Source organism: Malus domestica, chromosome 16 (genome assembly GCF_042453785.1).
Source record: "Malus domestica chromosome 16, GDT2T_hap1".
In the NCBI taxonomy this organism is placed as follows: Eukaryota; Viridiplantae; Streptophyta; class Magnoliopsida; order Rosales; family Rosaceae; genus Malus; species Malus domestica.
The window spans coordinates 38,153,603-38,225,691 of record NC_091676.1 but is presented as its reverse complement, the minus strand read 5'-3'; the positions used below and the strand labels follow the sequence as shown (position 1 = coordinate 38,225,691).

The 72,089-nt window shown below is 39.3% G+C and overlaps 4 protein-coding genes across 4 annotated transcripts in view; 1 reads left to right on the top strand and 3 right to left on the bottom strand.

Moving 5' to 3' along the window:
- LOC139193150 (uncharacterized) overlaps positions 1-1,460 on the top strand; it is a 3,191-nt gene extending 1,731 nt beyond the window's left edge. The window contains exons 7-9 of the mRNA XM_070816126.1: positions 89-417; positions 1,099-1,252; positions 1,416-1,460. Coding sequence (XP_070672227.1) covers positions 89-417; positions 1,099-1,252; positions 1,416-1,460 — 528 coding nt within the window. The remainder of the gene's footprint in view (positions 1-88; positions 418-1,098; positions 1,253-1,415) is intronic.
- A 10,398-nt stretch (positions 1,461-11,858) lies between these two features.
- Positions 11,859-45,212, bottom strand: LOC103444957 (long-chain-alcohol oxidase FAO4A). Its single transcript, XM_029096668.2, is given in 8 exon segments — positions 11,859-13,530; positions 13,533-13,710; positions 32,204-32,473; positions 42,536-42,729; positions 43,780-43,935; positions 44,056-44,352; positions 44,494-44,679; positions 45,083-45,212. Coding segments are annotated over 8 exon segments (3,036 nt in total). The 3' UTR covers positions 11,859-11,905.
- Positions 45,213-45,392: 180 nt separating this feature from the next.
- LOC139193149 (uncharacterized) lies at positions 45,393-47,904 on the bottom strand. The gene is made up of 4 exons (XM_070816125.1): positions 47,179-47,904; positions 46,682-46,807; positions 45,885-46,367; positions 45,393-45,737 (listed from the first exon to the last, which is right to left on the bottom strand). Exons 1-4 carry the CDS (start codon positions 47,902-47,904, stop codon positions 45,393-45,395), a joined length of 1,680 nt encoding a protein of 559 aa, XP_070672226.1.
- A 17,878-nt stretch (positions 47,905-65,782) lies between these two features.
- Positions 65,783-68,505, bottom strand: LOC114822114 (uncharacterized). The gene is made up of 2 exons (XM_029096204.2): positions 67,633-68,505; positions 65,783-66,882 (listed from the first exon to the last, which is right to left on the bottom strand). The coding sequence occupies exons 1-2, from the start codon at positions 67,649-67,651 to the stop codon at positions 66,479-66,481; spliced, it is 423 nt and encodes a 140-aa protein (XP_028952037.1). The 5' UTR covers positions 67,652-68,505; the 3' UTR covers positions 65,783-66,478.
- Between the last annotated feature and the right edge of the window lie 3,584 nt (positions 68,506-72,089).

Here is a 72,089-nt window from a genome sequence, read left to right as displayed (position 1 = left end):
ACCAACTTTTGTACATCCAAACTTTTCTGCCTCTGTAGCTCCTGGAAATTTTTCTTCTCTTGATATGCCTTCATCCTTGACTTCACAGGTATCCTTACCATCTAACTCTACACCTCTAAATGCTAGCCAATTAAGTATGCCTTTGTTTCCTTCACCTCGCCAAGACTTGGATACAAGTGAAACACAATTTGGTAGCAAAGCTGTTTCTGATCCAGTACCAGTTCTACCTGTGCAATCCATGCCTTATCCTGGATCGTTTTCTGTGGGTTCTGATCTGGGTCCCTTGCTAACACCACCCCCATCTTTGTTTACTCCTGATCAATTGGCATACTCTAGATCACGCATGATGGACACTTTGATGCCAACCTCCTCTAGTTCTTTATCCATGATTCCCCCTCTCACAACTCAAGCACCATTGTTGCTGCTGCCCACTTCTAACCAATAGGTGAGATTAGAAAGTAGCATTTTTTTCTTAAACATTATGATAACTAAGTTTGTCTGCCTATATGTTTTCATTTTCCAATGCCAAAGTGTCCTCTTGAAGTAGTAATTGACTAGATATTTTCTTTTTGAACCTTATACAAGGGCGAGGTGTTCATATGAAATTTTGATTTAAAAAAAAAAACTAGTGATATTAGAATTAAGAAAATGAGTGCTTTTAGACGGTCAATTGCTTTTAACTACTGTAAGTACTACAGAATTTCAAAATTACTTAAAATGCTGGTGTGGGTCTTTGCCCACATGCTTGTAAAGCTCTCACTAACTATTGGGACCAAATATAACTTTTGTGTTTGCTTGCTGGTGTGGGTGTGCCCACATTGCACTCATCTTTGCCAGTGAGGGAGGGAGAGAAGGAATTTACAAGTACATTGTTTTTACTTGTATTAGGTGTGTGCATGCGTGTCACTTGTGGAAGGAATGGATGGAGAGAACAAGTGATTTTCCTGCTTCGAACCATGTGGCGTTTTGTTTGTACTGTTGCATTGTTTGGAACCTAGTAACCCATATATGGGGATACCTTTTGAAAATGATGTTTTATCGGAAATCTCAGTAGTCTGCATTTGCATTCTGATGTACACATTGCTCTACATGATACAGATGTATGCACTTAAAAAGTAATGGAAGCGTCATGCAGATTTTGAAGTGCATTTATGATCCTGTTGTCATGCTATTTTGCGTTTTGGCATCTACATGGATTGTTTCCCTGTTTGGGATTCCAATTTCGTCAGTTAGGTTCATCATTGTGGTTGTGGTTAGAAGAAAATATGCATCTCATTTTCCATGCTTATCTTATTGAAAACATGAATGGAAGCGGAAGCATTATTCTGATTATCCTTGGTTCTAGCTATTTCCTGTATAAAATAGAACTTCCTTGGTATTCTGGTAAATTTTCTTTGTTTTCTTATGTGTTGCAGTCTCCGTATTCAACTACACAGTTTACTGAGGAGTTTGATTTCTAGCGATGAACGAGAAGTTTAAGAAAGATGAAGTATGGGGATACATAGGAAAGGACAAACAAAGAGATACAACAGAAAGAGTGGATGGCAGTGGAATTGGTCAATGTTTGGACGAGAAAGGACCCAACACAAAGGTAGGACATGGACTAGCAGATAGTTTAGTAGTCGAATGCAAATGTTGAACTTTTGATTAATCATACTTGTTTGTTTCATCCAGCCTGCATATAAAAAGGATGAGTTCTTTGACACAATTTCATGTCATTCACTCAACCGTGGAGGAAGAAGTGGACATAGGTTTTATGAGAGAATGAAGCAGGATACTGAGGTTTGCCAAGTTATTTTATATATTTTTTGGTTAAATGTGAAAATCATAAAGTGATCATAAGTCGCTGTTGTAAACAACAACAATAGTGTAATACAATACACTAGCCCAAGATCAACACACAAAGATGTAAAGAAGAACAAGCTAAAAAGATGAATAAAAAAAACTCCAAGTTTTATTTTCTGCACACACAAAAGATCTGGTACAGGGAAGGGGAAAGGCACACTAGTGTCTTTTCGTTTCTTTCTAAAGACTCCTCTTTTTTTCTCTCTAAGAGACAATAAAGCTGGACCTAATAATACCCAAAAAGATAATTCTAGACACTGCCAGCACATACAAACAAAAGACAAAAAATACATGGCTATTTAGATTCTCCAAAACAACAACCTTAATGTTTAACACTCCCCCTTAAAGTGATGTTTTGGAAACGAGTCCAAGCTTCACACGAAGAGCTTCAAATGGTCCCCTTGAGAGAGCTTTAGTAAAGATGTCTGCAACATTCTCCTTGCTGCTCACATGTTCATTCTTAACGGTTCCATCAAGAACCTTTTCACGAATGAAATGATGCTCGATCTCAATATGCTTGGTCCTAGCATGGAAAATAGGATTTGATGCAAGCTTGATAGCACTCTGATTATCACAAAAAAGAGTAGTTGATTTGTCACAAGGTTGATAAACATCCTTGATGAGTCTCCGTAGCCAAACACATTCTTGAGCTGCGAGTGAGGCAGCCTTATACACTAGCCCAAGATCAACACACAAAGATCTAAAGTCTTGTTTCTTGCTGCACCAAGAAACACTTGTAGAGTCACACAAAAATACATAACCTGATGTGGATCTTTTGTCATCCATATCTCCTCCAAAATCAGCATCTGTGTAACCATTCATCACAAAGCCAGCACCTATTTTGTAAAGAAGTCCAAAATCAAGTGTAGAGTTCACATACTTCAAAATATCCTTTGCAGCTTCTAAATGAGGCTTTCGAGGCTCCTGCAAGTATCTACTAACAATCCCAACAGCAAATGCAATGTCCGGCCTTGTTATAGTCAAGTAAAGAAGACTACCAACAAGAGCATGATAGGTTTTAGGATCTGGAGGAAGTGATCCCTCCTTACGCCTTAATTTCTTATCTTTGTCAAGGGGAGTAGAGCGTTTCTTGGACAACTTGAGCCCAAACCTTTCAACAAGCTTCTAAGCATATCCTTGTTGTGACATAAAAATTCCATTTGCCATGTTTTGCACTTCTAGCCAAGAAAATGACTTAACTCACCCAAGTTCTTCATATCAAATCGAGTAGATAGTTCTGCTTGAAGCTTTGCAATCTCATTTTCTTCACTTCCAGTAACTATCATATCATCCATGTACAAGAGAACAACCATATGCAGATTCCCATGTTTCTTAACAAATAAGCTTGAATCTGAATCTGAAGCACGATAGCCACAAAACTGCAAGAATTCAGCTATTTTTCCATACCAAGCACGTGGCGCTTGTTTCAACCCATAAAGGGCTTTCTTCAGTTTGTACACATAGCTTGGATTGGTTTGGGATACTGTTGACCCTAAAATCTACCAAGCCTACGTGGCGCGCAGGCCGAGTATTTTCTAAGCTAACTACGTCCTTCGGTGATTGCGGGGCGTGCCAACTCGTCGGCCGAGCTCGGCCGAGGAGTAAATTTGATGATGTTGCGTTGAGCGCGCTGCTGACTTCTGTGTCTTGCGATTGCGGCCGAGGAAGGAACAATTCTCGGCCTCTTGGGTTCTAGAGCCTGAAGACAAGGCTGCTAATTTGCGAAGTTCAATCTCAAATTCGGCTGTCAATGTGCCGAATACAGTAACCTGGTAACACCCCACTTCGCCGAGAAGGCTGATGAGATGACCTCGACCAATGAGGATTCGGAAATCCTTCTCGACCGAGACTTGGATAGGTAACCAGTCGTCCTCGCCGTAGTGCTGTTGATGCCAACGGAAGATGCTGCGAGATCGGCTGATTCTACGGTGACAGAGCTATCTATGCCGACTTAAGATATCACCGGTTGCCTTCACAGTGCTGTTGATGCCAACGGAAGATGTGTCGGCGAAAAAAGAAAATAAAAAATCTCAAGGTGTTGAGAAAGTTTGCGCAGGGCAGTTTTGTGTGTGTTGGAGGTCCCCTTGAATGATGCACAGCCTCCTCTATTTATAGCACTAGATACCTTTGAAGTCGAGTCAAAACCCTACTCGAACTAGGTCTTCTTCTCCGGATCAAACACCCACTCGACCAGTCCTATGTTTACTAGGATTGTGAGCCTAGTCCTCTATTGAGCCGGATTCACTTCCGGGTTATTACCCTTGCCGAGACTACTTATCGCGTTAGGACTCGACTAGTAAATGTAATATGACCTAGCCGACCTAGGTTTAGGAGCCCACGTACTAAATGATCCAAGGCTCCCCTGTCGCCAGGCCTCCCGGGCCGAGAGTGGTTCTATACTCGGCCCAACATGTTAATTTGAGCCCAAACACTCTTACTTGAGGATATAATTTGCATCATATCCATCCCGTTTAAGAATATGTCAAGATAATTCAAATTAAAAGATAATCATGATAAAAACCATAATATTATCTTTTAACAAAAATATTTTCACTTTTCCATCCGACGGCTGAGAACTATGTTTACTCTACGGTCTCGATTACACGGGCCGATGATGTAAATTTGGGTCCAAACATTGCCCCCCAGTTTCCTTGAACTTCGGCTCGTAAGCCGAATGATTAAGGAAATTAAGTATCTCCAGCCTAATCAGATGTACTTTTGACCGTCATCCCTTGCTGCTGTTTACTCACGGCTCCTTTCGACCAAAGAACAACTCATGGCCGAAGATAAACAGTTATGAACCAGGGTCGAGAAGAATTGGAATTGGGGTCGAGGATAAATTTGGCCGAGGTCGAGAAGAGTCTTTTCTTGGCAGCTCGGCCTGCCTACATATATATGCATATCAAACCCATTGTCAGCAATCATGACTATATACATATATATATATATATATAACCTCAAAACAGCAACCATGACTTATTCGGCCAAACTTTGACCCTAGCATCTTCCTGATTAAATGGTTTTGAAACTTGTCCCCACACTTTAACCATAGGCATGGTACTATTGATAGCAGCGAAAATAACTCTTCTCGGGTCGGCTTGTTTGTCGAGCTCGGCTAAAAACAAAATGACCAAAATTTTGCCGAGCACACCACTTGTTGCCCCTCTTATTTTCTTAAGTATCGGTCAAGGGCCGAATGGTTAAGAAAATAATTTATTATATATAATTATATTTTTAGCAAACGAAAAGAAAAGTGGCCGAAATGTAGTCAGGAGGAGGCCAACGATGCTTTATTCCAAGCCAAGATCTTTTTACATCAAAATTTTCACTTTGACATTTTCCAAAACCGAATAAAAGATCATCTCCCAATATTTCTGACTTGGTGAAATATTTTGCATTTTCGGCCGCCGAATGTGTGGAACAAGTATTATGCCCCCCAGGCATAATTTCGGCGTTTAATTCAAACAACTTAGCCGAATAGGATTTCTCCATATCGACTTTATCGCCAATAATCATATCAATTGGCGTAGATTCTTGGGCTAGGCCAATATCTCGGCCTCGTTCGTCATTGGAGCACTCCTCTGACGAATCATTTTCTGAGTCGATTTGTGGCTCAGAAACTTTAACTTTTTCTTCTAGGCCTACCACACTTCCAGTCTCGACCGAAAAAATAGGTGGCCTAGGTTTTTCTTCGTGGCCGACCATATCTTCAGCCTCGACCGAAAAAATAGGTGGCCTTTGTTCTTCGGCCAAATTAACAATTTTCTTAGGCCGATGTCTGATTACGACCGGAGCGAAAAATTGCCCCCCGGCCTTTGAGCCTAACCATTTTTCAAATGGAATTGATCTGTAATCAGAAACGTAAGGAAAATTTTCTTCATCTAGCCAGGCATTAAATCGAGCCCTGTCTTCATTTACCCATTGCCTTTGCAGGGTAACAGGAGCTTTTATTCTCAACATGCAAGCGAATGACTTTTGCATCTCTCCATGGCCACGAAGAACTTTTTCCACTTCCAAAGATCTTTTACATTCCTCATTGTGTTTTCTCAATTCCTCTAGGAGCTCGTACAATCGGCTACGTTGAGCCAGATTGGAATCTTGATATATCATATGAACTTCGTAGTATTAGCACTGGATCCCACCGGGCGTGCCAAAATGTTGACCCTAAAATCTACCAAGCCTACGTGGCGCGCAGGCCGAGTATTTTCTAAGCTAACTACGTCCTTCGGTGATTGCGGGGCGTGCCAACTCGTCGGCCGAGCTCGGCCGAGGAGTAAATTTGATGATGTTGCGTTGAGCGCGCTGCTGACTTCTGTGTCTTGCGATTGCGGCCGAGGAAGGAACAATTCTCGGCCTCTTGGGTTCTAGAGCCTGAAGACAAGGCTGCTAATTTGCGAAGTTCAATCTCAAATTCGGCTGTCAATGTGCCGAATACAGTAACCTGGTAACACCCCACTTCGCCGAGAAGGCTGATGAGATGACCTCGACCAATGAGGATTCGGAAATCCTTCTCGACCGAGACTTGGATAGGTAACCAGTCGTCCTCGCCGTAGTGCTGTTGATGCCAACGGAAGATGCTGCGAGATCGGCTGATTCTACGGTGACAGAGCTATCTATGCCGACTTAAGATATCACCGGTTGCCTTCACAGTGCTGTTGATGCCAACGGAAGATGTGTCGGCGAAAAAAGAAAATAAAAAATCTCAAGGTGTTGAGAAAGTTTGCGCAGGGCAGTTTTGTGTGTGTTGGAGGTCCCCTTGAATGATGCACAGCCTCCTCTATTTATAGCACTAGATACCTTTGAAGTCGAGTCAAAACCCTACTCGAACTAGGTCTTCTTCTCCGGATCAAACACCCACTCGACCAGTCCTATGTTTACTAGGATTGTGAGCCTAGTCCTCTATTGAGCCGGATTCACTTCCGGGTTATTACCCTTGCCGAGACTACTTATCGCGTTAGGACTCGACTAGTAAATGTAATATGACCTAGCCGACCTAGGTTTAGGAGCCCACGTACTAAATGATCCAAGGCTCCCCTGTCGCCAGGCCTCCCGGGCCGAGAGTGGTTCTATACTCGGCCCAACATGTTAATTTGAGCCCAAACACTCTTACTTGAGGATATAATTTGCATCATATCCATCCCGTTTAAGAATATGTCAAGATAATTCAAATTAAAAGATAATCATGATAAAAACCATAATATTATCTTTTAACAAAAATATTTTCACTTTTCCATCCGACGGCTGAGAACTATGTTTACTCTACGGTCTCGATTACACGGGCCGATGATGTAAATTTGGGTCCAAACAGATACATATCCGGCTGGTTGCTGCATATAAATATCTTTGTCAAGATCTCCATATAAAAATGCGTTTTTAACTTCAAGTTGCCACAACTTCCATCCTTGACACGCCGCCAACGAGATCACCACACGAACATATGTCATTTTTGCTACAGGACTGAAAGTCTTTTCATAATCAACTCCATAGCTTTGAGAGAAACCACGAGCAACTAGCCTGGCCTTAAATCTGTCTATGCTTCCATCAGCTCTTCTCTTCAATCTGTAAACCCACTTACATGTAATAAGATGCACATTTTCAGGTTGTGGCACCAAATCCCATGTCTCATTCTTCATAAGGGCATGCATTTCTTCATCCATGGCTATCCTCTATTCTTTGACATCTTTGGCTTCTTCATAATGAGAAGGTTTTGCTTCATCAATTAGACCTGCAAAAAACAAGAATAAGTAATTGTAAAGTTTTCATCTCGAAACCTTGCCGGTTTGGTGATGGTTCTTTTTGGCCTATGATTTTGTTCAACTTCTTCTTGCTCTAGAGATCCCACATCCTCCATCATTTCAACATTTTGCGGACTAACACTCCCCCTTTCACCTTGCTCACCAACATGTGAAGTATCATGAACACTAGGAGGATTGGAGGACGAAGGCAACTCAATTACAATAGGTTCTTGAGTGTTGTCGCTGGCTGATTCATTTTTCTGGCCATAAAAAGAAGAGATTTCATCAAAGATCACATCCCTTGACACAACACAACTGTGCGTCTCAGGATCCATACATCTGCAACCCTTTTTTCTTTCATCATATCCCACAAAAATGCATTTTTTCGCCTTTGAATCTAGCTTCCCTCTCTTAGAGTTAGGCACATGAACATAACAAATTGAGCCAAACACTTTGAAGTGTTTTACACTAGGCTTATCACCAAACATCAACTCATATGGAGTTTTCATATTATTTGGACTGAGGGGCAACCGATTAATCACATGGACTGCACACATCATACTTTCTGCCCACAAGGCTTTCGGCAAGTTTTTAGCATGTAACCAGCTTCTACATGTCTCCGTCAAGTGTCTAATCTTCCGTTCAGCAACTCCGTTTTGCTGCGGAGTTTTAGCACAGGATAATTGCCTTCTTATGCCAAATTGTTGACAAAATTTGAAGAAGCTTTCGGAAGTAAACTCCCCACCATTATCTGTACGCAAGCATTTAATTTTCAAACCAAGAACACCCTCCACAATCTCCTTGAACTCCTAAAACTTGGAGAGAACCTCTGACTTCTGTTTTATGAAATAGACCCATGTAAATCTTGAAAAATCATCAACAAGAATTAGCATGCAGCGAAAACCAGAGAAGGAAGGAATTCTAGTTGGTCCCATAAAATCACCATGAATGCATTCTAAAAGAGCTTGAATTAGATTTGGCAAAGGGAAGACGATGAGCCTTGCCAAATTGACATCCTTCACAAATGACTTTGCTAGGAAAACTTGAAATATTAGGCAGCCCATTTACAAGATTTTTTTGAACCATCACCTTCAATTTTTCCATATTAACATGCCCTAACCTAGCATGCCATAAGGAAGCATTTTCATTGCAGCTAACTTTATCAATATATGATGAAGAGGCAGATAAAACAAATGTATCTTTTACCCTCATACCGGTATGGACAACATCAACTTTTAAAATTTCTATATTCCGGAGAAATTTCACATCTTTTGGTCCAAATAAGACAAAATTACCAGCATCCACAGCATTAGGAATAGAAAATAAATTTTTCTTCATCCCCGGAACATGGAAAACATTTTTCAATGTGATAGAATCATTACCTCCATCATTGATGATCACAGTACCTTCTTTTTCAACTTGGTGCACTGTGTTGTCAGCTGTCACCATTGCTTCATTTCCTTTGTGCGGTTGTAAATGAACAAACTTTGACTCATCACCTGTCAAATGATGGCCACAACCGGAATCCACAATCCATTCATCTTTAAAGTTAATAGCCATGGCATCAATGGTTGAAGTTTCTGCTAGAAAACACTTCCCCCAGTTTTCTTCATCTTCTGAATTGCTAGAAATACAAGAGTTGCCATTTGTTTCAGCCACATTGCCTTCGCTCATTTTAACTCTACATAATTTTTGAATGTGACCAAGTTTTCCACATCGATGACACTTGAGAGGCCTTTTATCTCTTTGATTAAATGACTCTTTAGGTGCAGCATCAAATTTCTTGTAATCCCTTTTATCAAACTTAAAATTCTTCTTTTTTCGAGAAAAAAGAGCATCTCCGGAGTTGTTCGAAATAGACACTCCAACCATTTGGCGAGCTAGAGACTCTTGAGATGACAACAAATTCTCAAACTCTTCCAAGGTGGGTTGTCGATCCCATCCTTGAATTGAAGTCACAAAAGGAGTGTACTCCTTTTTTAAGCCACGAATAATGTGTCTCCTTATTTGAGCTTCAGAGACGGGCTCATCCGGATCTAAAAGGGAAATTTCGGAACACAAGTTCTTAATCTTCAAGAAAAATTGAGAAATTGAAAGGTCACCTTGACTTGAATTTGCCAATTCATTCTCCAGCATTTGTAGCCTCCCAATGTCCTTTTTGTTGAATAGTCTGTCAAGAGTCTCCCAAATGTCATTGGCAGACTTGCACTTGATGATATGTTCGAATAACCCATGAGAAACATATCTCTTCAACATGAACTCAGCTTTCGCATTAGTCATTACCCACCATTTCAAGTCATCGGCATCTGCACCGTCTTCGGGTTTGGTTGTGTACGCTCCTCCAACAACATCCCATAAATCTTCACCAACCAGATACGACTCCATACACGATCTCCAGATCTTGTAATTTGATGGATTGAGCAGCTCTATGCCGAGCCCAGTAACCCAAGTTGAAGATTCCATCTTTTAGAGCAACACCAGCTGATCTTCTTCACCAAGGGATTCAAGCAAACAACCAGTTACCACCCTTGTGGCTTTGGTACCATGTAAACAACAACAATAGTGTAATACAATACACTAGCCCAAGATCAACACACAAAGATGTAAAGAAGAACAAGCTAAAAAGATGAATAAAAAAAACTCCAACTTCTATTTTCTGCACACACAAAAGATCTGGTACAGGGAGGAGGAAAGGCACACTAGTGTCTTTTCGTTTCTTTCTAAAGACTCCTCTTTTTTTCTCTCTCAGAGACAATAAAGCTGGACCTAATAAATAATACCGAAAAAGATAATTCTAGACACTGCCAACACATACAAACAAAAGACAAAAAATACATGGCTATTTAGATTCTCCAAAATAGCAACTTTAATGTTTAACAGTTGTTGGGAGATCATTGATTTAGTTTTAATATATCTGTCCCAGACGTTGGGCAATTTCCAGCAGAGATCTAATCATGGTTATGGCGGTTATGCTTCGGGACGTGGCGGGAATTACTGAGGTCCATATCAATGGGGAAGGGGTTATGGTTTAGGGAGGGGATGAGGTGGCAACATGCCCTTTTAATGCCTGGTCGTGGTTCAATAGTCACTCGAGGTCCATGGTTGCTTCTGTCACAGTTCTCTTTAGCTTCCTTTTATCTCCGCAGTCTTGACATGAGGATCGAATCTCAAAGGTAAATGTTGTGGACATCTTGAGATTTTTCACTTTTTTTTAGAGGACTCTTAGAACTACCACCAATCGGACTGGTTCATGCCTTTTAGTTCCCATGAGCTGGCCATTGCATCTCTTGTTTTGTGCAAATGTTGCAAATATTGTCCATGATACAATTAGTAAAAAGAGAAATCAAATTTTGGTGTAGTTGTACTTCTGGTTCTTGGATATCTCTCTCTCTCTCTCTCTCTCCCTCTCTCCCTCTCTCTTCAATAGAATGTATTTCTTTTTGTTTGTTCAGCTCACAATGGATTTGTTAATCCATGGCCATTGAACTTGGGTGCGGGGGACACTCTACCTTAGCCAATTGGGCGAACCCTTGTTTGCATGGATTATTAATTTAGCATTCTAGGGTGCACGTATTTAGTTTTAAACAACGGGAACCCGTTCGAACTTAGGACATTGGGAACATAATTATTAGACTTCGCCAACATTATTTTGGGTTTTGGTCTGCATTTGTGTTTGTATATTTGTACAAGTTAAAAACTGTTACACTCTGTTCCTTAAAATTGTATATTTTATTTCCGAGACATGAAATGACTAATACCAAGGTATTTTGTGTTAAAATCCCACATCTAATAGATAGGCAAGTGGTAATTACCAAGTTTGAGATATTATCGATGTGAGATAACCAACAAGCTTCTGCATTTAGAACCCCATTTTAGTGGTTCACACATGGAAATCCACACATCCGTAATTAAAACTCAGAGGCCGACTCTAAAGGAGTCCAGATTTGTTTCCAATCCTTTCAAGATTTGTTTTGGTGCTTCTTGGGAATTCAGAGGTTGGCTCTATGTTAAGAGTCTAGGCTTGTTTCCTATTCCACACTTCCTGGTGACAAGCCTTTGGCTTGCATGGGCCCGTAACTTGGCTCTAATACCATGTTAAATTTTTAGGTCGATAGGCCGAGAGTCCCACTCCAACAACTCCAATATCATCCGCAACTATTTCTGAACTAAGATAGAAACAACTTTACTAGGGGAGGAAAGAAATACTTTGTAATAGTGAGAATTGTTGGACTTCCCTTGCAAGTTGTATTCAGATATTCACTGAGAAGCATTTGAAAGTTGACAGCTTCTGATCCGAGTCTTAGCTATATCACAGTTGTACCAAATCAAGTATTATCTAACTTATTTTTCCTAAGTACTTCAAGAACAGATTGGGCAGTGCAGTAAGCAATAGCCTGAACAGTGACCATTGGATTCACTCCTAAAGCCGTTGGAAAAACACTTGTATCTGCCAAAAAAAGTCTCTCCACCTCCCATGTCTCTCCCATTTGATTCACCACGGACCCCTTCGCGTCAACACCCATCCTGCAGCTCCCCATCTGATAAGCTAAACATATGGCCGAGGAAAGGTCTCTTAATGACCTTGAACTCTCCTCTTTTACAAACCTCTCAAACTCATCCAAACTTGCCTTCTTCACAGCTAAGCTTTTCCCTTTAAAATGATGGGTTCCAATCTCTTCAGCTCCGGCCGCTGCCAGTATCCTCAACGACTTCTCTAGCCCTGTGTTCAGATTATGTTCGTCAATAGCTTCCATTTCATAACTGACTGAGTTTGGTGGTGCATTCACAGTTCCTGACCCTTTATCTCTTACCAATGCAAATACATGGGCAGTCCTAGAGAACATGCTCATTCTCCGTTTTGTATCTTTGCCTGAAACCCAAGGAATTACAATTGATAACATACCCGGATGCAAAGTTGGCGTCTGTATCACAGCTCCATATCCAGACCCATCGAAATCCGCTACAACAGTAGACATTGCTGTCAGTATCCCTCCTTCGAAGCTTTTCTTCTCTCTCGGAAGCCTTCCATCAAACACTTATGAATCTGGAAAGTGTCCCCATGTCATTGCCACCGAATGCAAATGCAAGTTTTTCCCTATATTACCATTCTTCAATTCGCTTCGCTTTAACAGTTTTGGAGTGCTGAGAGCTCCACAAGCAACAATAGTTACCTTAGACTCCACGAAACCTATATTTCTACCCCCTTCATGCTCGAATTTGAATGCCACCCCAGTAGCTGTGTTTCTATGTCCTCTTCCTTTATTTCTCTTGTGCAACGCTTTTACAGCCTCGCATCCAGAAAAAATCGCACCGTTACCAGAATTCACCAAATCCACAAACCACGTCTCCGTGGCACCTCTTTTCCTTCCATCCTTGTAGCCAAGACAACACCAACCACAATAATGACCCGGCGTTGAGTTTCGAGGAATATTTTCCATTGGATACCTCAACTCTTGGCACCCTTTTCTCAAAACTGCATTGTTGAACCCTTCTTCTTGTATTTCAGATTGAACTCCCATTCTTTCACAGACGACATCCAATGCTAGTTGGTATAGCTTACTATCAAACAGTTCTAACTTATGAGCATTGCACCATTCCTTCAATACATGCACTGGTGTTCGAACCGAAGCGGACCGGTTCACGGTGGAGCCTCCCCCAACTGTAGAGCCGGCCAGAACAAAAACTCACGTGTCATCAGTTGCAATTAAACCCCCAGACAGGTACATTTGATCCATTGTGGGCCCTTCAAGAAGTGTAAGATTGTGCCTGGCATGGTAGTGTCCTTTCTCTAAGACAACCACTTTGTAGCCATCCTTTGCTAGAACACCAGCAACAACACCTCCTCCTAAGCCTGTGCCAATTACTACGGCATCACATCGGATAGTTAAAGAGTGATGAACAAAGGCTGGAACTCCAAATCTACTTATATCAGCAACTAAATCATTTGTTTTTTCATATTTATAATTCCTCTGAAAAGAGGTCCAAAGAGCTCTTCTTTGTTGTCAGGAAATTGATTTTGTTCTCGAATTTCTGTTCATGCTTTGAATTTCATGGTTTTGGCAATGAACTTGGGGTCGGGTCCAGTGTAGCCAATTGCTTTCCAAGATGGATTTTGGTTCTTCTCGTTCACCTGCAAATTATGAGATTATTGGTTTTAACGCAACATTCAAACATTGTTTGGCTGCACAATTGCATGAGAATGGAGGTTTATTATTAAGGCATAAAGGGTGAGCAAAACCTAAATTGTGACCTAGATATTTGAGCTTTCACTTTTGTGCACACTACCTGTGCTCAAGATCACTTTCTATGAAAAACCATTTTTTTTCTTTTCTTTTCTTGTACAATTGGATTGAGTGTGATTCTTATTTAGCAGTGCATTTTCTTTCTAATGGATCTTCTCAGGTGCCTTGGCATTTATCGGTTGATTGGGCAAATTGTTGTACCATTCTCTCTTATATGCATGTTCAGTTTTCTCACACTTATCGCAAAGGAAATCAAGTGGTGGATTGTTTGACAAACTATGGTGTTAATCATTTTAGGTTCATAGGTGGGATTCTTGTCCGCCATGTGCAGTTGCGGCTTTTGTTAATAATCTTTTAGGGCTTCTAAATTTTTGTTTCTCTTAGGAGTTGTCTTAATTGATTTTTGTTCTGATTGAGTTCCGTACACAAACAATTAACCTTACTCCCAGCCCCTGACTATTGAATATGAAGAGAGCTAAATCTCTAACGAAGCTAATTAAGGCCCACCATGGTCACTTGCTCTTTCTCAACATCTTGAAAATATGTCTTCTTATATGTTATATCCAAAAATTTTCATATTTGTACAATAATATTTGCCCTATTAAATATAATCTAGTATCATATGTGCTTAAGGGATCAGGATCCTCTCCTGAGCAAATGGAGAGGATCCTCCTGACCGGATCCATCGGGCCGTTCAAAATTTATCCAACGGCTACAAACAGGGGGCTCCACTAAAAGTTATAATAATTGTAGCCGTTGGATAAAATTTGAACGGCCTGATGGACCCGGTCAGGAGGATCCTCTCCATTTCCTCAGGAGAGGATCCTGATCCGTGCTTAAGGACCATGAGACTTATGACACTTGAGCTTAAAGGTGCATGTCACTTCATTCCTTGCCTCAATTTTCTTTATTTATTCCCAGATGTCTTGAATTTGTTTGAGTTTTTCAGTAAACTTAAATCAGCATTAGATGCTCTTATAGTTGAATATCAGTGTGCACAACGAACGAGACTAACAAAATAAGAATATTATTAAACAAACTAGAATGTCAGAACGGCTACAAAACCCTAAGAGACTACATTGTGAATAACTTGATTCTCAAATGAATAACAAGCAGGTTATTTATAATAAACTAACCCTAATCTTACAAGGTAAGAAATCAAAACTCTAATGCTAACGGGCTAAGCCCAGAAAACTATGCATTCAAATAAACCTAAATATACTAATATTTTCCAACACCCCCCGTCAAACTCATAGCGGTATACGACATGGGTTTGCAAACAAGCAGATGCGGACTGGCTCCGTTAGGCGGACTAGCAGACATGCAAACTTGACTTGACTTGACTGGAAAACTTGCAAACTTGACTTGACTTGACTGGCTAACTTGACTTGACTTGACTTGATTCTTGACTTCACTTGACTTGATTAACAAACTGGCAAACTGGTTCTTGATTCTTGACTTGACTTGATTCTTAATTCTGGCTGGCAAACTGGCTAGAGTTGAGAGTATGGAAAGAACCTGTCACTAAACGGACGAGATTTCCATATCTCAATTGTAGCAATAAACGAACAAACACAACTATCACACGAGTGGGCCTAAAGCAAACTTAACCATTTTTTTTTCTTTGCCCGTGTGGGCCTAAAGCAACAACAATTTATTTTCTTTCTCTTGGGACTTTTTCGAATGCTTTCCTCTAACAAACAACGCAACTTTTTCTTGCATTGGACAACAATTTTTCTTTTTCTTTCTTTTCCTTTTTTTTTATTTTATTTTTTCTTCTTTCTGGACTGACAATCTGGAGGTGTATGCCATACACCTTCAGCATTGGTGCAGCGGGGGTGCGAACAAACAACAACAAGCGGGTGGTTCTAAGGTAGCGGGTACAACAGTGATGTGGTGGATCGATCAGATTGGCGGGTCGGGTTGGGGTTACAGGCAATAGTCTGGTGCGGGGTCGAGAGGGGTGCGGGGATGCGAGTTGTTGCAACGGCGGTAGATCATGTAGGTGATGGTGGGTGTGGCAGACGAGTGATGCTGTGAAATGGTTCACATGCGAACGACGGGGGTATACTTGTACGAAGGCTGGTGGCTGGTAGGGAATGTGTTTCGGTGCAGGTTTGGGTTTTGGGTTCAATGCAGAGTGGCTCCTGAGCAGACAGATTCAAACAACAAAACCCTAACAAAAGACAAAACTGATACTGACCAGATAGACAAACAAATCGATATCAACCCCAAAACAGATTATTTCTCGAAAGATTTAACCTACTCTGATACCAAGTTGAATATTAGAGTGTGCAACGAACGAGACTAACAAAATAAGAATATTATTAAACAAACTAGAATGCCGGAATGGCTACAAAACCCTAAGAGACTACATTGTGAATAACTTGATTCTCAAATGAATAACAAACAGGTTATTTATAATAAACTAACCCTAATCCTAAAAGGTAAGAAATCAAAACCCTAATGCTAACGGGCTAAGCCCAGAAAACTAAGCATTCAAATAAACCTAAATATACTAATATTTTCCAACACTTATTGTTTGTTTATCTGTTATATCTCTTTCCTTGATAAAATTTTGGTTATATTTGTATTAAAAAAATTTGTTATACTTAGCATTAGTATTATCATCATATGATTTTGAAATGATAACACAATTAGGTCGTAATATGAAATTTATAATGTTCATAATAATTATTATTAATGTATAAGATCCTACATATTAAGGTTAGGTTGAACTGCTACTTATTAGAAATTCTGGCTACGCCGTGGAGGTGAATAATTATAGTCTAGTTAAAAAGAAAAATTGAGCTTTTGTTTGTTGGATTGCGTAGAAAAAAGATATAAATCTATCTATTTCTGAAATTGGTTAACATACAATATATATGTATTTTTTAATAAAAATAAAGAAACATGTGCATAATGCTCTCCTTTTCTTCTTCTTTATTTATTTTTTAATTTTTTGCAGTATCATTTCTTTTTATAATGTAGGTGTTTATAGGTGTCCAGGATATTGTGAGGGTGTGAAGTTACAGTTCCACATGTCATTGAAAAATTAAGAAATCTTGCTTAAGCTAATTTGCCCAATTGTCAGTTTATTGGCGTGTAAGGTTGACACATCCTGATCCGGAATGTCCACTACAATCCCAAATCGAGCTATGTTGGCCGACACCTGGAAGGTGACGAAGCCATAAAGTATGGTGATGTGGAAAAAATGAATAAATTTAAACATAAAAGTGCCTAAGAACACGAGTGCGCGATGAGCGGGTATGGACCCATTTCATACGTGATTACAGAGCATAAGTAAAGTACAGTAAGGTAAGATAAGGCTTATACCATCTTAGGAAGCCACCTGTTTAGGATATGCCAAGAATCCTCATCGAAACGGAAACTTTGCTACTAGAACCTGGAGGGGTGCAAAACAGAAAAGGTGAGTGGGCACAAACAAAGCTTTTTAAAACCATTTCACTTATCAAAGATAATAACCCCTCGCCGTAAAACCTATAATTTCCCGGAAAATAGCATGCATATCTATCTCAAAACCATACTCAAAATAGCAAATCCACAAATATGCCATGTCAAATATCTTAGCAAAGAAATAAGTAAGCCAAGTGAAATAAATCAATGGACAGAGCACTAACACTGGGGTACAGGATAATGAGCTATAAATGCATCTCAACACAATCATACTCACTACCATCAATATATACTCACCTGAAGCTTACCTGAGCATCCGTAGCGTCAAGCAACCATATATATAACCATACTAATGCATAATCAAACATAGAGAGCATTTGACATGGCATTTAAAAATATAAAACCATTTAAATAAGTTTTCTGGGAAAAAGACAAGTGTGTGTGTGTGTGTGTATATATATATATATATATACTGAAAACCAAAGGCCCACTCACCTGGAGTTCACGCTACAACTCCCTAGCACACACATAGAGGCGTCATGAATGATTGGCGCCTAGAACAAATATCAAACCACATCTCAGAATTTTTATCGATTGAATACACAATTTACATAAAACACATCCGTACAATTCAATCAAGAAAATCTACATCATGGATTTCCGATCTGTTACTTTCAAAGATCCACATTATGCTTCTAGAACAACATCCTAAAGTTTCATTACGATCCAACGGTTGGATCTCCGCCAATTGCAAATTCAAGTAGCGGTTAATGTTTTATTTTATCAACTTACAAATCCAATTCGGGAAGATCCGTGTGTTGGATTCTTGATCCGTAAGTTTCTCTGATCCTCAAATATGATGTACTATAACATATTAAAGTTTGATGACGATCCAACGGTCGGATCGTCGATTCACATTTTTACCAAGTAACGTATCGTAATGAATTTAGGTTCAACGATCAACCTACGTTATATGAATATCAAAATTGAATTCAAGACATCTAATTTAGCCTAAAAGTAGCATCGACGGTCCCCCCGCCACGCGCCGCCATCCCGACTTGCCGGAAAAATCAACTATTTCTAAAAATTACCAAATTTTATAGAATTGTAGGTCTCAATGAGTAAAGTAAATTTTATACCTGTGACTAAGGCCAATTTGGTAGGGAAAAGCTCCAATTTTACTAAAACCCGTTGAAAACCCTAGGTTTTGGGTGTGTTCGATTCGTCCTCAATTTGAACCCCAAAGCCCCCAAACCTGTTTGGGCCTTGTTCCTGAGGTTAAGAGAAGTCGAATTGGGGTGGTGATGGTTGATGAAACTTGCCGGAATAGCAGATCGCCGCCAAGAAACCATCGGTGTCCCCATTGCCAACTGTCACGGATTTGCCCCACTTTTCGTCCAAATTTGGTGTAAAATGAAGGAGAAGAGGTATGGTGATAATTGCAGGTGAAGGTGGGGTGAAAATCGCCTAAAAATTTGGTGGATATCGTCGGAAAACTCCACCAATTTGAAACCGGGTTGCTCTGGGTGTACGGGTCAGACGGGTTGGGTGTTCCACACCTCCATCCTTTCCCCTCCTTTCCTTCTCTCTAGTTGGTCAACCTTCTTCCTCTCTCCTCTCCCGATTCGCCACCATCTCCCCTCCTTTTTCCTCCTGAAACTCTCCTTCCATACTCTTGCTGCCATTCGGCAGTTTCTAAATGTTTTTTTTAGAGAGCTGATTTTCACACACCTTTTATAGCTTTTCCCACACCCCTCTTTGTTCCAGGCCATCGGATTGAATAAATCAAACGAAAACAACGGACATGATTAGCCAGGGGTGTGCAGGAAGCTATAAAAGGTGTGTGTTTATCATTTTCCTTTTTTTAAATAACCTCAAACTCATATAATAAAATTTATGAAAATATATATAATAATAAATGGAAATCCTTAGAAACATAATTTTCAGATTTGTAGCTTCGTAAAACTTCAACCGTAGCTCCAAATTCACTTCCTCTTGCATCTATACGTTCGTATCATCGGGTACTACGATTGTGTAAGTATGATTGTGTAAATCCTAGATAAGATTTGATTCTAGTTATCCTTTCTTATTACAACTTGTATTACTTGGAGGAGAAGAAATATCTTCTCTCCCTTTACTACTATAAATAAAGGCACAATGTAGGAGGGATAACGACACATACATTCCCCTACAATTCTACAAACACACATCTCTCTCCTCTCTCTCTCTGCAGCCGGCCCTAGTCCCTCTGTCAGATAAAATAGACCACAACACGTTATCAGCACGCTCCTACCGCTGCGCTTAGGAATCTGACGTTGGAGATTTTTTTTCTGCATCAAACCAGTTCATCCATATCATCACGCAATAAGGTTCTTTCCAAACAACGGTTTTTAACTCGATATTTTGCAAGCCCTGATAGCATGAACATTCACCATGATGCATGACCCAACTTTACGTTTTACGTATTTTAGATTCTACATAAATTGTGTATGCTTCATCATCAAAATTGCTACAATTATGTGAATTTGATATTTGTCATGAATTGAATCTTACATATGTACATGCATTGAAACTATTATTTGCATATGCATCAACGTAAATATGTGATTCATTAAAATTATACATGTAATATATTTGAATTGAAATTTTTTTTTTGCGATTGGGGAATTAGGGTTCTAGTCGAACCCGTGCCTGTGCACCATGCAAGGCCGCAAGCCACCAGGCCCGCAGCCTGCGATGGCCCAACCCAAACCGAGAACCCACACCCGCAAGCATGGAACCACACGGTGCGTTTGAAGCACCTTGTCCCGACCTACGGCCTGAAGCCCAGGTCCTTGCCGTCGAGTCTTCCGACGCAACACGACCGGCAGTCATGCAAATTGGACACAACCCATCGTTTTCAATAACGATTCCGTGCAATTCCAGAAGAATTCCATGGGTTTTTTTATTTGAATTCAGTTGAATTTTTTTGGTTCTCTTTGCCCCGACGTCGAGATTTCATCTCCGTCGATAAGTACTTGGTTCTCCGACGACCCATGGTTTGCACAGACCATGGACTGTCCCCTGCACTGGCGCCGTCAATCAAAGACCGGCCTTCTTCCCCGCTGGACACACCCAGCTACGGCTGAGGTGTTTTGGTCCTGCAACCCGAGCCCTAGTGGGCTTCAGCCTCTCGGCCCGTGCGAAAAAAAGATTTTTTTTGTTTCTTTGGGCCAACCTGAAGTGGCCCGCCCGCAAAAAAAAAAAAAAAGAAAGAGAAATTTTTTTTAGGGCTGCACACAGCAGCCCATTCCCTTCTCACCCCGTGGGCCTGCAGTCTACACCCGGGGGTCCTCGGCCTATATTTTTAGGCCCCGAGATTTTATTATTTAATACTTTTAAATAATATGGGTTTTATATTTTCACCCACACTTTAATTTGGCCCCGAAGACCAAAAATAAATTAATTCACTTATCATTATACAATATTTCTGCATATATTCTTTGCATATTTGTTTGCATATATATTTGTGTTTGCCTGCAGGAATATATGAACCTGAAGTTCATAATTACTTTGAAACCCGAAGTTTCTTATACACATGCCTTGTTAGAAAACCCGAAGTTTTCACTTAAACATACCACCCATGAAAACCCGAAGTTTTTCATGCAAAATTCAACCAATACATGTCTATTAGAACCTGTATGTTCTACTCCTATGTGAATGGATTGATTTTTCTCCATTACACTAACCACATCTTGTCCATCTATTTTGTGATAGGAACATGTCGAACTTGAACAAACTCGACTTCACCGCTTTGGAGGTTTCTGGAAGGAACTACCTCAAGTGGGTTCAAGATGTGAAGCTCCACCTCACTGCAAAGAACTTGCGTCCTGCTATTGAAGAAGCAACAGATAAACCTGTTGGCGAGGCTGAAAAAGCCACTGCTATGATCTTCATCCGAAGACATATCCATGACGCTCTACAAACTGAGTACCTTGCTGAGGAGGATCCACGTGCATTATGGGTCGCTTTGGCTGATCGTTTCGATCACCAAAAGGACATATTCTTGCCTGAAGCAAGACACGACTAGCAGCACTTGCGCTTCCAAGACTTTAAGTCTGTGAATGAATATAATTCTGAAGTTTGTCGAATCCGATCACTTCTCAAGTTTTGCAATGAAACTTTGACTGAAGAGGATCTCCTGGAGAAGACCTACTCGACCTTCTCTGCTTCTAATATTGTCCTGCAGCAACAATATAGAGCTCAGAAGTTCACTAAGTTCTCGGATTTGATCTCTGTTTTACTTCTTGCTGAAAAGCAGAACCAGCTGTTGATGAAGAATCATCAAGCTCGACCTACTGGGGCTACTGCTGTGCCTGAAGCACATTATAGCACTAATCAGCACCCAAAACGCCAAAAGAGGCGTGGTAAGGGCGGCCAGAAGCCATCCCACCAAGGTCAACAGAGCCAAGGCCCATCCAAGGGAGGAAACAAAGCCCAGAAGCGCCCAAACCTCGCTCCCAAGGCCCCGAACTTCAAGAATAAGGGCAAAGCACCTGCCACAATGAATGACGATATGTGCTATCGTTGTGGTTCCAAGGACCATTGGTCCCGTATTTGCCGTGCTCCCAAGAAGGTTGTGGATGCATATCATTCTCGTCGTACGAAGTTTGAATCAAACTTCCTGCAAGTGGACGAACCGGAGACTACAAAGATGGAGGTTTCTGATTTTCAGGAGGATACCACTCCTATGGAAGATTAGAATCTTAGACATAGACTTATTTTTCAGTTAAAATAAGACAATTGGGGCCGAATTCCACCTTGTGGCCGAACCCCACCTTGTTTTTTGGTTGATTTTGAACAATTTTCCTTTATGTTTTGGATTATTAGTTGGCGATTTATTTTGGATATTAAGTTTTTAATCCTTGAATAAATGAAATTATTTTGAATTGATACTTGTTTTTATAAACTTTTATGCATGTGACCGATTCAAATTAATTTTTCATTCTAGGTATGACTAGTGGGAAAGTTAGTTGTCTGGCAGATAGTGCAACCACGCATACTGTTTTGCGTGAACGCATCTATTTCACTAACTTCGTACCTAAGAATGCACCTCTGACAACCCTCTCAGGCCCATCCAACCTGATCGAAGGATACGGTAAGGCACGTATAATGTTGTCCAATGGTACAATCTTGACCATTGCTGAGGCACTCTATTCTCCACGTTCCGGAAGAACGTTACTCAGTTTCAAGGACATTACAGATAACAATTACCACGTTGAAACCCACGTAGAAAACGGAGTTGAATTTCTGTGCGTAACTTCCTACGAATATGGCCAGAAGCGTATTCTAGAGAAGATGGAGCGTAACCCAAGTAGTCTGTATACTACGACCATACGCCCCATAGAATGCCACTATATGGCCGGCCCTACCACAGGGACCGCGCACGAAATTACACTTTGGCATGATCGTTTGGGACATCCTGGACGAATAGCGATGCGCCGTATCCTCAAAACTTCACACGGGCATCCACTAACCCGAAGCTTAGGTTCGATCCATGAAATTGCATGTCAAACATGTTCTATGGGAAAGCTTATTACTAAGCCTTCTTATGACAAGATTCGTTCGAATCCTCCCATTTTTCTACAATGGATTCAGGGGGACATTTGTGGACCGATTCAACCTCCCTGCGGACCATTTAGATATTTTATGGTTTTGGTTGACGTTTCTACACGTTGGTCACACGTGTGCTTGTTGTCCACAAGGAACGCTGCATTCTCCAAACTGTTGGCTCAGGTTATCAAGCTCAGGGCTCACCACCCTGATTATCCGATCAAATCTATTCGATTGGATAATGCTGGAGAATTCACATCTAAAACTTTTGATGACTATTGCATGTCGGTTGGGGTTGAAGTTGAACATCCTGTACCCCATGTTCACACCCAGAACGGCCTGGCAGAGGCTTTCATTAAGCGTTTACAAATGATTGCTCGATCGTTGGTCATACGTACCAAGCTCCCGATCGCTGCTTGGGGCCATGCAATATTGCACGCAGCAAAGTTGGTCCGCCTGAGGCCTGTTGCGACACAACCATTTAGTGCCCTTCAGTTGGTCACCGGATGCGAACCCGACATATCGCATCTGCGCGTTTTTGGTTGTGCGGTCTATGTGCCGATCTCGCCGCCCTTACGTACAAAAATGGGGCCTCAGCGAAGGATGGGAATCTATGTCGGATATGATTCTCCTTCGATTATTCGTTACTTAGAACCTTTGACAGGCGATCTGTTTACCGCTCGTTTCGCGGATTGTCACTTCTATGAGACAGTCTTCCCGTCGTTAGGGGGAGATAAGAACGTCAACGTTCCTAATGAACGACGCGAATTATCGTGGACGACTCCCACTTTGTCTCATTTAGATCCCCGCACCGCTCAGTCTGAAGCTGAAGTGCAACGCATATTAGATCTCCAGAGCATAGCTCAGAGCATGCCAGATGCTTTCACCGATCTAGCGCGCGTGACAAGATCACATATTCCAGCTGCGAATACGCCTGCAAAGATGGATGTACCAAATGTACGACGGACTACCCTCCTGGAAGCCCGGGACGCCAATTCTGGTGATCCACGTACATTAGCGGCTAGCCAATCATCTGCCCATACACAAAAGCGTGGCAGACCCCTTGGTTCAAAGGATTCACACCCCCGGAAGAGGAAAACCACGGCACAAGGTCCTGAAGAGCCTACCGTGAATCCGACTATCGCTTACTCATTTTACCCAACTCATGAGGAAATTCTAGATTATGGAAGCGTCCTTGAAGAAACGAATCCTCCTCCCGAGAATCGTGAGATTTCGGTCTATTATGCTAGCTTAGATGATGTGTGGCGTAGAAATGAGATGATTGTCGACGATGCATTAGCATTTGCAGTAGCTACTGAGATCATGTTGAGCGATGACATTGAACCGCGTTCCGTTGATGAATGTCGACGTAGAGCTGATTGGTCAAACTGGAAACAAGCAATCCAAGTAGAACTTGATTCATTTGCGAAACGTAAGGTGTTTGGACCTGTAGTTCCTACTCCTCCACATGTGAAGCCCGTTGGCTACAAGTGGGTTTTCGTTCGGAAGCGTAATGAGAAGAACGAAATTGTGCGTTACAAAGCTCGTCTTGTAGCACAAGGTTTCTCACAACGCCCCGGGATTGACTATGACGAAACTTACTCACCCGTTATGGATGTGATTACTTTTCGATACCTTATCAGTTTGGTAGTTTCCGAAAAACTGGATATGCAGCTGATGGACGTAGTAACCGCGTATCTCTATGGGGATCTTGATACGGAAATTTATATGAAAGTTCCCGAAGGACTTACATTGACTGGTTCAAATATTTCCAAACCCCGGAACACGCTCTCAATTCGGCTGAGGCGTTCACTATACGGTTTGAAACAATCCGGAAGAATGTGGTATAACCGTTTAAGTGAGTATTTGACTAGTCAGGGATATGTGAATAATGAACTATGCCCTTGTGTGTTCGTTAAGAAGTCACATTCCGGATTTGCGATTGTTGCAGTATATGTCGATGACATGAATCTCATCGGAACTCCTGAAGAGCTCGCGAGAACTGCTTCGCACCTGAAGTCGAAATTTGAGATGAAAGATCTAGGTAAGACTCGATACTGTCTCGGTCTCGAGATAGAGCATTGTTCGGATGGAATCCTAGTACATCAATCGAACTACACCCAGAAGGTGTTGCGCCGTTTTAATGAGGATAAAGCGAAGCCTTCGAGTACTCCTATGGTCGTTCGTACGCTAGATGCAAAGCGAGATCCCTTCCGTCCGAAGGAGGATGATGAAGAGATTTTGGAGCCTGAAGTTCCTTATCTAAGTGCGATAGGCGCTTTATTGTACTTAGCTCAATGCACTAGACCCGACATCTCCTTCGCTGTTAATCTTTTGGCAAGATACAGCAATGCACCAACACGCAGACATTGGACTGGCGTGAAAGACATCTTCCGTTACCTTAAGGGTACTACGGATTTGGGCTTATTCTATCCCTACGAATCCTCGAGTGATGCCGCACCCTATGCTCATCGGGTTGATTCTCGCCTTGTTGGTTATGCCGACGCTGGATACTTATCTGATCCGCATAAGGCGCGTTCTCAAACGGGTTATGTCTTTACCGTTGGAGGCACCGCAATATCTTGGAGGTCAACTAAACAGACCTTAGTTGCCACTTCGTCTAACCATGCTGAAATTCTCGCCTTACATGAAGCAACTCGGGAATGCTTTTGGTTGAGAGCAGTAGTGGGCCATATTCGAAGCTCCTGTGATCTTCATCCCGCCGTTAATGCCCCGACGACGATTTTTGAAGATAACGCAGCTTGCATCGAACAGCTCAAGAAGGGTTACATCAAAGGAGACAACACCAAGCATATTACGCCGAAGTTCTTCTTTACACATCAACAACAAGAGCATCAAAAGATTGAAGTCACGCAAATCCGATCACAAGACAATCTGGCCGACCTCTTCACCAAATCACTACCGAAGGCGACGTCTTCTGGGTGTAGTTCGATTGATGTACTAGGATTCCATCCGAACAATGCTCTATCTCGAGACCGAGACAGTATCGAGTCTTACCTAGATCTTTCATCTCAAATTCCGACTTCAGGGGCGAAGCAGTTCTCGCGAGCTCTTCAGGAGTTCCGATGAGATTCATGTCATCGACATATACTGCAACAATCGCAAATCCGAAATGTGACTTCTTAATGAACACACAAGGGCATAGTTCGTTATTCACATATCCCTGACTAGTCAAATACTCACTTAAACGGTTATACCACATTCTTCCGGATTGTTTCAAACCGTATAGTGAACGCCTCAGCCGAATTGAGAGCGTGTTCCGGGGTTTGGAAATATTTGAACAAGTCAATGTAAGTCCTTCGGGAACTTTCATATAAATTTCCGTATCAAGATCCCCATAGAGATACGCGGTTACTACGTCCATCAGCTGCATATCCAGTTTTTCGGAAACTACCAAACTGATAAGGTATCGAAAAGTAATCACATCCATAACGGGTGAGTAAGTTTCGTCATAGTCAATCCCGGGGCGTTGTGAGAAACCTTGTGCTACAAGACGAGCTTTGTAACGCACAATTTCGTTCTTCTCATTACGCTTCCGAACGAAAACCCACTTGTAGCCAACGGGCTTCACATGTGGAGGAGTAGGAACTACAGGTCCAAACACCTTACGTTTCGCAAGTGAATCAAGTTCTACTTGGATTGCTTGTTTCCAGTTTGACCAATCAGCTCTACGTCGACATTCATCAACGGAACGCGGTTCAATGCATCGCTCAACATGATCTCAGTAGCTACTGCAAATGCTAATGCATCGTCGACAATCATCTCATTTCTACGCCACACATCATCTAAGCTAGCATAATAGACCGAAATCTCACGATTCTCGGGAGGAGGATTCGTCTCTTCAAGGACGCTTCCATAATCTAGAATTTCCTCATGAGTTGGGTAAAATGAGTAAGCGATAGTCGGATTCACGGTAGGCTCTTCAGGACCTTGTGCCGTGGTTTTCCTCTTCCGGGGGTGTGAATCCTTTGAACCAAGGGGTCTGCCACGCTTTTGTGTAGGGGCAGATGATTGGCTAGCCGCTAATGTACGTGGATCACCAGAATTGGCGTCCTGGGCTTCCAGGAGGGTAGTCCGTCATACATTTGGTACATCCATCTTTGCAGGCGTATTCGCAGCTGGAATATGTGATCTTGTCACGCGCGCTAGATCGGTGAAAGCATCTGGCATGCTCTGAGCTATGCTCTGGAGATCTAATATGCGCTGCACTTCAGCTTCAGACTGAGCGGTGCGGGGATCTAAATGAGACAAAGTGGGAGTCGTCCACGATAATTCGTGTCGTTCATTAGGAACGTTGACGTTCTTATCTCCCCCTAACGACGGGAAGACTGTCTCATAGAAGTGACAATCCGCGAAACGAGCGGTAAACAGATCGCCTGTCAAAGGTTCTAAGTAACGAATAATCGAAGGAGAATCATATCCGACATAGATTCCCATCCTTCGCTGAGGCCCCATTTTTTGTACGTAAGGGCGGCGAGATCGGCACATAGACCGCACAACCAAAAACGCGCAGATGCGATATGTCGGGTTCGCATCCGGTGACCAACTGAAGGGCACTAAATGGTTGTGTCGCAACAGGCCTCAGGCGGACCAACTTTGCTGCGTGCAATATTGTATGGCGCCAAGCAGCGATCGGGAGCTTGGTACGTATGACCAACGATCGAGCAATCATTTGTAAACGCTTAATGAAATCCTCTGCCAGGCCGTTCTGGGTGTGAACATGGGGTACAGGATGTTCAACTTCAACCCCAACCGACATGCAATAGTCATCAAAAGTTTTAGATGTGAATTCTCCAGCATTATCTAATCGAATAGATTTGATCGGATAATCAGGGTGGTGAGCCGTGAGTTTGATAACCTGAGCCAACAGTTTGGAGAATGCAGCGTTCCTTGTGGACAACAAGCACACGTGTGACCAACGTGTAGAAGCGTCAACCAAAATCATAAAATATCTAAATGGTCCGCAGGGAGGTTGAATCGGCCCACAAATGTCCCCCTGAATCCGTTGTAGAAAAATGGGAGGATTCGAACGAATCTTGTCATAAGAAGGCTTAGTAATAAGCTTTCCCATAGAACATGTTTGACATGCAATTTCATGGATCGAACCTAAGCTTCGGGTTAGTGGATGCCCGTGTGAAGTTTTGAGGATACGGCGCATCGCTATTCGTCCAGGATGTCCCAAACGATCATGCCAAAGTGTAATTTCGTGCGCGGTCCCTGTGGTAGGGCCGGCCACATAGTGGCATTCTATGGGGCGTATGGTCGTAGTATACAGACTACTCGGGTTACGCTCCATCTTCTCTAGAATACGCTTCTGGCCATATTCGTAGGAAGTTACGCACAGAAATTCAACTCCGTTTTCTACGTGGGTTTCAGCGTGGTAATTGTTATCTGTAATGTCCTTGAAACTGAGTAACGTTCTTCCGGAACGTGGAGAATAGAGTGCCTCAGCAATGGTCAAGATTGTACCATTGGACAACATTATACGTGCCTTACCGTATCCTTCGATCAGGTTGGATGGGCCTGAGAGGGTTGTCAGAGGTGCATTCTTAGGTACGAAGTTAGTGAAATAGATGCGTTCACGCAAAACAGTATGCGTGGTTGCACTATCTGCCAGACAACTAACTTTCCCACTAGTCATACCTAGAATGAACAATTAATTTGAATCGGTCACATGCATAAAAGTTTATAAAAACAAGTATCAATTCAAAATAATTTCATTTATTCAAGGATTAAAAACTTAATATCCAAAATAAATCGCCAACTAATAATCCAAAACATAAAGGAAAATTGTTCAAAATCAACCAAAAAACAAGGTGGGGTTCGGCCACAAGGTGGAATTCGGCCCCAATTGTCTTATTTTAACTGAAAAATAAGTCTATGTCTAAGATTCTAATCTTCCATAGGAGTGGTATCCTCCTGAAAATCAGAAACCTCCATCTTTATAGTCTCCGGTTCGTCCACTTGCAGGAAGTTTGATTCAAACTTCGTACGACGAGAATGATATGCATCCACAACCTTCTTGGGAGCACGGCAAATACGGGACCAATGGTCCTTGGAACCACAACGATAGCACATATCGTCATTCATTGTGGCAGGTGCTTTGCCCTTATTCTTGAAGTTCGGGGCCTTGGGAGCGAGGTTTGGGCGCTTCTGGGCTTTGTTTCCTCCCTTGGATGGGCCTTGGCTCTGTTGACCTTGGTGGGATGGCTTCTGGCCGCCCTTACCACGCCTCTTTTGGCGTTTTGGGTGCTGATTAGTGCTATAATGTGCTTCAGGCACAGCAGTAGCCCCAGTAGGTCGAGCTTGATGATTCTTCATCAACAGCTGGTTCTGCTTTTCAGCAAGAAGTAAAACAGAGATCAAATCCGAGAACTTAGTGAACTTCTGAGCTCTATATTGTTGCTGCAGGACAATATTAGAAGCAGAGAAGGTCGAGTAGGTCTTCTCCAGGAGATCCTCTTCAGTCAAAGTTTCATTGCAAAACTTGAGAAGTGATCGGATTCGACAAACTTCAGAATTATATTCATTCACAGACTTAAAGTCTTGGAAGCGCAAGTGCTGCTAGTCGTGTCTTGCTTCAGGCAAGAATATGTCCTTTTGGTGATCGAAACGATCAGCCAAAGCGACCCATAATGCACGTGGATCCTCCTCAGCAAGGTACTCAGTTTGTAAAGCGTCATGGATATGTCTTCGGATGAAGATCATAGCAGTGGCTTTTTCAGCCTCGCCAACAGGTTTATCTGTTGCTTCTTCAATAGCAGGACGCAAGTTCTTTGCAGTGAGGTGGAGCTTCACATCTTGAACCCACTTGAGGTAGTTCCTTCCAGAAACCTCCAAAGCGGTGAAGTCGAGTTTGTTCAAGTTCGACATGTTCCTATCACAAAATAGATGGACAAGATGTGGTTAGTGTAATGGAGAAAAATCAATCCATTCACATAGGAGTAGAACATACAGGTTCTAATAGACATGTATTGGTTGAATTTTGCATGAAAAACTTCGGGTTTTCATGGGTGATATGTTTAAGTGAAAACTTCAGGTTTTCTAACAAGGCATGTGTATAAGAAACTTCGGGTTTCAAAGTAATTATGAACTTCAGGTTCATATATTCCTGCAGGCAAACACAAATATATATGCAAACAAATATGCAAAGAATATATGCAGAAATATTGTATAATGATAAGTGAATTAATGTATTTTTTTTTTGTCTTCGGGGCCAAATTAAAGTGTGGGTGAAAATATAAAAACCCATATTATTTTAAAAAAAATTAAATAATAAAATCTCGGGGCCTAAAAATATAGGCCGAGGACCCCCGGGTGTAGGCTGCAGGCCCACGGGGTGAGAAGGGAATGGGCTGCTGTGTGCAGTCCTAAAAATTTTTTTTTTTTCGTCAGCCCAAGACAGTGGGCAGAGGAATTGTTCGAGTGGCAAGCCCTAAATGATGGGCTGGATCCAAAGTGGCCCGTGCAAAGGCAGTGATCCAGTGCTGCGAACAGAACATCAAAGCCCAAAGGGCTGATGTTAAGGCCGTGTGCAGCTAAGCCTTAATGGGCTCGGGTTGCAGGACCAAAACATCCCAGCCGTAGCTGGGTGTGTCCATCGGGGAAGAAGGCCGGTCTTTGATTGACGGCGCCAGTGCAGGGGACAGTCCATGGTCTGTGCAAACCATGTGTCGTCGGAGAACCAAGTACTCATCGACGGAGATGAAATCTCGACGTCGGGGCAAAGAGAACCAAAAAAATTCAACTGAATTCAAATGAAAAAAAACCCATGGAATTCTTCTGGAATTGCACGGAATCGTTATTGAAAACGATGGGTTGTGTCCAATTTGCATGACTGCCGGTCGTGTTGCGTCGGAAGACTCGACGGCAAGGACCTGGGCTTCAGGCCGTAGGTCGGGACAAGGTGCTTCAAACGCACCGTGTGGTTCCATGCTTGCGGGTGTGGGTTCTCGGTTTGGGTTGGGCCATCGCAGGCTGCGGGCCTGGTGGCTTACGGCCTTGCATGGTGCAAAGGCACGGGTTCGACTAGAACCCTAATTCCCAAATCACAAAAAATATTTTTTTTCAATTCAATTATATTATATGCATGTATAATTTTAATGAATCACATATTTATGTTGATGCATATGCAAATAATAGTTTCAATGCATGTACATATGTAAGATTCAATTCATGACAAATATCAAATTCACATAATTGTAGCAATTTTGATTATGAAGCATACACAATTTACGTAGAATCTAAAATACGTAAAACGTAAAGTTGGGTCATGCATCATGGTGAATGTTCATGCTATCAGGGCTTGCAAAATATCGAGTTAAAAGCCGTTGTTTGGAAAGAACCTGATTGCGTGATGATATGGATGAACTGGTTTGATGCAGAAAAAAAATCTCCAACGTCAGATTCCTAAGCGCAGCGGTAGGAGCGTGCTGATAACGTGTTGTGGTCTATTTTATCTGACAGAGGGACTAGGGCCGGCGGCAGAGAGAGAGAGGAGAGAGATGTGTGTTTGTAGAATTGTAGGGGAATGTTTGTGTTGTTATCCCTCCTACATTGTGCCTTTATTTATAGTAGTAAAGGGAGAGAAGATATTTCTTCTCCTCCAAGTAATACAAGTTGTAATAGGAAAGGATAACTAGAATCAAATCTTATCTAGGATTTACACAATCATACTTAAACTAGGAATGTTTACAACAATTTTATAATTTTTATAAAATTTCTTACGATTTGGTGGCTTATGTAGGCGGAAACTGACTGCACGATGTATAATGAACGAACACGATAACAGAATCTCCGAGATCCCCAGGAAAAGGATCCTCGTCCTTTTCCTATGTAGGCGTTCATGTAGCTTGTGGCTTGTGGGCCCACTAGGATTTTTATATCTTTTCTTTGGTTCTAACTAGTATTTTTATTTATATAAATAATATAATATTATTTCATAGGATACCCGATTAGATAGAAAATTATTTTGGGGGCCCTTAAATTTTGGGGTCATGTGCCATGGAATCGGTAGCTCCCCCTCAACGGCTTTGTTGGTGTGGAATATGAACTTTCGTCATAGTATCAAGCAGGTTTAATTGAAATTAACTAGTTGAACTACTTTCAATAGCTAATTAATTTTGAGTTGGAACGTCAAACTTCCATTAATCTTATTAATAAATTTACAAATCTTTTAATTCGATGGATCAACTAATTAATAAATGGTGTAGTATATACACACAACAACTTCCCATGAAAGACGATATCAAAATTGGAACCAAAACTAATTCAAGGCTTCACATTACGGATCCATGTGTGATAATATACCTCTTAACACAGAACGAATGATTAAGAATATTTAAAGGGTACCTGAGTGAAGAAGACAAGGAGAGTAAGAAGCTTCATGGTCTTGAAGACCATCCTAAGGAGAGAAAAATAACTTAGAGACCATGACAGGACAATCTCTTCCCGGTTCTGCTGAGACACTTGAGGAAAGCTCTGAAGGTAAGGGAATTGGCTTGAAAGGCTTCCTCTCCCACACAGTATGAAGCTCCCTAACCATGTTGACAAAAGCCACAATGCTAATCGCATCAACCACAACTTTGGGTGTTTCAGCCTCACACTTATCAATCCCCCAACCTACACATGCATTCATCAATCAACATTTTTTTGAACAAAACAATAGGTTAATCTACACTTAATTGTAAATTCATTTTAATTATATGGACGGGGATTAGAACTTGGGTGCAGAGAGTGAAGCACACTGCTATAGCCAACTTGACTACATATATGTGGACATGCATCAATTAAGTTTAATTGCGACACATCCAGTTCAAATTAATAGGACTCTAATTAGGTGCTGATGAGGGAAATCGGACCCAAAACCTTAGTGCATGGCTGAATTATATTACCGGCTCACTTGAACTACAAACCATATAATTACAATAAATAATTATGTAAATATTTGTGTTTAAAAATTCAAGTAATACGTGCAGGGAAATTGTGAGATTTCATGTGGGATTTCTAGTAACTAGCATGCATATACAATTCAAAATTTATATACGAAAGCAACGGAAGCATGTTATCACATAATATCAAAGCTATAGTCATGCAAATCCCCTTCAAGATGCATATGTTTATATAAGATGCATCGAAAACAATTTATTGAAGAACAAAGTGTAGGAGTAGTTTTATACCTCTTGATCTAGACTTTAGACCAAGGATGGACCACCTCCAAGCCCTTTGTTGTTGGAACTCCTTGAGCCTAGCCTCCCTCCTTGCCTCCTCCACTTTGTTAGAATGAGTGCTCCTTGGTTCTCCTTAAGTCTCCAAAGTTGAAGACCTCTAAAGATCCTCACCCACTAGAGTAGTGAGAAGGATGAAGGAATAACCAAAACGGTGAGAAGATGATTAGCTAAACCCCCCTTTGGTGGCCGGCCCTTTGAGTGTTGAGAGAGATATTTTCTTTTTCTCTTTTGTTGTTTTAACACTTCAAAAAAACCCTTATGAAACTTTGTGCTATAAAGTTCCTTTTATAACAAAAAAGAAACAAGTCAACATTTGACTCTCTCTCTCCCTCCTTTGGCCGGCCCCTTTAGTGTTGTTTGGGCTTTGGGCTTTTATTATTTTAAGTCATCCTATGCTTGAATAAAAGCCCAATGGGTTTAGGCCCAATGGGCCCAATTAGACCCGAACTTTTCTTTAAGCCCAAAACGATCTTTTATCGCTTTTATGATTTCTTTAGACATTCTAATTAATCACAACACTTAATTAATCCAATTAATTATTTCCATCATCCATTAGTTACTCACTACAAGAGTGTATTGGTGAACAATCATTTTAGGTTCTAATTAGCAAGGCAATGAGGTGATTGGCACCAATCCAATTGATTATTTTTAATCCAATCACTTAGTGAATTAAAACTTACTTTTAATTCACCTTCTTCTTTGACGACTACATTTAATCATCTAGAAGAACTCACAAGTCATGAGTGACATCTAACCATATATCATGGCTACCCAAGTTAATGTAGAATTTGTTCGGAGAACCTATTCAGTTGGAATTACAATGTAATTCGATCCTTCTCTAAAACAATACTCTCAATCACATTACTAGGGTATGGATATATTATGTCAAACCCCTAATGTAATTATTCCTTCTTATATGATTCATTTGAGTCGTATAGGAACGCTTTCCTTTATTACGCTCGATACTTCGCCCGAAGATTCCCGAATCATATCTTAGAGTATTCATCCTCTCTTAACGAGGATTAGAGATTCCTTGTTGCGCATTCACTTGCCTCCATGACTAAGTAGCTTAACCCCAACTATGCCGTGGACACCCGCGGATGGAGTGACTTTGACATAATCAAAGATCAAGTACCTAACCACAAGACAACTATGATGCCTCAGGTCAAAGGACTACTTACATTATTCCAACCATTAGAGTTACTTGCTTGACATGTGAGTAGACCTCCATGCAAGTACCCTCGTTCGATTGTGTTCAGTGAACTCATTCCCTTAATGAGCACCTACATACCTGTCTTAGTGTCACTACACGAATGGGACGAGACTTTCCATCCTTCCAATTGAAGCGGACATAGTATGTACCGGTCTATGCATTGTCAGTATCCCTCCGACAATCCTATGACCAAGAACCTTTTGGACATGATGGTTATGTGAAGAAGGTCTCTGTAGTCTAACATCATTAGATTACTTCTTCCATCAATCCATTGTCCATGGATTCACTATTTAGGACATATATCATGTGTTGAGATAGTCCTAATTAGAATCTTTGCCATTTGATGTACAAGAATCATCTATACATCCATTCATTGTCCTGAAAGGTTTCTTCCAAAAATTGACTTTCAGGGCATATTTCCAACAATCTCCCACTTGCACTAAAGTCAATCACTAGTGTATCTCATAGATACTAGTTCAGTGAGCTTATGCTCGTAGGTTAACTTGGTTATGTATTAATCCTTTTAATTTATAAAAGGGATTTACTTATCAAATGTTTCTAAAACATTTGATGATGTCTCTTTCTTGTGTTCAAATACTTTGATGAGACTTTGATTCCATGGCTTGAGCTATCGCCCCATTACGTCGTAGTGTCCAACTAACGACCTTATGGTTTGGATTCAATCATTGGTTCTATAAGAACCCCTTTTATTCAAAACACCTTTTGAAGCAGTTTCTAAAACAATATATCGCCATATATTTCGTTTGTATACTTTATACATACTTTGCTCCAACCTTGAGACCATTGTAGTACAATACTAACAATACATTCATATGATTAGTACTTCATCCATTATGAAGTTCCATTTGTTAAAATGGGTTATTTTTCACTTTGGTTAATAACCTAAGTGAATGCACGCTTCCAGAGTCCCACTCTGATGTTCCTTTCTTAAAGGCAATAATACTCTATCAGTTGCTATGGTTCTGATCCTGGGCTATAGTAATATCTTAAAGTGACAACCCCTGTGGCTTTTCACTTTTGGATATCATCTCACAAGTCCATACATGTGTCCCTTTTGTGATTTTATGACACATTCATTATAAGGGTTATGAAAGTGATTTTCTATCATATAGGAAAACACCTTCTCAAATCTTCAACATTTGAGATTTAATTTCCCCAAATAACATCCTTGAGATAGCCTTGCTTTATTAATAAGTCCAATTTCAAGTCTATACTTTAAAATTGACCGTGTCACGTTTTGTCATTTTTTCGAGTAACATCTATGTTTTATCAAGTCTATCAAATAGACTTTATTCATATCTTGTTGCTCAAATTATGACATCACTCCCACTGACCTTATTGTAACTTAGCATTCATTCAAAAAACTTAACACTTACATTTTCTTGATTTGAATGCATATTACTCCCACTAACTTGTCTTGGATCTATTGACAATCATTAAGATCCATTAGCTTATTGATGATGTCTCAACAATTTTGGGACTATCAACAACTCTAGCTAACACAAGTTATTTAAACGAACATACATAAAAGAATTCCTTCTCAAGTAATTCCATTTGATATGTGTGACTTGTTTTATCAAGTCTATTCATTTAAATTATATGGTGTCATACACCATACTTCAAGTTTTAGTCATACTAAGACCTTTAATGTAGTCATATAAGAATTATCCAAGTCTTTAGTGGAAGCATGGCTCCTACTAAGGATATAGAAACTCAACCATTCCTTCTAGGTGGTTGATATAATTCTTTATCAAAACTACATAGAGCGTTATAGTTACATGAGATGTTGAATTTGGATTGTCTTGTTGTTAAACCATATATTGTGACTCATTTTAAAACTATTCCCTTTTGTTTCATCAAATTTGTCCATACGCTTTGTTATTAGCTTGGTCTCATAAAAGAGAATGATGGACAACTCCCAACATATAACCATTTTATGTTAGGTTGACGAAACCAACATTCAAAGACTATTCTTTAGAATGTTACACAACATAGAATTTTAACTTTTGAAGAGCTTGAGTCCTTTAACAATTAAAATTACAAACTCTTAATAATAGTCAAGTACTATTATTCTTTAGACAACTATAAACCAATCATATTCAAGTTTATATCCTTTTTCACACCTCCCACTATTTCTCATGACTTTAATGAGAAATCACTTCATACATTCAAAAAGTATAAACGTGAGTATACGGGTAGAGGACATTGTGTAGTAGCTTTAAAACCTTTCAAGCTCATTTGTTTCAATCTTCACTAAGTTAATGTCTCGTTATTAAGTGACTAAAGTCTTTAAACATTTTATAGATTTAGACACTTCTTTCTTGGTTTAATCACTAACACAATTGAAATTTTAAAACCAATTTTAAGAATGCCTAATTAGTTGTTCAAAACTACTAATTGAATCAAGAGTGATCTTGATTATTGTGTTTTAAGTGATAACCATATAAGAAACGTTTTTCTTATTACTTATATCATTATAATGTGATCTTCCTTTTCTTCAAGAAAGGAATTTCTAGACCTTTGTCAATTCATATAGAACTCATAGGTAGACAATTGGAACCAAATCTAAAGATTCATTGTATCCTTCTATGTCTAACACGTGAGATCTATCCATAATTGATAAGTCTAAAGTTTGGTTATCACATTACAATAACTGATATAATTCTTGTATCTCTACTAGGATACAACAAGACAATATTCAATTCATAGCACTACTTTAAGGAAATAATATATTAGAAGGCATTCATCACATTACATTAATATGATAATTCAAACATTCATAATGTTTAATACAAAAAGAATTAGCTCTATACATTTAGAGACTAATTAAATACCTTCATACATTTAGGCACTAATAGTGGTCTTCCATCATATGAAGCCACTTAATAAGTTCTTAACAAAATAAGAAAGTTTAAAGACTATCTTTAAATGCCTAACAAACTTCCTAAGTAGTAAGCAAAAAACATGATGGCCGAACCCTTCTCCATACTTTTCTTTGCTTGTTCATCTTCTACTTGGCTCCTCCACCTATATACAATTATACAAGTGATTATCCCTTTATATCAAATATAAATTTTTTAGAAGATCTAACAATTAGAATTGAAGATAAGAACATAAACCATACCTTGTGGCTTGTCCTTAAGAGTTGCAAGGTATAACCTGCAATTCCTCTTCCAATGCCCCTCCTTTCCACGGTGGTGGCAAGTCCCCTTGGGCTCCTTTGCCTTCTTTTTCTTCACTCCTCCTTGCGGCTTAGGAGTGGGTGACTTCTTCTCCTTCCCTTTGCCTTTGCCTTGCGGCTTAGCCTTGGAAGAGGATGGCTTGTTGTAGGCTACTGCAGCAGTCCCTACAATGTTCTCTTTCTTCATAGTCTTCTCAGCGGTTACTAACATGTTTAGTAACTCAGAGAGAGTGTTATCCATCTTGTTCATATTGTAGTTCATAACGAACTGCGAGAACGAGTCAGAAAGAGAAGCCAAGATGAAGTCCTGGGCCAATTCCCCGTCAAGTGGAGTCCCTAGGTTCTCCAATTGTTCAAAGAGTCCAATCATCTTCAGCACATGTTGATGCACTGGAGCTCCCTTGACCATCTTGGTCTTCACAAGTTCACTGATAGTGCTAAAGCGACGGTTGCGCGTCCTTTCACCATATAACTCCGTAAGATGGAGTATTATGGAAGATGCACTGTCCATGCCCTCGTGCTATCTTTGTAGCTCCTCATTCATGGAAGCCAACAGATAGTACTTGGCTTGTGTATCATCCTTAACGTGCTTGTCATACTTAGCACGTTCATCCTCAGTGGCCTCAGGGCTAAGGGATATGTGAGGTGGAGCCTTGTCTAGTACGTAAACAATCTTCTCCAAGGTTAAGAGAATCTTGACATTACGATACCATGATGGGAAATTGTGCCCCTCTAGGCAATGTTTGTCGAGTATTTTCGCGAGTGTGCTTCCAACCATATCTAAATACATAAACAATAAAAATAATTAGTTTGATTGTTGATTAAGTCAAACAATTCGGGTCTTTAAACCGATTGACACCACCCACCATTTTTGACAAATTCCATATCCCTCAAGATGGAATCCGGGAGATTTCAAAGAAAGCTCCTAGCGGGTTACGGGAGGCTCACTATTACCAAGCCCACCTCACGATGATACGATGTCGGCTAGCAAAAATAATAATGAGAGGGTACACTTACCCATTCACAACAACCTCTTGCGATTACCCATCTATTTGGCCTCTAGAGAACAATGCCTCACGATGATACAATGTTGGCACCATTTCTCTTAGTTAGGTTTCGACCCACCATGCCGGTTTAGATAGGGGTTCAAGTATGACCTCACGATGATACGATGTTGGCCACACTCGTTGCCTACCTTCACCTCATCAAATGTTTATATAGACTCCTCCTAAGTATAAGCATGCACTTTACACTTCCCCATGATAGGGTGAAGGCAGTGTACAAGTCATAAACGATTGGAGCCTACCATGGTGGAAGGCCATGAAGAAGTGTTCAATAGCACCTCTCCGCTTTCAACTTAAAATTGTTTGTTGGTTGAGGGATTTTAAGGTCTCATCATTTTTTATTTATTTAATCACATTCAAATAAATTGTGTCCTATTATAACTACTAGTCCAAAGTTAATGAAATTAGTAGCATATGATATCCCAACTATTTGTTTTCATAAAACAAATCAATATCAAAACATTTTTCAAAATATTGGAGATATATATAACTACTAATTATATTCATTATACTTTAGTAGCGTATGATACTCCCACTATTTGTTTTGAGAAAAACAAATCAATATCAAAAACGAATTTTTCAAATATTGGAAGTAACTACTACTACTACGGTTTTTGCATTCCTTTGAAATTGGACTTTATAGTTATCTTAGGCTCTTGGATGACCATGGACTTATTGGGTTATTGCAACAACGAGCCAACATTGTTGAATAAGAACTCGGGGATGTTGTGTCATTTTAATTACGTGCTTTTCAATCCAATTAAAACAATTTTTCATTGAGCCATTAGAAATGAAAGACAATCATTCATTGCTAATTAGGGCGTTGGACCCATTTAATCTTTAATCTCATGTCAAAACCCTCTTTTAATTATGTCTCCTTACCAATAGTTAAAGAAACTCTAGTCTAGTACTAGAGGGAATCAACCAATTAAAAGAGATTAAGAAGTAATAAGAATTACAAACCAATTTGTACAAATTCCTACAAATTACACATACTAAGAGGGAGAGAAAGATTAATGTCTATCATGACAAGGTCCAATTGAAATAGTAATTAAAACACATTCCCAAGGTTCAAACAATTTGAGTTTAGCGCCCTTTCTCATAGCTCAATTATCATTTAAGGCATAAGTCCATAGTCAACCATTTTCTAACTACTTAATCACATTAAATAATTAATTGGAATGCAACATAAACAATTAGATTTAGTGCATATGGGCATAATAGTATTATGAGTTTAAACAACTAACAAAATTAAAATCAAATATTTTAACTTTCTAGTTAGTAGGGGCCTAAATGCAAATACAAAAAGTTAGGGGTCAAACCGTAAATACTTGAAAGTAAAACAACTTTTTCAAATTACAAAATAGCCCCAACAAGTGGGAAATCCATTAGGGTGGCCGGCCACATTAAGAGGGATGGGAGGTCTCACCCATATTGCATTAAATCAACATAAAGTAGAAAAATCCAAATTTTACTTGTCACTTGACTTAGGCTTTAAGGACTTTAGAGTAATGGTGATGGAAATTCACCTAGTCAAGTCTAGGGTTTAATAAATTTTGGGAAAGCTATGGATGGTAAGTATACCATCCAAAACCATAAAACAATTTATGAACTTTAAATAAAACCATTTTCACCAAAAACAAAACCATGAACACCAAGAACAAAACCATGAACACAATTTCAAGATTTGTACATTCTTGGTGATTTGTCAAACCCAAAAGCATAAGTGACAAGCTCTCTACTTTCTAGCTTCAAAGTGTGTGTCTGTGATTTAAAATAAAACACAAACACAAACCAAAATATCCCCTTTATGCTGTGCCCCCTTTTTGGAACAAAACCCCAAAATTTTGTTCTAAACTCAATCTTCATTCATGTATCCAAAACACTTTTGCATACATATCTTTTTCAACTATTGATTCATATTTTTCAACATTTGAAAAACAAAAGATAAACATACTTTGAATGAAGCAATAACATGTCATACATAAAATTAAAACCCATATGCATAAAATCCAAAAGGACACATCAAACATAAACCTTTGGCTCTGATACCACTTGAAGGGAAATTGTGAGATTTCATGTGGGATTTCCAGTGACTAGCATGCATATACAATTCAAAATTTATATACGAAAGCAACGGAAGCATGTTATCACATAATATCAAAGCTATAGTCATGCAAATCCCCTTCAAGATGCATAGGTTTATATAAGATGCATCAAAAACAATTTATTGAAGAACAAAGTGTAGGAATAGTTTTGTACCTCTTGATCTAGACTTTAGACCAAGGATGGACCACCTCCAAGCCCTTTGTTGTTGGAACTCCTTGAGCCTAGCCTCCCTCCTTGCCTCCTCCACTTTGTTAGAATGAATGCTCCTTGGTTCTCCTTAAGTCTCCAAAGTTGAAGACCTCTAAAGATCCTCACCCACTAGAGTAGTGAGAAGGATGAAGGAATAACCAAAACGGTGAGAAGATGATTAGGTAAACCCCCCCTTTGGTGGCCGGCCCTTTGAGTGTTGAGAGAGATATTTTCTTTTTCTCTTTTGTTGTTTTAACATTTCAAAAAACCCTTATGAAACTTTGTGCTATAAAGTTCCTTTTATAACCAAAAAGAAACAAGTCAACATTTGACTCTCTCTCTCCCACCTTTGGCCATCCCCTTTAGTGTTGTTTGGGCTTTGGGCTTTTATTATTTGAAGTCATCCTATGCTTGAATAAAAGTCCAATGGGTTTAGGCCCAATGGGCCCAATTAGACCCGAACTTTTCTTTAAGCCCAAAACGATCGTTTATCGCTTTTATGATTTCTTTAGACATTCTAATTAATCACAACACTTAATTAATCCAATTAATTATTTCCATCATCCATTAGTTACTCACTACAAGAGTGTATTGGTGAACAATCATTTTAGGTTCTAATTAGCAAGGCAGTGAGGTGATTGGCACCAATCCAATTGATTATTTTTAATCCAATCACTTAGTGAATTAAAACTTACTTTTAATTCACCTTCTTCTTTGACGACTACATTTAATCATCTAGAAGAACTCACAAGTCATGAGTGACATCTAACCATATATCATGGCTACCCAAGTTAATGTAGAATTTGTTCGGAGAACCTATTCAGTTGGAATTAAAATGTAATTCAATCATTCTCTAAAACAATACTCTCAATCACATTACTAGGGTATGGATATATTATGTCAAACCCCTAATGTGATTATTCCTTCTTATATGATTCATTTGAGTCGTATAGGAACGCTTTCCTTTATTACGCTCAATACTTCGGCCGAAGATTCCTTAATCATATCTTAGAGTATTCATCCTCTCTTAACGAGGATTAAAGATTCCTTGTTGCGCATTCACTTGCCTCCATGACTAAGTAGCTTAACCCCAACTATGCCGTGGACACCCGCGGATGGAGTGACTTTGAAATAATCAAAGATCAAGTACCTAACCACAAGACAACTATGATACCTCATGTCAAAAGGCTACTTACATTATTCCAACCATTAGAGTTACTTGCTTGACATGTGAGTAGACCTCCATGCAAGTACTCTTGTTCGATTGTGTTCAGTGAACTCATTCCCTTAATGAGCACCTACATACCTGTCTTAGTGTCACTACACGAATGGGACGAGACTTTCCATCCTTCCAATTGAAGCGGACATAGTATGTACCGGTCTATGCATTGTCAGTATCCCTCCGACAATCCTATGACCAGGAACCTTTTGGACATGATGGTTATGTGAAGAAGGTCTCTGTAGTCTAACATCATTAGATTACTTCTTCCATCAATCCATTGTCCATGGATTCACTATTTAGGACATATATCGTGTGTTGAGATAGTCCTAATTAGTATCTTCGCCATTTGATGTACAAGAATCATCTATACATCCATTCATTGTCCTGAAAGGTTTCTTCCAAAGATTGACTTTCAGGGCATATTTCCAACAATACGAGTGTGCATAATTAATTACTCGTTGTGGTGTTCCTGCCAGGGAAGCTGAAGTCCGGTAAAAGGCGATGAGTGACGCATTAGCGGTGGTGGCATCGGAGACATCGATGAAAGGCAAGAAGGTGTCACAAATGGTAGTGAGTGACTCCATTTCACGGGAGGAGAGAGAGTTTGGGTACACATTTATCTCTCCTCCTAGACTATCAGAACTCCAAGCTCCTCAGTAGCTATTGCATGTTCTTGCTGTATTCCATTGATCTCCGACTGCGAGAAGCTACCAGAATCTCTAGCACCATTAATTTGCTCCATAGCTTTCATACAAGAGATTGAGGGAGAAAGAAAGAGCTTCCGAGAAAGAGAGCGCGCAGAGCATGAGTTACCAAATTTTGACAATAAGCAGTGAGTGTGTGTGGGGTCAAAAATTGATGCAGTCAGCAAAACTAGCAAAAACCGAAAGGCATTCAGAATGAAAATAACGCATCATAACCTACCCTTTAATTCACTCACTGTAACTACCATGCATGGCCACATTAATTGCAGGTTTCTCTTTTTAATTTTTATTTTCGGTTTTGAAAAATCGTCAATTAGTCACTTAAACACTTCGTATGTTTCTGCTTCAGTGGAGTGGCTCTATTTGTTAAACATAAAGCGTTCATGCATTGGGCAATTCAGAGAGTGTTTCCTGCTAAGTCGTCCTTATGAGGTCTTTGATGTATACATGCATGTGGTTGGGCGGTGTCAATCGGAGCCACAATTTTATAGTAACGGAGTCATAATTTCGGTTAAAATGACTTCATCAGACCAATTTGTCGAGCTTCTAGTGAGAATCTGCCAAGGTAATCAGCCCACGTTTTGTTGTTTCTGTCGAGGCATATTGAGTGTGCTATTTCATCAAACACTTGTCGCGAACCATACAGTTTGCACGCAAGAAATAGAAAAAGAAAGAAGACAATCTATTGATCATCACAATTTTTTTTCTGCAGAATTATTGCCTATTAGTGGTGTGGAATTGGCTTATCAACATTAATTGAATTTACGGCTTAATTTTTTTCATTGTATTGCATAACTAAGAAATATATACAAAATACAATCCTTGTTCTATAAGGAAATAATAAACAATAAAGGACACACATATATCCTTCCTAATAAAGGATTCTTAATATTTAAAATATATTTACATACCCTTTTTACTTACTACTCACGGCAACACTCGCCTTCAAGTTGGAGCATAGATATCACACATGCCCAACTTGACAAGTAAGTCACCAAAAGATCTACTACACATAGCATGAGTGAGGATATCCGCAAGCTGCTCTTCCGAGTTCACAAACGGTATTGACACAATCTTCTTGTGAAGCTTTTCCTTAATAAAATGATGATCAACCTCCACATGCTTTGTTCTGTCATGTTGTACCAGGTTCTCTGCAATCTCCCATGCGGATTTATTATCACAATACAAGCTTATGGCCTCATTTGCTTTAAAACCTAGATCCCAAAGTAACTTACATAACCAAAGAACTTCATATACTCCATGCGCCATACCTCTGAATTTGGCCTCAGCTGAAGACCTTGACACCACATTTTTCTTCGTGCTCCTCCAAGTAATTAGATTTCTGCCAACAAACGTAAAGTATCCAGAAGTAAAGTGTCTATCAGTCACATCACATGCCCAATCAGCATCAGTAAATCCCTCTATCCTCATATGACTGGAATTTTTATACAAAATTCCTTTTCCCAAAGCCGACTTCAAATAAGCTAAAATCCACATAACAACTGTCATATGATCCACACTTGGTGAGTGCATAAACTGACTCACCACACTTACTGCATAGACTATATCTGGACGGGTATGAGCTAAATAAATTAGTCTTCCTACTAGCCTCTAATATCTGCCTTTATCTACTAGTTCTTGATCCGGATAAATTCCCATGTAATGTTTCTTCACAATGGGAGTATCCACGGGTTTACACCCAAGCATACCAGTTTCCTTCAATAAATCCAGAACATATTTTCGTTGAGACAAGAAAATACCTTTGGATGAACGAGCAACTTCAACTCCAAGAAAAAACTTCAAGTCTCCTAAACTCTTCATCTCAAACTCAGCAGAAAGGTTCTTCTCCAGTTTGACAATTTCATCTGAATCATCACCTGTTATTATCATATCATCTACATAAATAATCAAGGTCGTTACTTTACCGTTTCTCCACTTCACAAATAAAGTATGACCAGAATGACTATGATAATACCCATTCTTTCTCATGGCCTGAGTGAACCTCCCAAACCATGCACGAGGTGACTGTTTAAGCCAATAAAGTGACTTTTGTAATTGGCACTCTCCCATTTTTTCTCCGTTACTATACCCTGGAGGGAAATCCATATACACTTCTTCCTCTAGATGTCCATGAAGAAATGATTTTTTACATCAAACTGTTTCAGTGGCCAATTCAAATTTGCAGCTAATGAGATAATGACTTGTACCGTATTCATCTTAGCCACAAGAGAGAAAGTTTCCTGATAATTAACTCCGTATGTTTGAGTATACCTTTTCGCCACCAACCTTGCTTTATACCTGTCGAGTGATCCGTCAGCCTTGTATTTAACTGTAAAAACCCATCGGCACCCAACTGGTTTTTTCCTTTCGGCAACTCAACTACTTCCCATGTATTATTTTTCTGCAATGCCCTCATCTCTTCATCCATTGCTTCGGTCCATTCTCGACTCTTCAAAGTGTCTTCTACTCGAGTTGGTACTTGAATTGAATCCACATTATTCACCCAAGCTTGATGTTCAGATGAAAGGTTTTTACAGGACACATAATTGGTTATAGGATACTTCACTTTTCCCTCTGGAGAGAACCTATTAAGAGGTACACCATGATTTTACCTTGGTGGCAATTTATATGTACTTATAACATCATTAGGTACATGAGTATCCCTAGTGCTTACCTCAGGGATATCTAGAGAATATGTATTGGACAACGGCACTGTTGAGCTAAAGAGAGGGGAGGAAGCTTCGGCAATAGTGGGTTGACCATCACTGCACTCCTCTTTGGCAGCACTGACACATGGACTGGCAGCCTCTTCTTCGGTGAGAAGCTGCAGACCACTTGTAGCAGGTTCAGTGAGAAGCTGCTGACCACTCGCAACAGGTTTTGCAGAAGGAGATCGAGCATCAACTACATTACTCGGCATAGCAGCACCGTGCACTCCTCCTGAAACCATCACCTCTTATACATACAACCATTCAAAATCACCATCAAGATCACAACTAGAACCCTCCCCCTTGTGATTGAAGGGTGGTGATGTGGGAGCATAAATATATTTGGACTCAGATAAAGTCACATCCATGGTTATATATATGTGGCAAGTTACAGGGTGGTAACACTTGTAACCAGTCTGGTAGGATACAAAACCCACAAAGACACACCGAATAGCACAAGGATCCAATTTACTATGATGAATCTTGTGAATATGAACATAAGAAACACATCCAAACATTTGAGGAGTGAGAGTATTGGTACAAACAACTGGAACATGTTCCGTCAACACTTGGAGTGGAGTACAAAATTCTACAACCCGGGATGACATGCAATTTATAACATACACGGCATAAGTGATGGCATCTGGCCAAAAACTCTTGGGCACGGACCCACCAATAAGCAATGCAAGAGCAGTTTCAAAACTATGACTGTTTTTTCTCTCAGCTACCCCATTTTGTTGTGGGGTGTACAAACATGTTGTCTCATGAATAATTCCTTGGTCACGGAAAAAATTAGATGACTCAGAGTTAACATATTCTCCCCCATTATCAGTACGAAGAGCCTTAACAACAGAGGAATATTGAACAGCCACCATCTAAAAGAAAGACCGAATAATTGTACTTACATCACTTTTATGTTTCAAAACATACAACCATGTCATACAAGTGCAATCATCAACAAACGTAACAAACTACTTAACTCCTGAAACAGTATTAACGGGCGAAGGCCCCTAAACGTCTAAATGCACAAGCTCAAACGGAAGCAATCTTTTATTCATACTAGGAGTAAAATGAAGCACGATGGCTCTTAGTAAGAATACATACTTCACAATGTAAGTTTGATTCTTTTATTTCATGAAACATACTAGGCAATATACACCTTAAATAACCAAAAGAAACATGTCCTAACCGACAATGTAACAACCAAACTTCGAGAGGCTCGAACTGCATTAGCTCTGCCAGGAACGACATCATCCATATAGTATAACCCCTTTCTCTTAGTGTCATGCTCAATTATCTCCTTGGTCTGAATATCCTGAAGTAAACAAAAAAATAGATACATAATTACAACACAATCCAATTGCTCAATAACTTGGGGAATAGATAATAAATGGTGAGACAATGACGGAACAAGCAAACCATGGTGTAGAGAAAGAGATGGCGTGAGGTCCACTGTGCCGGCCCTAGTCACCACAGTAGTGGTGCCATTTTCCGTGGCAACACATTTTTGATGTGTCGTTGTCATATACTTAAATAACATTTTATCAAGCATCATATGATCAGTTCCTCCAGAGTCCAGAATCCAACCTATATTGTGTTCAGAACTAGAGGCTAAAAGAACCTGCTTATCAGTACCTGTATTGGATGAGGACTTACTAGGATTGGGCTGGGTCAACAAGGCTTGACTTGGATCTCCTTGAGTAGGCATGACATCTTTCTTTCCAGTTGCTGCAGCGGCCATGGGTGGACACTTCCACTAGCTCCGTTAGCGGCCAGCTCTTTAGCACGCAATTTCTTCTTCAATTCCGAGAACCATTCAGGTACTCCATGTTTTAAAAAACATGTATCTTCCGTATGACGGGTTTTCCCACAAAAGGTACACTTCAAATCATCTTTATTTTCTCGAGTAAATGGGCGAGAATCAGTTGATGAAGATGGGCCATAGGGCCAGCTAGAAGAATGAGGTTGTGACACTATAGCCATAGGTGGGGTTCTTCCTTGGTTTCCAGCGGCACTACCTCCCATCATAGTAGCATGGCGTTGAGCTTCCTGCCTAACTACTAAAAACACTTTATCCACAGATGGTAGAGGCTGAGTTCTCAAAGTATCACTACAGACCTTGTCAAAAATATCATCAAGTCCCGCTAAAAAAGCATACACACGGTCTAGTTGAACTTCTTCTCGAAGTGTCTTCAAGTCAAGAGCACACTCCATCTTGTTTGGTCTTCTTTGATCTTGCCAGACAACTTTAAGATCGGCATAGTATACACCAATAGGCCGCCCTTCTTGGTGAAGTCGGAATGACTTCACCTTTAACTCATAAATCTGAGAGATATCAAATCCATCATAGTACGTCTGGGCAACTTCTTCCCATACTTTTTTAGCAGTACGAAGATGAATGAAAAAATCCATGATAGTAGGATCCATGGAATCAATCAACCATCATTTCACAATTGCATTCCCAGTCTCCCAAGCATCATATTCGACATTGTCTTCTTTAGGCTCCTTAATACTCCCTGTCACGAACCCTTTCTTTCCACGCCCAACAATATGCATCTCCAATACTTTGGATCAAAGTGGATAATTTGGTCCATTGAGTTTTACGGTATTTGGTAAATTTGAAGCATTACTTTGAATAACCACGGGATTGACAATTGACCTGTGAGTAGAGCCAGACGCCGTACCTTCCAATTTCAGTCCAGCCACTCCTTTATCACTTGCCATTGATCACGATCACACACAACACACACATGTAAAAGCAATTAGGTTGCAACAAACTCCTTAAGTTAAACGTAAGGATAATGCTACGGAGACTAAATTTGCAAACTTAGGAATGAGCGTGTTTATCAAAGTTTAAGTAATAAACCAATCATAGTCTTCCATGTCCTTTAGTTTCCAAAATTTAGTCTCTAAATTTAGTCTCCCTTGTATTACCCTAAACGTAATAGTTGCTTTGGGCTAAAAAAAAATCAATATCCTTGTGTCAATGTGTTTTATTGAGATGTTTGGACCTGAGTGTTGGTTTTTCGATTAATTGGTTTCGTGGAGTTGTGAAACTGTTTAAGTGTAACATTTTACTTATTTATTTATTTTTTAACTAATCGAGATCTAGTTTGCTTTTATTGGAAACCGTTGGTTTTCCAAGTCACATTGGGAGCTGGATTCTGCTCGAATTTGATTTGGCATGGGGGCTTGTCCATCATTAAGGCTATTTTAGCCCCTAATTCCATTCATTGTTTGCTAATTATTAATTGTTTAGTATCTTTAAAATGTGGTGTGGTAATGGTTTTTATTATGTGTTTGTTTTGTTTTGGCGGTTGGCTTTCCCCTGATTTCATCTATGTATTGGGTGGGTTTTTTTTTGCTGTTCATCTTTTTAACCCCTCAGTCTTTTGTTACTTTACTACATTCCTCTTCTACCATGGCTAATCCCCAAATCACTACCTTTTTCTCCCTCTTAACTCATAGGCCCAGAATTTGCACCGATTAATATGTCCCTAGTTGGGAAAACCATTTCCCTATCCCTCAACCTGGTCAAGAGCCAGTCGTTGTTGGAAGACCTAGGAGTACATTCACTATGGAGAAAGCAGTTACCAGAGTCAGCATTAATCCGTGTTCTTCAATCAATGTGGAGCACATACAATCTCTTATGCTCATGGAGAAAATGCTTGGTCAACATTTGGAAGCTAGATTGGTGAAGTAGTTTACTCTGGAATTCACTAGTGAGGATGACCTAAAGTTCGTTCTGAACAACAGGCCATGGTATGTTTGTAGGAAGATATTCCACTTGGAAAGGTGGACCACTCAATTTAAGGATGTTGACATGATCACCAAGTTGGAGGTTTAGGCTAGGCTGCCTAGAGTTGTAGTGCAGTACAAGGAAGAAAACATCATCAAGGATATCACGCAACCAAATGGCCGTGTGATTAAGGTGATGAAGCCACTCAGGGACTCAATGGTTTGTTTATCAAATCTTGTTGGAGGTGGACCTTAGGTTCCTTTAGAAAAGAGTGTTGATAGTGAAGCATGACAAGGATAATCATGTACAAGTTAGTTATGAAAAGTTGTTCGAAGTTTGTTTCTATTATGGTAGGAGAAGGCTTAAGGGACATGTGTGTTCTAAGGTGGAAGCTAACAATGGCTGTTTCATGATAGATAGTGTGTTTGAGGACGAGCCCTTGGTCTAGCATGAGGATATGTTGGTCGATGATGATATCAAGTCTAACTTGCACAAGGATGTGATGTTGTGCTCCCTTTGTGCTGCAAATGTGGATGAAGAGAAAACGAAGAATGATGAATCAAATAAAGTATAGAGGAGGAAAACCCTGATAAGGAGGGCTGAACCACTGTGATCCTTACGTCAAAGAGAATGGGCTGGGAAAATCTAAAGGATGAGAAACTATTTAAGGATGTGGTAAGCAGCCCTAAGATAAATGGGTTGCTTAGGCTGACCTTGTGCAAGATTGAATGAAGTTTGACAAGATGATGGAGCATGATTAGGGGTAAACACTTCGAGTGATGACTTCTTAGCAATTAGCACTCTAATATCGAATCTTTTTATCATTAGAAAAAATAATGGTAGATGGATTTAATTATAATTTTAGTTACTCTATTGATTCTTTTGAAAATGATGATTTGTTTAATCTGGTTGTATTGATGATAACTATTGATTTCATGATAATGATTGAAATTTCTGGGTGAATGATTTTGTGTTAAACTAGGTTGTAGTCATGTCAAAAGTGAGAAATGAAGTCGTTGAAACTAGTGTGAATTCTGTAGATGTTGTTCCTTCTTCGCTTGCTGTAAAAGCTGATTAAAGTTGGTAGAATGAGTCCAAAGATGAGAGTTTATGATGAGAATGTTGTAGAGGCTGGTAGTAGTGGTTATGGATAAACTGGATTAATGAATTGCATTGTGTGGAATTATAGGGGGACGATAGGTCTAATTTTAGTTATCTATTAGAAATTGAGCCCGTGCGATGCTGCAGGTTATAAAATTGTGTTATAAGTGTGAAATATATTAAAATCTATTCTCATTCATATCAAAATTTATTTACATCCTAATGTTCAATAAAGAACCAAAACAGTTTACAAAACCACATGTAATAGTCTTAATTAATCCGTCTTCCCAACATATCAACAACCAATCACGAAATAAAGCATATATATATATATATATATATATACTCAAAAGTTCTATTTGGTTCTTAGTAGCACATATCTTTTAAAGCAAAACAAAAAATGCACGAAGGGGGGAAAACGAAAGGCGTTTTCTGGTCCCCCCTGAGCCGGGGGGTGCTTGTGGGGGGGTGTGCCACGACGAAACAAGGGAATTTAAGGCCGCTTTGCGTTGGATGCTCTTTGCCCTCCCCACAATGACGGCTCTGTTGTCTTGGGGAGCGTTGAAGCTTGCTTCTTCTCCAGAGTTTTCTTGGTCATCAATACGACCTGTCCTTAATAAAACCGATCTGATTCTCTGAACAATCGGAATATATATATATATATATTTGTCAAAGCATATATCTTGTTATTCAAACAAATCTAGATTATTGGTCTTACCTTCTTAGCTAAAACCCAAATCTAATAAGCATGACATAATGCTGGCAAAGCCCATGCCATGTCCCAATTCTGAAACTCCTGAATAAAAGTAAAAGCAGTATATATTGAGCCATTGAAGCATCGCATCGCCCCGCAGTGGGCTTAGCCTCTGTAACAAATCTAGCAACTTCCCTTAGCTGGTTAGCAGTTAAAGCTATGCATGTTCCTGTTTGTGCTTGATATAAGCCCCCAAATCCAAATGGATGTGGCCCCAGAGGAACTCAAACTTCTCACTGGTTCCAGAAGTCTCATGTCTTGTGGTGCTGCAAAGGAATCATCACATATTATTCAATGTATATGCATTTATGGACTACAGAATTTCCAAAAAATAAACTTTGTATAATGACCATACAAGAGCGAATATGCATATGTACCTCCTTAACATCAACATCACTAATAGGCATGCAAGATAGCAAGATCTTAACTGAACACCATGGTGAGGTATTCTTTTATCCGCAAACCTATATACCTTAAAGACTTCAAACTATTTACAAATGCCCCCTAACACCCACAACACCAATACATGGACCACTGATTCATAAACTCTCTAACCATGTATTATAGCACGAAAGGAATGTCAGTTGATTTCTATTAACTTGTTTTGTTTAAGAAAGATTTTTCTTTTCTTTTTTGTAAAGAGACATTCACCTCTCCATAAATGGGGGTAAGGCTAGCCGACATTCACCTCTCCCAGACCCTGCGTAAAGCGGGAGCCTTGTGCACTGGGTACGACTTTTTTTTTTTTTTTTTTTTTGTAAAGAGACAATTCTGTCAGAAGAAAGAAAGAGGCAAATGGAGCGGGTGGTTTAGTAGACCAGCCCATGCACTGTAACCACAAAAAGGACCATAAAATAAACAAACGAAAACCAAATAGCCTAAAAAACACAGCCAGAAGGAAGATCAATACCTGAATTCGAAGATAAAGTCGACGAATGTAGAAATCTTCGAGTCTTAAACATATTGGAGCATAGCCCTACTTTTTGCAATAAAACAACCCCTTTTCAGAAAATTAGAGGAAAACTATAGCAATAGGTCATCAATTGCCATTATCTTAGGACGGAAAACTATGCAAATTATTAGGACAGACATACCATGAGCTTTAACTATAGGAAATTTTAACCATATACATATACATACATATACAACATATACATACATACATAGAGGTTTCATAAACTTAAAAAGTATAAAAAACTTTAATCACATACATATATATACACAAATACATATACACATACAAACATATATATATATACACACACACACATAAATACATGTACACATACATACTTACATACTTTAACACACACACATACATACTTACATACTTTAACACACACACATACATACACACAGATACAAACACATACAGCCACATATACATATACGCACACATAAACATACATATTAAAAACATTTTTTCCAATGAAATAGTTGTGATGAAAAATGCAGTTTAGGATTATCACTCTAATAATACATATTGTTGATGCACAAAATTGGTGAGATTTTGGATCAATGTAAATCTAACCATAAATCAGACAAACGCATAAGAACACAAAGATATATATCGTGGTTCACCCCGAGTTGGGGCTACATCCACACTGTTGTCGATACGGTTTCACGATGTAAATGGGTTACAATGTACATGGAGGTTATAGAGGCTAGGGTTTGCTCTCTTTACCATCATTTGCTATCCTTGCCCTCCTTTAAAGTGAGGGTGAATGATCCCTTTTATAGAATAAGGGTTTGCCTCACGTCTTACATGAATCATGGACTAAGTAGTGAGGCCCAAATACTGAAGCCTAATATATGGTACAACAATAGTCCCCCAAGTTTTCAGTCAAGAAAGTCTTTTGGATAGAGACTTCAAATCCAATCCATGTGCGGGCTAAAGTGCTTAGATGTCGTCTAGAACCGGTACTCAGGCGGTGCCCAACATGAAGCGATACTTGACTAGAGGTAGCACACATTGTAAGGTTGCTCGGCTATAGGCAGTGCTCGCGGCAAGGCGATTGCTCAGCTAGAGGCTATGCTGGTTGCGAGGCAGCACGATTCGTGGCGTTCCTCGTTGCAAGTATGCAATCAACGTCAGCGTGTGCTCAATATGAGTTGATTCTCGATGTGAGTCGGGTCTGCTTGTCGAGTTCACATAATGGGTCTATATGGCGGGTCCACGGATTGGGTCCACAAGTTGGGTCTTTGAGTTGGGTCCGTGAGTCAAGGTTTGAGCTCAACGGTATCCAAGCTTGTGGGTGTCCAATCTTGTAAGTGTCCAGATGAATGGGTGTTCGAGCTCTTAGGTGTCCAAACACATAAGTGTCAAATTGAGCGAGTGTCTGAGTAAGCAGGTGTCCGGTTAAATAAGAGGTCCCTGTTCAAACTCAATTTTGTCACCAAAAGCATGTGGCTCAGTAGTGCGGACTACCATAATTTTGGTCCCTGGTTAATCAATAAAATGCATAAGCATCGTATATAAGTAATCAATAGTCAATGTGTACATATTATAGACATTGTCATACATAGATTAAATAAATACGCATACTTAAAAAGTTTGATTATACAACTTCATGCTATAAAACATAACAATATAGCATGCTAAGTGAAGTTGTATGACAATTGATTCAATGAAATATATTAATGGGAGCTTTCATGATAAGTGTGTCAACCCGTCCCAAATTTTACATTTTTATTAATTTTAAAAGTGTGAATTTTGAAAATGCCCTAGAGGTGAAGGTTTTTGGCTTTCATTGATCAATGTATGGTGAGACGTATGAAATATTTCTATAGTGATCCAAGGTGGGTATATTACTATTTTATATCTTCTCTATATCTTTGCATTCAAAATATATGATTATATAAGGCTATTTGAGAGTAATGAAAGGGAAGAAAAAAAATAAAAAAAATAAAAAATAAAAGGGAGAATGAGAGACTGCCTGATGGCAACGGAAGAGAAGGAATGAAGAGTGCACAGGTTGGACCCGGAGAGAGGAAAATGAGGGAAAGGTGAGGCAAATCAGAAGAGGAGAGATGTGAGGGTGACCAATCAAAGAAGAGAGAAATGAGAGAAATGAGAGAAGAAGAGGAGGAGGAGAACCGCCGGGTTCACCATGACCCGTACCCAACCCGACAGAAATGCATGAAATTCGGTGCTTTCTCCTATCAAAATCCAGCGAATTGCACTGGCCCACTACTTCTGAACTTCTCATCAATCATTCCTCTTCGATTTTTTTACACAAATTGGACAAGATTTGGTCTTGGTTTCGTGGCAAGAACATCGGCAACACCATGGTGTTCTTGGTGGCAATCTTCCATTTATGCAATGATTTCTCTCAATTGCCACCACCAATATACTTACCTTGAGCCTAGAAACAATGTTCAATCATTGGTTGGAGCGACGAAGTTGATTTGAGGACGAATCAAAGCACCCTCAAACCTAGGGTTCCGACAGATGTTCATGAAATTGAGGCTTTTCCAGGCCAAATTGGCCTTGGCCACAGGTATGAAAGTTACTCTAATCATTGAGATCTTCATTTCTGTAAATTTTGGTAATTTTTGGAAATAGTTAGATTTTCCAGCGAGTCGGGACAGCCGATCGCCACCCATGGCGGCACGTGTGGCAATGCGTGGCCAAGGGGCCATCGATATCATTTTTTAGGCTAAATTAGATGCTTGGAGTTCAGTCTTGGTAATTGTATGGCATAGGTTGATGGTTGGAACCTAAATTCCCTACGATACGTTAATAGGCCATTGTATGAATCGACGATCCGATCGTTGGATCGTCACCAAACATTAATACATTATAGTACATAATATTTGAGAACCATAGAAACTTACGGATCGGGAATCTGACGTACGGATTTTCTCAAATTGGAGTTGTAAATTCGTAAAATAAAAAGTTGACCGCTACTTGATTTTGGCAATTGGCAGAGATTCGACCTCTGGATTGTAATGAAACATTTGGATGTTGTTCTAGGAACATAATGTACATCTTTGGAAGTAACTAATCGGAAATCTGTGATGCAGGTCTTCTAGATTGAATTACATAGGGATGCGTTTTATATAAATTATGTATTCTATCGGTAAGGACTCTGAAATGTGATTTGATAATTGTTCTAGGCAACGATGGTTCGTGATATCTCGATATTCGTGTTAGGGAGTCATAGCGCGGACCTCAGGTAAGTGGTCTTTTCCTTTCTATCATATATATATATATATATATATATGATTGATAATTCCACAAACGGTTATAAATTGATTATTTCATATAATTACTGTGAATGCTTTTAAGTACTAATACGAACTACGAATGGCTTGATCCTTGTTTAAGGTACGTAGGCAATCGAACGAGACGTTAGATGCAGCCATACCATAAATGAGACTAAATAATTGAGACAATAGCCTTGTTTGGGAAATTGTGCAATGTGAGGGACATTGGTAGAAAATGTGAGATTTAACTTTATGATTTAGTGATTGGATGTTGGTCATAAATCATTGTGTGAAGGATCGAGAGATGGAAGTAAAGAATCATAAGTATTGATAGTTAATTAAATTAGTGTTTAGTTGAGCTTGTCACCGATAATTATTCTCAAAAATGTATAGTTCGGGAGTAGGGCGTTATAGATTGTGCATTTTATGCCACATTATTTATAAATATATATATATATATATATGGAAGCACTACGATATGGTTAAGTTTTGGATTGCATCAGGGCATGTCCATAAGCATATTATTGCGTATAATTATTGTGAATGCTTTAAAGTACGAAGGTGAACGGAGGATGCACAGATTAGTTCAGGTGAGTATATGTTGTGAAATGTGGGATGCATGGTTATGATTACATTTTATTTGAAACGATTAAGTGATGGCATGACTATATTTATGTTTTAAGCAACTCCGACACTATCGTACAGGTTACAATAGAGGCAACTCCGACATTGTTGTACAAGTTGTCTATAAGTCGTACATGCCATAATAGATGCATTTAGAGCTTATAACCCTACACCCCGGTGTTAATGCTCTCCCTCGAGGACAGGGTTTAGCCTTCACGTGATCGTTCACCTCCTGCACCACACTCTCACCTTTGATTCAAGGTAGGTGCCAGCCTGTCGTACATACCACATTAGGTGGTTCCGACTCGTAGGTGACTTGCGATACTTCGCACAGCCTTCATGTGATCGTAACACTTGAGCTTAATTATTTACACCTAGCCTGTCGTACAGACCACTAAAGGTGGTTTCGACTCGTGTGTAAAGATATGTGATGAGCTATGGGTTCAGCCGTACAGGCCAAAAGAGGTGGATCCGGCTGACATATTACCGGGATATTGATTGATGAGATATGGGTAAGTCGTATAAGTCACTATAGGTGACTCTGACTTATGTGCTAGCATTGATTGATGAGATATGGGTAAGTCGTACAGGTCACTATAGGTGACTCCGACTTATATGCTAGCATTGATTGATGAGATATGGGTAAGTCGTACAGGTCACTATAGGTGACTCCGACTTATGTGCTAGCATTGATTGATGAGTTATGAGTGCGGTTGTACAGGTCACATCAGGTGATTCCTACTTGCATGCTAATATAGATTATTGAGTACATGATTATTTATATTGCTGATGGGATGCGGTGTCGTGGTATATTTATGGAATTACTATTGATATACTTTTGATTTCACATGGATACGTGGTATGATTTTCTGGAAACTATACAGGTATTGCAGTGAGGGGTTATAACATTCTAGAAGGTTTCTATTAAAATTTTATTTCCAGGGCCGCTCACCCTTGTTTTGTTTTCACCTTTCAGGTTTTATTAGCTAAGCTTTCTTATCATCGAGGATTCGTGGCAAATCTTAGTATTGGAGATTTCTTTCGAGAGTATGATTCTTAATCCGCTCTACTGTACTTACTTATGCTCTAACGTCACGTGTGAAGTGGGTTCATTCCCGCTCACCAACGCACTCTGGTTTTTAGGCACTCTTAGGTTTAAATTTATTCACTTTTTTCCACATCATCATACTTTATGGCTTCGTCACCTTCCAGGTGTTGGCCAACACAGCTCGATTTGGAGTCCTAGTGGACATCCCGGGTCGAGGTGTGTCAATAAGGGCTTGGGCTAAGGTTATTTTAACCAATCATGCTATAACTTTATTTAATGAAAAGAAATTAAATATTAATAAAAAAAACCCTTAAATTTTAATTAAAATGAAAAATGAAATTAAATTTTAATGAAAATGACACAATTTTAATATATAAAATATTAAAAGAAAAACCTAACGCGCGGGACAGACACTGTTTATGAAACTGAACACTATTTATAAAACTGAAATACTATTTATGAAACTAAACATTATTTATGAAATTGAACGGCACTACACTATTTATTGGTCCAGTTTCATAAATAGTGCCCAGTTCTTGGTCATGTTTCATAAATAATGCCTAGTTATTGGGTCCAGTTTTATAAATAGTGTATAGTAATTGGTACAGTTTCATAAATAGTGTCTCTTTCTTGGTCTTATTTCATAATAGTGTCTAGTTATTGGTCTGCTTTCATAAATAGTGCCTAGTTCTTGGTTATGTTTCATAAATAATGTCTAGTTCTTGGTCTAGTTTCATAAATAGCGTATAGTCCAGTTTCATAAATAGTTTCCATCTATTGGTTTAGTTTTAAAAATAGTGCGAAATTCTTTGGTTTCGTTTTATAAATAGTGTCTACCTATTGGTCTAGTTTCATAAATAGTGTCTACTTATTGGTCCAGTTTCATAAACAGTGTCTACTTATTGCTCAAGTTTTATAAATAGTGTCTAATTTTTGGTTCATTTTCATAAGGTTTGAAACTTATATCCTTTTTGGTCCTGTAAAAGTACCCATTATGCCGAAAACAATGAACCAGAAGTGATCCTTTAGATCAAAACCTTGAGAAGATTATGTCCTCATTAATTATATTTAAAAAAGTTGTTTTCAATGACCAAATTAAAATTCCCTCACATTTTTTCACATACCTACAATAATTAAATGTTGCTCTCCATCCAATTTCTTTAGCTTGGGTGTCATGTTGGAGAAATTTTTCCTTATGCCTGTAACATAAGTGGTACAACACGTGTTATTATGTAAATGGTGGGAAATTTTATTTTTTATGTTATTAAGTTTTTAATGTAAAAATCTCACCACTTGTATAGAGACACATGGTGTACCACCCCGTGTTCCGGGCATATTGAAAAATCTCTCGTCACCTTGACTACTATTGGGAAACAACACCACAAAAATAAAACTTGGAAATGTATTCAATTTGAAGTCTTTCTCATGTTCTAAGAAGGAGAAAAAAAAAAAAAAACAAACAGACAAACAAACTCACTCTAAAGACAACGAGGAGAAAAAAGAATGGAAAGGGAGGAGAAGGGGGTGAAGGTGGATGGGGTGGGGTGGGGTGGGGGGTACGTACGCCTAGCGCATGTGGAGTTTTTTTTTATTCTTTTGTCCATTTCATTATAATAAAGTTAGTAGATGGTTTTTTTATTAAAATGCAAAGGTTTGAAGCTATTTTCATTAGTTTTTCTTATATTAATATGCCATAGAATATTTGTGGTGCAGTTGTCACAATAAAAATAATAAAGTAATCATAAAATAATAATAATAATAATAAGTTAATAATAATGACTTTGGAGAAGAATCTTATCTTCTTCCTCTTTGTGGGTTACTGGTATGGTGGACATGGCCGCCAATTTCAGAGAGCTACTCTGGCAAGTTTTCTAACGTCAGCATCATTCAAGTTCAGTGAGGATGACAGTCCGAGTCCCCAATTCCATTGGTGAGGGGGAGGTGTCATGAGGAGATGTTCGAAAAGTTGCAATCACACATGGCAACCGCAAGAGAGATTTTAGGTGTGTTGTCGTTCTTCGAGTCCGATGACGATGGTTCGGGCTAGGCTTCGTAGATCACCCGTTTCACCCAAACTGTGGGGCACTAATCGATGTTAAGCAGGACAATGGTGGTCAGAGAGTGGGAGCTGCCACAAGCCATAAATGGGTTTCCAAGATTCGATTTCTGAGTTTTTATTGAAATTTGGGTTTTGCTGTGACTGTCCAGGGGTTTGGTTCTATGTTTGTATAAATTCACAGTGGAGTGGGGGAGGTTGTGAGGGTTTCATAGTGGTGAAATGAAAAAAAATGAGAAAGAATCGACATGACTTTTCATATTGATTCCTACGGATGCGCCAAATATGGATGCACAAAATCAGTGAGACTTTGGACCAACGTAAATCCCATCGTAAATCAGAAAAATGCATAAGAACACAAAGATGTATCGTTGCGTTCACCCTAAGTTGGGGCTACATTCACACTGGTGTTAATATGGTTTCGCTATGTAAATTGAGGGTTACAATGTGAATGGAGGTTAGCTTTACCATCCTTTGCTCTCATTGCCCTCCTTTAAAGTGAAGGTGAAGGATCCCTTTTATAGAATAAGGGGTTCTCTCCCTTTTTACATGAATCATGGACTAAGTAGTGAGGCCCAATATATGGTACAACACATACCTAAAGGCCTTTTTACAGAAACACCGCACAAAAACATGCATGGTTTAAGTGCTCTAGGGCAGTTTTCACTTTATTTTGCACAGAGAAAAGGTTTTTCACATTCCACAAACAAATGACCACCCAAGCAAAGTCAAGAATAAGATTGAATCATGATGTGGAAACAAATTGTGTGGATGATAAGGACTAAGTCCGAAATTAACACTAATTTGGAAAAATGAAAGGTTACTGACCTAAAAACATGTAAAATATCTAACAAAAGTCGATTAGACCAAATGTAGATATTCGTTAGATAAAATCATAAAATGTGCTCCAGAATATTTGAGGTTCTTTGCTTCGACTGAGTCCACTTGCCAAGTCATCGTGCGCTTTTTCGTTCGCCTTGCCCATTTCGAGTATGAGAATTTTAGATATTGCAACGTGTAACTAAGCAAGGGCTACCTTTCCAATCCAAATTGTTGATTCATCCTTAGTGAATCTTAAACGAAAGTTCATTAGGGACTTGGTCACTTGCATATGGGTTGAAAGAACATTTTGACTCCTTTTGTCAGACCCTATGAGTTGGACTAGAGCGTTTCCGATCGAACTACACTTAGCTGACTTGGTGAAGGCATTTCTGTGCATCAAAGCTCCATTGGAATAAAATTCATCCTAAGGATTTCCTAATATGGATGCCTCATTCACACATGTTTAACACATGGTGTTGCATAACGTACTTAGGACGTTGGTCTGGGATAAAAGTGATCATACTCAGGGTTGGGACTTAGAGCCACCCCTCAGATGATTCCTGGGTTGTCCTGAGATCATTATCTCGAATGACATAGAGTCTGGGTTTGAATGTTATAACCTACAACCTTCAGGTTGCATAAGCTTTCCGAAAGCCATATGGTGCACTAGATTTCCAAGTCAAGGGGCCATGTCCCTGTGCTCGTAGCCCGCCATTCGTTACCGCACTTATTACGGTTTGAGTCTTCTAAGTTGTTAACCGAACACTACGGAGTGGGCTAAAGGAGACTCCTCCGACACTTTAACTTTGAGTTTTTTTTAGACTTGCATTTTTGTGAAGTTTCAAAGTTCTGTGTGGTTTGGTGGGCTTTTAGGGTATTCCCACTAATGCAAAAACAAAAAAAGAACAAACAAACCTCAACTTTATAAAGATACTTTCCTACTACATCCAATGGATGACACACCTTGGTCAACTTGACATCCGCACATGGCATAGCAATCCCTGCACTTGTGGTCGGGTATCTCCCTATAATACCCCTCATTCTACACATCTTAAGTAAGGTGAAACTTTACAATCAAGCCCTAAACTTTCTCTCTTTTCAGAGAAAGTGATTTTATGTGTCGAAGATCCATTGCTCCCCCCTCTCCCCCACCCACTGTTGGGCCCCCCCTGCTCGCTTGGCCGCGTGGCTTTGGTCTTTGATCAAAGGTGTTTAATTATTTTGTAGGTACAATTTTGTTAAAACTAAAGATAGACTAATTTTTAATACCATAAATATGTGCACATCAACTACCAGTAGGATAAACAAGGTCATTCATGAGATTTTTGGAGCCCTAGGCAACAACAAAAAATGGACCGACACATAGAAGCTCTGGGAATGTGTTCTTAGATGCTTCTCAGTTGACGTTGAAGTATTTTTATATCACTACATGTTAGAGTGATTACCCTAATTAGTTGTTTCAAAATATAAATAATAAATTTGCAAAAAACACTTAAAGAAACACTTACATAAATAAATGATAGTTGTAGAAATACTGATACAAGTAACATATGGAGTTGGAGTACTAGGTGGCTATCACTCTCACTATTTATGGACTTTAGGTGGGGGCAATCTTTACCATTAAATTACTAGGTTTTGCTTATTTTTCTTGTAAAAATGCTTAACAAATGTCGGCTCTATGCAAGTGCTTAGTTTTCTGCCGACAATGCAAATTAACACGAACAACTAAAACATTTTTACAACACCGCCAGATGAAATGCTTAAGTTTTTGCAGTACCTACAACCGCCAAATAGATGTCCATAGTTTGTCCTCATTGTGGTGATGCTGAGGAAAGGGAAGAACATGTATTTTTTCATTATCAATATGCAAGGGTGTTTTGGTTTGGGAGTTCTATACAATTGGATTCTTCTCTGATACCCGGAGACAATTTCATTGAAGTATGGAAATGGATAGCCAACAAATATGAAGAAGAGCAAGATCAGGACAAATTAATGTGGTGGGTAGTGTGTGGATTATGGAGGCTCTGGAAGTGTAGGAATCGCCAAGTCTTTGAAAACAAAACTGTGGATCCTATTGATACTATTAGGATGCTTCAACAACAATGGCAGGAGTTGGAAGTGTAAGAGTATAACGAACTGCATGCATAGAACCACATACATATATGAACATGCATACGTGAGAGAAGTGAGTGCTTACCTGAGGAAGAACTCGACATTTCTGTAGAAGGATGAAGAGGAGATCTTCTACACTTAGCAGCCTAAAGTTCCAGCTAGAATAGGGTTCGCTCGTAATGGATGATGCTGTTAGTGCAAGGACCTCCTAATATATAGCCAATCATCCTTTATATCAGGCCTATCAACTGATACCCAGATATTATTAGGGTTTCATAATAGTCCTACTTGCTGCTGAACTCTTGTCAAAATGTGATAAGGTTTACCGAATATAGTTGCATGTTATTAGGACTCTTAATCTCAGCCAAGTAATAGCTTAATCTTCTCCACGTGATAACCCATAACCGAAATATGGGTTAGAGTGAGAAACAGAAGTCGTTCTCCTTGACACTCACAAACTTACATTCTCCCACTTGAGTGTCCAAGAAGAACGACATTACATTGATCGAGATTATTGTGATCACTAGTCCATAGAAACTGCAACTTTAACCTTTAACAACTTGTCACGCATAGCTTTAAATACTGGACCGTAGACACAGTATGTAATTCCTTCTACATGTGCATTTTATCATCACAAGCATTCAAACTATGGGCACTGTGTTGTTTGACAAAATTCAAATACTTCAGGTTGATAAACAAAATTCAACTCCTGAAACGAGCCACATGCAAGCACATGGCTCATATAATTTCAATAAGATAGTTATAAGAACAAAACATCATGAAAACATCCAATTAGCAAGAAAACATAACAAAACAGCAAGTGAGTTACTACTCCCACTTATTAATAGAAACAACAAGTGGGATATATTACTCCCATTCATCAACAGAATCGAAATCTTCTCGCATACCCATGTTGTGAACATGTTTCTTGAACACTCCCACGGGTAAGCCTTTAGTCATTGGATCAGCTAACATGGCATCAATTCCTATATGAACTATGTTGATTAGCCTTTTTCTGACTTCATCTCTTACACTCAAGTACATAATATCCATTAGTTTGCAAGTAATGGATCTCTTGTTATTTCTAGAGAAGAAGACTGCAGCCTTGTTGTCACAAAAAATAGTGATAGGTTTTTCAATCGAGTCCACAATCTTTAGTCCCATAATAAAATTCCTCAACCAGATTGCTTGTTTGGTGGCAGTATAGCAACCAATAAACTCTGCCTCCATAGTTGAGGAAGCAATCACCTTTTGCTTGGAACTTTTCCACGAGATAGCACCATCAGCAAGAAGAAAAACATACCCACTTGTAGATTTTCTGTCATCAACATAGCCAGCTAAGTCTGAATCCGAGTATGCAACCATTTCCAACTTTTCAACTTGTTGATACACTAGTGCCAGGTTCCTTTTTTTCTTTAAATACCTTAGTACTTTCTTAGCTGCAGTCCAGTGAGTATTCCCAGGATTAGATTGAAAACGTCCTAGGACACTGACTGCAAACCCTAGAGCAGGCCTAGTGCAAACTTGGGCATACATGATGCTGCCAACAAGTGAAGCGTAAGGCTTATCTTTCATCCCATTCTTCTCAAGATCATTTTTGGGACATTGATATGTGCTTAGCTTATCCCCTTTTGCAATGGGAAGCTCGCCACCTGCACATTTTTCCATATTAAATCTTTTCAAGATTCTGTCAATATAAGTCTTCTGAGATAATCTTAGCATTCTCTTGGATCTATGTCTCTCTATTTCAATACCAAGAACAAAATGTGCCTCACCAAGGTCTTTCATACGAAAACTCTCAGTCAACATGCCTTTGGTTGTGTGCAGAAGATTTGAATCAGAGCTAGCTAATAGAATATCGTCAACATATAGTACCAAGAATATAAATTTCGAGTCACTGACCTTGAGGTATATACAGTCATCAATTTTGTTTTCTTCAAAACCAAAAGCAGCAACAACTTGATCAAACTTAATGTACCATTGCCTGGATGATTGTTTTAAGCCATAGATGGATTTGTTGAGCCTGCAGACCATATACTCATTCCCTTCCTCCACAAAACCTGGTGGTTGAACCATTACTATTTCTTCAAACAAATCACCATTAAGAAACGCTGACTTTACATCCATTTGATGTAATTCCAGGTTGAAATGAGCAGTTAAGGCCATAATTACCCTCAGAGAGTCTTTGGATGAAACTGGTGAGAAGGTTTCATTATAGTCAATGCCTTATCTTTGTGTAAAACCCTTAGCCACGAGCCTAGCTTTATGTCATTCGACCTTTCCCACTACATTTCTTTTGGTTTTGAAAACCCACTTGCACCCAATGGGTTTGGCATTGCATGGGAGTGGCACCAACGTCCAAACTTTATTCTTTTCCATAGCTGCAAGTTCTTCAACCATTGCAGCATGCCATAATTCTGCTTTCGAGCTTTCGACAGCTTGATTAAATATGATGGGATCGTCTTCATTGCCAATATTGTATTTAGTCTCTTGTCAATAGACAAAATCTGGTATAATCACAGGCTTTCTTTGCCTATTAGATTGTCTTAAGGGCAGCTGCATTTGACACAGAGACTGAGCAACATCTGGGTCAGGAATTTGTTGCTCAGGCACTTGTTGTTCAGTATCATAATTGTCCACCGGTGGCTGTGCAGGTTCTAGAATGAACGTGTTATATTGTGATTGAGTATTTGGAAGAACAACGGGAAGGGAATACAAGCTGCTTTGGTTAACAAGCAACGGTGCATGCATGGTTGCTGAAGCTTGATCGCAATCATCTCCAATCTCTTCAAAATATGTGCTGCTGTGTTGCACAATACCTTCTTCTAAATCCTCAATGAATTTTGCATTGTTGGTTTCTTGAATTCTAGTGTGGGAATCAGAACAATAAAATTTGAAGCCTTTAGACTTTTCAGCATATCCAATGAATCTGCAACTTACAGTTCGTGGATCTAACTTCCTTTCTTGAGGGTTGTAAAAATGAGCCTCAGCCCTACATCCCCAGACGTGGAAATGATTGAAGTTTGGCTTCCTACCTGTCCAAGCTTCGAAAGGTACAACTTGGATAGATTTGCTTGGGACCCTATTCAGTGTATAGTTGGCTGTTTTGAGTGCTTCTCCCCAGAGAAAAATTGGAAGTTTGGAGCTTGAAAACATGGATCGAATCATGTCCTTCAGAGTCCTATTTTTCCTTTCTACCACGCCGTTTTGATATGGAGTGCCTGAAGTAGTATACTGTGCAACGATTCCTGATGCTTCAAGATAATGTGCAAAGGCTCCCTTATGTTGTCCAGTCTCTGTAAACCTGCCAAAATACTCACCACCCCTATCCGATCTCACAATTTTAATGTTCTTCTCAAGTTGTTTTTCAACCTCATTTTTGTATATTTTAAAACAATCAAGAACATAAGACTTTTCAGCTATGAGAAAAACATAACAGTATCTTGAAAAATCGTCAATGAAGGTGACAAAATATGAGTTACCACAGATGGTTTTATTTGGGAAAGGGCCACACACATCAGTGTGTATTATTTCTAAAAGTTGGTTACTTCTTGTGGATCCTAATTTTCTGGTATTGGTCATTTTCCCTTTGAAGCAATCGATACAAGTAGGTAAGCTTTCAAAATCAAGTTTTGGTATAAGATTTTGTTTTGATAAAATCACAAGTCTTTCTTTGGATATGTGTCCTAGTCTTTTATGCCAAAGAATGGGAGAATCATCACTTTGAAATAATCTTTTGGAACCAATGTGACAGACTGTAAAACATTCATGTAAATAATCACATTGAAGCTGCCATATATCAACTTGAAGAGAAGCATATCCAAGCAAGGTATCCAATTTATTTGAATGAAAAAGTCTTACACTTTCATTGTCACCAACAAAAGTATAACCTGATTTAACTAACTTAGAAGCTGAAATCGAATTCCTTCTCATAGAAGGTACATAGAGTACTGGACTTAAAAACAAAATGAAACCAGAAGAAAGCTTTAATGAAACATTGCCAATAGACTCGACTGCTACCTTGCTCCCATTCCCAACGAAAACATTGTAAATCTCATTATTTCTCTCCTTTAGTTTTGAGCAGCCCTTTCTTAACCAGCCAGTTTTTAAAACCAATGCAATTTTCCTTAGATGACCAACTTCTTTGCAGAAATAACAAGGCTTTGGAGCTTCAGTTGTGACTTTAAATTTTTGAGATCGTTTAAGAGGATTAGTATTTTTAAAAGAAGAAAAGGTTGAATTTTTCTTCTACTTACCAGCAGTCACAGATGACTGATCAACAGCAACATGTTTGCCCTTTGCATTGTGAACAAAGTTCACAGTCTCCACTTTATCAGTTGACAGCCTCAACTCTTCCTGTGCACACATGGAAATTAAGTCATCAATATCCCAGGTTGCTTTCTGAGTGTTGTACGACACCTTTAGCTGGCCATACTGTGCAGGCAAGGAATTCAGTGCCATATTCACCAAAAACTGGTATGTCAATGGATGCTCCAGGTCTTTCAGCTTCTGTGCAATGTCTTACATTTTCAGAATATGTTCTCTTATGCTTTCAACACCATCGAACTTCATGGATGTCAATTTAGTGAGAAAATTTCCAGTTTCAGCTTTTTCAGATTCTTTGAACTTGTTCCCTATGGCGTCAAAGAATGTTTTTGCACTGTCACTCTTTAGAATGCCACCTTTCACACTGCTTGTCATGGACCTTCTCATAATCATAAGAGCCATCCTGTTTACCTTCTCCCATTGAGCAAACTTCGACTTTTGTTCTGTTGTGCTTTCATTAGTCAGTGCAGCAGGCTTGTCCTCCCTTAGAGCCAAGTCAAAATCCATCATGCCAAGAGCTATCTCCAAGTCCTCCTTCCATTTCTTGTAATTGGAACCCGTTAGGGTTTCAATGTTAGAGTAGTTGAGAGAAGTCATAGCTGCAACAACCATAATTATTTGTTATTTGTTCTCATAAGCTCATCATTAAGAGTCCAAAATATGAACAATTAATGGCATCGTAAAACATATAATACCAGTTACATGTTTAGATCGAAAACTAATTATATTAGGATTTCCACAATTGAAATACAAGGTTTCACATTCACTAGACAATTTTAACACTTTTGAGCAGATAAAATTGCTTGGATCATGATTTTGCATCCTACTTATACACCAATTAAACATGACTGAATATAAGAATTCTTTAGAATTATCTCAAAATATATTCACCATCAGTTGAATCATTATGTTCAACATGAATAGGTACTAGAATACATGATTCAAACACTTTTGAGTTGAAATTGATCATGATTCACAAAAGCGGTTTGGATGTCAAGTCATTAGTGACAATAGTTCTTCAAGGTCCGGAGATTCTCCTTCATTTTCTGCGAATAAACTTTGCAGAACAAACATATATATGTATATATGTTTATGTGCGTGTCTATGTATAAGTGAAACATGGATGCGAGTTCAATAGACTAACATACAATGATAATTGTCAATAAAACATCAGTTTCAATATGCGGAAGACTTTTATCAGGATCACAATTTGTTTAATCAGGATCTTGCGTAAGGATTCTAAACATGACAGTTTGTGCTCTGATACCACATGTAAGAGTATAACGAACTGCATGCATAGAACCACATACATATATGAACATGCATACGTGAGAGAAGTGAGTGCTTACTTGAGGAAGAACTCGACATTTCTACAGAAGGATGAAGAGGAGATCTTCTACACTCAACAGGCTAGAGTTCCAGCTAGAATAGGGTTCCCTCATAATGGATGATGCTGTGAGTGCGGGGACCTCCTAATATATAGCCATTCATCCTTGATATCAGGCCTATCAACTGATACCCGGATATTATTAGGGTTTCATAATAGTCCTACTTGCTGCTGAACTCTTGTCAAAACATGATAAGGTTTACCGAATATAGTTGCATGTTATTAGGACTCTTAATCTCAGCCAAGTAATAGCTTAATCTTCTCCACGTGATAACCCATAACCGAAACATGGGTTAGAGTGAGAAACAGAAGTCGTTCTCCTTGACACTCACAAACTTACAGGAAGATATACCAAAGATTGATGGCACACGGACGGTTGAGGTACGGCGGTGTGAAAGGGTGGAAATGGAATTGCCTTCTACTTGGGTATGTCCTTCTTTTCGCACGACTAAGTTTAATAATGATGGTGCTTGGATAAAAAAAAAGGGACTGGGAGGATTTGGTTGGGTGGAAAGGGATTTGGCAGGGATTTTTAGAGCGACTAATGGTGTAGGAAATGTTGCATGTGAATCTAGTTTGATGGCGGAGGCAGAGGCATTACGTGCAGCCTTAATTAGTGTTGTGGAGAGAGGCTTTGATGTTATCCTGGTGGAAACGGATTCAAAGGTTCTTGGGTATGTCAACCGTACGCTGTTATTCAAGGTTTTCTTTATGATATCAATTGTGTATGGGCAATGTGGGACTCTCAGTCCCTCACAAGTTCCAAGTTCCAATATGCCCCTGACACGGGTTGTACACTGAAACATTTGGGGCATTCTCACTGTGGTGGTGGAGACACCGGTTGGAGGGTAGGTGGGTTGAATGTGGGATGGGCTTGTTGTGAGTGGAGGGGATGGAAGGCTGGTAGTATTTCAGTGAGGGATAAGGCATGTTTGGATAGCACAAATTTGTTTGAAAAAAGGGAAAAAGGCTGATTGGTTATGTGTGGGCTGATTTGGATGGCACAACAATACATGTTTCGCAAAAAAGGATAAAAACTAATAGTCCATAAAAAACATAATAATTTTTTTTTTCTTTATATTTATAAATATAAATGATGTTGTTTTTTTTGTTCATTTATTTGTTTCTCTCTCCATGTAGGATATGCTTAGTCAAACATAGAGGTAACCATATTTCATGCTCTCCACACATTCTTTTTTAATTCACACACTTATATTAATTTTTTACTGTCGGATCGAATTAAGTAAAGAAGATCAATAGACAAAAATTAACATGAGTGTATGAGAAATAAAAAATCATGTGTAAATAGCATTACACATTTCATTTAGAGGCTTTATCACCAGGAATCCTTATTAATTACAAATTCTTATACATCATTAAACATGGAAGTATTAATTTTAATATATATAATATTTATTATATTTTTATTATATTTTAATTACGGTGTCCTAGTCTTGTCCGTATTTTATTTTGAGATTTTCTGTGTTATCTATCATGTCACATGTCACCGTATTCGTGTCCGTGTCCGTGCAACTTAGCCTATATATATAGATACTTACGATCGAAATTATCTTAAAACACAACTGCTTATGATCGAAATTATCTTATAATTTAACCATCCAGTAGATAGTTGACACATGTTTACATACGAACTTCTGACTTGACATTAAAACCCAAAAACACAAGGGCAATCAGGGGTGGAGCCACCAAGGGACTAGGGTAGTCCCTGGCCCATCCTAACTTCATCTGAGGTGTGAACCTCATGGAAGAAGATGAAGCAAATGACGTCATTAAGCTGTTTTGATTTTAAATCTTTTCGGCTGTCTAATTAAACGATAAGTTTGGCAGGGGAGTTTTAAAAGAGATGTGCAATTTTAAATGGACAAAGCAACCCCACTTCTGGTTCGATTCTCTCACCTAACAGTAATATACACCCTATAATTTTCTAAAGCAACCCACCTTCTTTATTTGTAGACCTCTCCCCCTTTTCCTTCTTTTTCTACTTCTTTGTATTTTCTTTAGCCTTCCACAACCTACCTCTTACTTGGTTGTCTGGGTTTTTACATTTTCTTCTTCTTAGTATTGAATTTAAGAGAATTTTTTTAGTTTTGTGAGGATTATACAAATTGCATATGTCAACATGTTATGAATTCAACTTTTTACACAAACTCATATATATATATATATATATAATTGTGAAAGGCCCCTCCTCATTCAGAATTCTGGCCCCACCACTGAGGGCAATGAAAGCAAATATCTACTGTTGAGGTATGGTTGAATTGAGTCAAGTACTGCAAAGTATACACAGATAGGAACGCTTAAAATGATTAAAATTTACATTCGGCTGTTTTTCTTCTTGTAGTTATTTAGTATTACAGAATTATTGTTCTCACAAAAATTGTTCTTTATTATTTAAGGGTGGGAGAGCGCAAGATGCAGGCTTTTAGTTACTAGAAATTGAAGCACTACACAAACTTATTTGACAACCATGCACGAAGCCATATTGTAAGCAGCTATCAAATCCAATTTTAACATCTGCAATTTTCTCCTACAAAGCCAGTAATGTAAGCATACGCTTAGTGTCAAGAGGCGGAACTACACTAGGGCCAGACATGGCCCTTCCCCCCAGCAAGATTTCATAAGAACCCATAAGCTTTAGTTCATGTTTATAGTGGCTCCCCCAAGGCTCCCCCAATGCAAATTTTTTAATGGAACAACTTCATTTGCCAATTCATAGTAATGTTTGTGGTCCAATTACACAATTAACATCGATAAACAAAGGAAATAGGTTACATGAACCTATTAATATCCAATAGTCAAAACAAATGACATTTCAAATAAAAGCTCCGTTTTCTGTATATGTTTTATTGTTCTATATTGAAAATGATTTCTACTAAAACTTGTATCATATATTGTGACATCCCACATCGTCCAGGGGAGTAGATCCTGTAAGCTTTATATGTATATTCCCACCTTTACCTAGCATGAGGCATTTTAGGAGCTCCGAAGTTAAGCGAGAAAGGGGCCAGAGCATTCCTAGGATGGGTGACCCACTGGGAAATTCTCGTGTGAGTTCCCAGAAACAAAACCGTGAGGGCGTGGTCGGGGCCCAAAGCGACAATATCGTGCTACGGTGGAGTCAAGCTCGGGATGTGGTGGGGGCTCGGGCCGAGATGTGACAATTTGGTATTAGAGCCAATCCCTGGCTGAAGTGTGCCAACAAGGACGTCGGGCCCTTAAAGGGGGTGGAATGTGACATCCCACATCGCCCAGGGGAGTGGATCTTGTAAGTCTTATATGTATATTCTCATCTTTACCTAGCATGAGGTCTTTTGGGAGCTCACTGGCTTCGGGTTCCGTAGGAACTCTGAAGTTAAGCGAAAAAATGGGTCAGAGCATTCCTATAATAGGTGACCTACTGGGAAGTTCTCGTGTGAGTTCCCAGAAATAAAACCATAAGGGCATGGTCGGGGCCCAAAATAGATAATATCGTGCTACGATGGAGTCGAGCACGGGCTTTCTTTTGAAAGCTCAAAAAAAAAAATTGTAATCTAAGAATAACATAAATGGCATGTTTGTGAGTTATTATGCCAGAAGAATTCTTGGTCTTTTGAAAGCTCAAAAAAAAAAAAAAATTGTAATCTAATGGCATGTTTGTGAATTATTATGCCAGAAGAATTCTTGGCCTTTTGAAAGCTCAAAAAAAAAAAAAAATGTAATCTAAGAATGACATAATGACATAAATGGCATGTTTGTGAGTTATTATGCAAGAAGAATTCTTGGTCATCATCCATTAGAAGCACAACAGAAACTTTATTAAAAATAATTGTTTCCTAAAAATACACTTGGAAATGTTTTCTATGAAAACCTGTGATAACTACTACTTCAAAACAAATTTAAATATTCTTCTATAACTCCTAGTACTTTCAAATTATTCCTGTCAAACATCTAAAAATCTTCTCGAATACAAAATAATAAAAAAATTATCAAAGAAAGAATCAATGGTAAACAAACTCAATACGCGTTTAGCTAGATAACATAATACCATATGGCATGCAAGTCATTACCTTCACATAGTACAAATTTGGTATAGTTCGAACAATTAGTTAGTTAGGTTTAGCATATCCTATGTTATTTTATATATTCAAGTGCCGCAGAACACTCTTGTGGGCTCACTTCAAATAGTATTCAAATATTTGAAGCTGTTGTTTAATTTGTACATTTTTTTTTTCAAAGATTATTCTTGAGAAATTATTAATATATAGTTGTAAGTTGTAACAAAAAATAGACGAACATGATATTTTAAGAAAGCACAAAAGTGACAAACATATATTTGAGTGTTTAAATACCTTTTTTTTTCTTTTTTTTTTTGAGAAAAATAAATAGTTTCTGTTACAATATGTATTCGTCTCTGGATAT

Excerpts from the sequence above, each read along its gene's own strand:
- LOC139193149 (XM_070816125.1), bottom strand. The coding sequence starts at position 47,904 with ATGGATTTTTTCATTCATCTTCGTACTGCTAAAAAAGTATGGGAAGAA. Across the intron at positions 46,368-46,681 it reads GTTTGGTTGTTACATTGTCG|ATGGTGGCTGTTCAATATTC; the intron begins GTTAGGACATGT and ends TCTTTCTTTTAG. Across the intron at positions 45,738-45,884 it reads GTTACAAGTGTTACCACCCT|GTGATGGTTTCAGGAGGAGT; the intron begins GTAACTTGCCAC and ends TATGTATAAGAG.